Below are 61,545 nucleotides of genomic sequence, written 5' to 3'. Positions count from 1 at the left end.
AAAGGAAAGGCACCAGACATCTGTCCACATTCACATTCTCCCTTTGAACATCATTCCATACATTAATACCATTACTTCATGGTACCTGACAAAGCAGGTCCACTCACTGTTCATGCAGAGGTGGACCTTACAGACCCTGTAGACCACATTGGACTTGGGATTACTACCTCACTGTCCTCACTGTAACTGTTGCTGTCACTGTCTTGTAGTGTGTGTGGAAAAGACCAAAAATAGTCACTTGCCCAATAAAGGGTTAGGCAGAAAATTTGCCAGTGGAGTAAACTTTGCTTGGTTAGATTTCCTACAACTAGAATAAAAGTGTTGACATCAACCATTGATTGCAGACCTAATAAGGAAAATGCCAAAATTTGAGCAAATTCTCCTCATAACAAGTCATGAAAATGATTATTTAAGACAGACTTTTATATATTTATGTAAGAAAGACCATCTTTTTACTCTGCTGGGATATTATGCAAACCATTGTTTTAGCTTGTTACCAGTTAAATCCAACTTAATTTTTACTGGAATCCCTGAATACATTGTTAAATTTGTTTGCTGTTCTAAAGAAAACTTTCTTGACATGGATGTTTTACCATTATAAAAAACAAACAAAAAAAACTAAATTAATAGAAACAAGGCTTTATAAAAGGTAAATGTGTCAACTGTTTTTGTAAGACAGAAGGATTTTTCCACAAGAGTCAAAATGGAGACTCCAGGTCAGTTTGTCAGATCCATGTGTGCAATGTCGACTTACAGACATATATTTTTCTCCTCTATGGTGTCCACAGTGTTTGCAAAGACTATTTCTGTGCACTTCACAGAAAAGGCATTGTGTTTCCAGAGGCTATGCTCTGTAAATCAATAAGACAAGCTAAAAAATGGCCTTCAAGTGGATAAGAGAAGCGTGTCATTTATTCTGTTAATTCAGTCCCACAATCCAAATAGTGCTTCTTCTACTCATGTAAAGGAAAATACTGACATTAAATCCTTGTCTTTTAAAGTCCTGTAAGCTAATTCACATAGCAAAAGCTTTTTTTCCTTCACACCCTGAGCCACAATAAGTGAGTGCCGACATAGTCTTGGCCATAATTTCCCATGTACCTTTGCTGTGTGCTTGTGCAGGAACTATTTTCATATCTTGTACCGTTCAGCTGTGTGTGCACCCAGGAATATTTCCGCCTGAATGCATCATAACAATTAAAAATGGAGTTTATAGAGTGGAGAGCAACCATTTCTGAGGGTTCATTAATTTTTAATGGTTTTCCAGATTTGGACTGGGGAAAATTATGTAAGATAATGCAGCGCACTTTTGACGTCATAACAGCATCAGTTGCCACTTTGTCAGAGAGTTGTCGTTCTAAATACACAAACTGTTCATAGGTAAATGTCTTACAACAGTGTCATACTTCTGCACCCTGAGCCAAAAGATACAAGAATACCTTGTGACAGAAGTGCATTCAACACTGCTGAGGATTCTGGGGACAAATTCTCCACTCTTTTCATTTTAGACACAGTTCATTTCCTCACAGCTGGCCACAGGAGACTGTTTCTGCTGTTTCTCATGAAGCCTGCTGATACACTATGTATGAGAGCTACCACAATTAGCCTGGAAAGCCTTCTCTCTTCCTAAACGAACTTTTTTTTGCTCTTTCATCTCGCCTTTTGCAATAGGAGCTATGAGTTATTTTTATCAGCTTCACTAGTGATGAATACCTTGAAAAAAAAGAAAAAGAGAAAATAAACAAATGAAGCCACTGTTCTTTGTCGGGAGCTTTGTGTTTTAACTTTGAGCTGTAGGCGAACTGGTTCACTTGGCAGCCGGATTAATCACATCCAAAAGTCTCCTTTCATTTAGCCGCTTTTCCTCCATGCCTGGTCACATTGTTTTCACACAGTTGTCACTGTTCTCAAAGAGACATTTTACCGGCGAATGTGAGAGTACAGAGAGATAGATATCATCAGCTGGTGAGTGCTTTTCTGCGTGCTTACAGAGAAAAATGCCAATCGAAATACAGGGTACAACCACCAAACCTCATGCACTGAAAATGCATGACTACATTATAATGTAGGCTGCAAGAGACAGAATATATAATACTTTTAATCCAGCTTTTACGTGCGTCACCATTTGTTATGGAAAAATCCAATTGGGCTCTTCACGCCTCCTGCCATAATTACTTTCACAAGATGAAGAGGAAGCTTTTGTTTCATAGCTCTGTGCTCAAACACATGCAATGATTTTCTACCTAAAATATTTGAGAGCATAACATCCAGAGTGACTGTATGTGTCCTAATGTTTCCTTTTCCTGTCCATGATATATCGGCCCTAGAGATTACCTAATATATGAGTTACATCCAACACATATATGAAATTTGTTCCACTTTTTGGGAGGTTTTACATGTCGTTTGTACATACAGTATGCACGTATATGCATTCACTTCATGCAGTATTCTACTGAAATGTATTGTACAAACATATATGTATTAATGAAATGATATGAACTTTATTCATTACATCAGTGACAATTTAACTACCCCAAGATAGGTCTTAGAGATAAATTTGAATTACATTAAAACGTATATATATTATATATAATAGTCATGCTATTCAGTAAATGAGTAGTAAGCAGTGTATGTGTGCACAAATCATACAATCCTTTACAAAGTATTTAGTGCTGAATTGTATTTTAGGGTTCAGTTTGTTATATCCACTATGCTGAGTAATTCTGTCTTGTTGTGAATACACTTTAGAAACATATTTATTGTTTGAAATGAATCCCCTGACCCTTAAAACATTTAGAGGATGAACCGTAGAAACATGATGGACATGATGAAGTCACCCTGCTCCCTCTGTACAGACAAAAAGCTCATTTTCATTGTGCATCATTGAAAACATAATTATGAATATTATATTGAATTCTTACGGTTAGATCCCTTTAATCCCATACACCGGACCAAATGACTTTAACTTAAAACAGATATGATGCTTCATTTCTTCATCAATCATACACAATCACTGAAGTAACTTTCATCCTTTGAATCGTGAAGGTTACAGAGCTACTCCCTCAACAGCACTCTTGCCTCAGGCTTCAGTCTGTCATCAGAAATGAATCGATTGTTAAGTCCGAGTGTATAGTGCACTGATGACAGGATTCCTGATTGGTCATCACCCTGGGAATATTGTTCGCTGCCGCAGCTGGGATTGGCCGCCTCTGGCTGTGCTGAAAGTGATCACAGCGGATTTTAGAATATTAAAGGGTGCATTTCCTGCATGCAGAGAACCGAGGTGTGTTACCAGTCTGCAAGGTCACAAGCTTATGAACCTCTCCACTTACACGTCTGCATATTCAATCACTGCTGCCTAATGAGTTGGACAAATTTAATCATGTAGAAGGTTGTTTCACTCACCACCAGGTCCTCGTTAAAGCGTGGAAGGAAAGAGGCTCAATTCTCTGCTGTGAACCATGAAGACATATCACACAGAACTATAACCCAACTGCAAAACTCCTCCTCATCTCTTTATTTCACACTTTCATAGATGTATCTGTTGTATCTGTTTTAATCATGCAAGTGCACACGGAATTGAAATAAGATTGTTCATCCACTGAACTTTTAAACATATGCACTGCTCTTTTTATTCTACACATATGCTTTTTAGCTCACGATGATCATTTTCAGCTGTTTATTAAAGAAATACAGAAATGAACAAACTCTTTGGCCTCCTGTGATTATAGAATTGCGTGTGGGAAAAATGTTTATGCATGAAATCAGCTTCTTTAACATATGTCCCTCCCTTTAAATGCAGTGGTTGTGATTTTGTAGTTTGTCGGACGTTTCTGTGCTGTGCATGTTTTGCTAAACAACCCTGTCATCTCTGAGCCTATTATAACACTTCTTGCAGTATGGTGGTGCTGTTTATTTATTTAAGGGTTTTGCTAAAAAGGCAAAGTTCCTCAGAGGACATGGGGATCTTGTTGAGTGCATGTTTGCCTAAGCGTTATTTCCTTGCATATTTTTAGTTTCAGCTCAAATTTTACTCTTGTCAGGGTGGAAAATTCTTGGATGATACAACTTTCCATTTCCACGAGTCCAACCATCCATCAGTCCATCCCTTTGCCACTTATCTAGTGTTGTGTTGCCTTGGCAACTGGGTTTTCAGAGCCACCCAAATGTCCTTTTCCACAGTAACATATTTCAGCTCTTCCTGGGAGATCCCAAATGTTTCCACACCACCTGGATCAAGTGTTCAGGGTGTCCTTCAGGCTGTTTGTTTTCAGTGGGAGACATTGCGGGTGTATTTCTACCAGCTGTACTGTGCATGTTGTGCCAGTGGCGGATATTAGAAACAGGATGTGTGCATACCTCTGCCAAGGCCCCAAAGCAGGGGCAGCAAAAGTACACATATAATTTACTCAAGAAGTAGTACAAATACTAAAAAAAAGTAGTAAAAGTAAAACTCATTCACTCATCACTCATGCAAAAAAGTACCTTGAATGTGTCAAAAGTATGAGGAGAAAAGTCATCTTTTGATGGATATTTCTACTGTTTCTGTGCAAAGCCAACTCAGCCTCATGACATATTATTATAATGTGAAGCTTATGAAACCATTCTGGCTTTTAATGAAATGAAAAACAGTATAATGAAAATAAGGAACATCAAATGCAATAATTTTTCAATGTCACCAGCAAAACTTATTACATTTTCACACCCTTTTTCCACAATAGTCTGTTTCTATCTTGTTAAATCATTTTGTCATGCTGAACATGAACTCAGACTGCACTCATTTTGTTTATTGTGTGTATTGTCAGAAAAAGCTAGGATTAAAAGTGACCAAAATAAGCTCTAAATTATAAAATAAGAGACTGCTAAGACTTATTATTTATTTCACACAGTTTTTGTCTTGTTATGTGTTTTATACAAATTAGGTCTAATTACACGGTTATGTGGGAAATATAACAATGGATAAGGGAAAGAATTGCCTTTTTTTATATCTCATTGTCCAATCTAGTACAGTGGAAATCAGGCTTCATTATGCAAAATAAAAATCTCTGATAATTCCCTTCATTAAAAACAAAGTAACAAGTCTATGTTGAAAATGTAAGGAGAAGAAAGGAATAGATATTTATGCAAGTTTAAAAAAAGTAAAAAAAAATCCTGAAATACCTGAAAACTCTGCATACAGCATTTTTTTTTTTTAGATAAACTAGAAGTACTATACAGTTTTTCTAATTTATCTGAAAGTGTCATTAGTATTAAGAATAAAGAGCTATAAAGTTCTACCAAAGTCAATAATGTATTAGAATGTAGGGATATGAACTGAATCTATTCATATCCAGGGTCCAACAGATTTATATGACCACTACAGGGAGTAGTGAGTCACTCTCCTGGCCTCCCATGGTGAGGAAGACTATCACCACAGGGCCTTTGACCAAAATGTCAGAAAGTGACCAGATGGGATGAGAACCACGAAGAAACAATTTGTAGAGTCAAATAAAGCGACAAAGTGATAAAACCTAGAAGTACTGTTGTTGTTGTTATTGTTGCTGTTTTAACCACTGGACACAGCTCTAAATGAAAAGAAGGAAGTTTGATGCTGCAATAGCAGTGTTTCTTCTACATGGGTGCCTTTGATTATGAGGCTTATGAAAAACAAGTAGAAATTCTTTAAATTAGATTTGTTGCTTTGTTTTTTGCCACAGTGGTTCCAGAAGTGACATTATTATCAATAAACAAAAGATGCATTACTAATACCACGGTTGTAGACCGTCGATGGATTGGACTTCTGTGAGTCTGTCCTGCAAACTGCAAATTATTTCCTGTGAAAATTTTGTTCTTCTACTCAGTGGTGTGGGTGGCATCTTACTAAAAAAAAAAAAGAAAAAAAAAAAAAAGCCTAGAGAGTGTCCTGTATTACCCTCCTCCTGAGGCTGAAATTATGATTCTCCAAAGATAATCTTTCCTGTGGGTATATGCAGAAAAGAGTATTATGGGTAACTGTAGGTTTTATATTCAGAGCTTATGCACCTCCCAAATCTCTGGGGCTGATCTCCTCATGGAAGAGCAGAGTTGAAATGGTAAGGAAATAATATGAAAATGTCTCAATCATTATGCTCGATTTGATCACAGCTTCCAGAATGACCTTATTTTGGAAAATAAGTGCATATCTGCATTTGAAAGGCAGTTGAATGCAAATCTTGAGATTGCTTCCTATAAGTCTATGTTTAGTTGATTAAAAGCAACTCTTAAGATGGCCTTCCCTTATGGCTGTCTTTGTGGAATAAGGAAGATGTTTGGATTTCAAGATCAACCAAGAATCTTCAGTGCAGCACCCTGATTTTTTTATTACCATCAAATTAAATAGAAACAGGTACCTTAGCATTTTACAGCTCTGAATCAGAGTTAATATGAACAGAAAGTCTCACACCATTAAACAGGGATAGTAAAGTGAGTTAAACTCTAAGCCTAAAATGGTCCGCCTGGACTTTTTTCCCCAGATCTTTCAAAATCTAGCAATCATTTACAATTTACTGCATGTTATAATCCTGCTAAAACAGCTTCTTCAGCAGCTTCTAGTACAGGCATGAGTGATATTACTGTAATGACCCAATAAAGTCTATTAAATGCAATGTCTCAGGTTTCAGAAACTGTTGGAGTTTTTCCAATTTTCAAAACTGTAAAAGCGTTACAGCCATCCAAACTATATGTGCGCAGGTTGTGTCAACGATGACACGTCAGGTTTTAAAGACTTAACCTTTTTTAACCTTTAATATAATTTTTACAGTGTTACTTTGAAAGAAAAGGAAATATTTGGAATCTAAGGGAAGATGAGGTTCATCATTATAATCTGATAAAAATCCATTGTTCCTTCTGAGAATGTTCAGATGTTATTACATTATTACCATACTATTATCATGGGCTGGAATGTTAAGTGCAACCAAAACTTTAATTAAATTATAGAAAAGAAAATGTAACCAGGGAAAACAGGAACAGAAACATCACCACAAAGACCATTATGCATGTTGGTCTATGGGGTCTGCAACCTGTGGCTCCTGGGCCAAATGTGGTTCTTTAGCCTTTCTTTATGGCTCCCCTTGTCAAAAAACATACGGAGCATTTTGAAATGAACTAAATGAACCATTACTATTTAACATTGCTATAGGCCTAAATCAATTCTAACATTGTCCACCTGTAAAAATGTGCAGGCTATACACAGAATCAAATCATTTTTTGGCAGCATATAAACCAAAATGTATGTCACACTACATTATTTTCTTGCCAAATTTAATACAAGAAACTCTGTTTGCATTTGTTAGTAGTTTGGCTATTTAAAAGTCAGCCCATGTACATAAAAGTTGAGCTTTTTAATGTAATTTTGTTTTACAAATAGTGTACATCATTAAAAAAATTGTACTGATCTTGAATGTTTTCTTTATTGTAGTTGTATAATTTCATAAATGCACCAAACATTGCATTATTGTAGTGGAGATACAAAGTTAAATAGTTAAATAACAAACTAACCACAAATAGGCTACAGAAGAACAGCCCCCTCATGGTAAATGTAAATGAGTTTAAATATAATAATAATAATAATAATAATAATAATAATAATAATAATAATAATAATAATAATAGATTAGATTTCTAGCACTTTTCAAGGCACCCAAAGCGCTTTACATAACTGATCCATTATTCATTCACTCTCATATTCACACTCTGGTAATGATAAACTACTACTAAATGTATTTTTCATGGCTACGGTCACATTTTTTCTACTTTTTGGAGTCAAAAATGGCTGTTTAGATTGTAAAGCTTGCAGATCCCTGGTCTATGCGTAGCCCTGATGCAGTGTTAATGCTGTATCTGCCTAACAAACTGATGGCCAGCTGTTCTCCTTGAACCACTGACACATTGCTGAGCCCTATCCACTCCTCACATGTGTCCCAGTGGCCTCAGTGGGCTCAGGAAAATGGGTCAGATGGGGATAGTGAGTAGAACTGAGTCCTGAAAACACACAGCTCACTGCTTCAACATGCATGATGCAGATGCACTCCTGCGCCAAGGGAAGAGGAAGTGCATCAGGGAAATCAATCGTCCAGAAGAAGGACATTGAGCTGCAGATGAAAACCTGATGATCACAAGGGAGATGTTTGTTTGTGTTTGGGAGGCACGTGGATTTATTTTTGCACCGTCTTACTTACTGGTTCACTTCATCTTTTAACCCTTTATAGGGCACTCATTTGAGGGCACTCAAATTTCAAATTTAGTGTTTTATTGGACGACCTAACAAGACTTTATTATGTTTGTTCAATCTTTAAAATGTTTTATTGTTATGTAGAAAATCAATCAATGAAGTTACCATATTTGGTTCCTTATTGTAAGTGGCAAAAAATAAAAATCTAAGAAGTGAATACAAAAAATACAAGAAAACATATGTAAGGTGAAAGGAACATGTATTTTAGAACATTAGACCAACATAAGTGCTGATCCAGACCCCTGTCCACATCTACATTATCCCTTTGAACATCATTCCTTACATTAGTACCATTACTTCATGGTGCCTAACAAAGCAGGTACACTCACTGTTCATGCAGAAGTGGACCTTACAGACCCTGTAGACCACATTGGACTCATTGTCCTCACTGTAACTGTTGCTGTGATTGTCTTGTAATGTATGTAAAAGTTACCAAAAATAGTCACTTGCCCCATAAAGGGTTAATCAACATATTTTGTCATTTACTCCAACAAAACAGACAACATTGTCAAATAAAAAAAAACAAAACATGTACAGCTCTGGAAAAAAATAAGAAACCTCTGCAAAATTATCCCTTTCTCTGATTTTACCATTTATAGGTATGTGTTTGAGTAAAATGAACATTTTTGGTTTATTCTCTAAACTACCGACAACATTTCTCCCAAATTCCAAATAAAAATATTGTTATTTAGAGCATGTATTTGCAGAACACCACATATGGTCAAAATAACAAAAAGATGCAGTGTTTTCAGACCTCAAATAATGCAAAGAAAAGCAGTTCATATTCATTTCTAAACAACACAATACTAATGTTGGAACTTCGGTTAAGTTCAGACATCAGTATTTGGTGGAATAACCCTGATTTTCAATGACAGCTTTCACGTGTCTTGTCTCTCCACCATTGCTGTTGGATGACTTTATGCAGCTCCTTACATAGAAATTCAAGAAGCTCAGCAATGTTCCATGGCTTGTGACCATCCATCTTCCTCCAGAAGTTTTCAAAGTGGGTTCAGGTCTGGAGGTTGGGCTGGCCATGACAGGGCCTTCATCTGGTGGTCCGTCATCCACACCTTTATCGACCTAACTGAGACCAGGAGCATTAGCCTGATAGAAAAACCAGTCCTCAAAGTTTGGGAACATTGTCAGAGCAGACATCCAGTAGTTTTCAATAGTTATTTTTGGATTCCAGTTACTTTTGCAGTATTAATAGCACTGTTTTTGCCTATTGTAGAAGATAGAGACGGCCTCAGTAGTGGTGTTTATACTTTTTCTTAAATAAGACATGGATCAGATGTTTATTCAGTGGAATAAGGTGCGTTTGTGTTAGAATTCAACAGACACAGGAATGGAATGGCTGTCATACATGCAGGCATGCTGATTTCGCAGGAAATTGCAGTGGTCTCTTAATTTTGTTCAGAGCTGTATATACTCTTATATGTGAAGTCAATATAATGTTTTTTTGGAAATTACAATGACACATATCTGTAAACCTACTGAATTGCTACAGACGTGTGTGTTTCCATCACATATGTCCTGATTATATTTATAGTAGCTTGTTGGTATGAGTACCAGCATCCAGTCTGCCAAGGACAGATGGCACTTCCTCTGTAAGCCACAGCTTTTTAATAAAGAGCATGGCATAAAGAGTACAAACTAGGGGGGGAAACACCCTGAAATAGAAATGATCTTGTATATTTGTGTACATGTATTTGGTGTACGCAACTAAACAAATCAGTGGAAATGAAAAAGCGTTACCATGGAGTTTTAAGACACACATCAGTGGGTCATATTTACCGACAAATGCACTTCAGCCGGTCCGTTTTTACCCACAGTTAACTGAATTTCCGATTCCCTATTTAGATTTCCTGGCAAGTGTGCAAGGGTGGAATATTTTGGTCTCTTTTTAATACCTGCCAGTTTAGATGTGATCCATCTTTAGCAGTCCAGACTGGGGCATCTCTGACGCTGATGGTGATGTCAGGACTTCAGTGGGATATGGCTAAAAGGGACACATCATTTTGGCTTTTTTTTTTTTTTTTTTTTTTTTGGCAGAGATAGGATAGTAAGCAAAACACTTCATACAAGGTAAACATAAGGAATAAACTGTCACGGTAAAATGCTAATTTTACAGCCCTATTCAAAATTGTTTTGCTATTTATAAAAATGTTCTTTTGCTGAGAAAACAAATAAGTAAATATTTCCTCTATTATCCCTGTGCAGCATGAATTAAAATATCCCAACATTTAGGGGGTCTGCAGCTTTCATGACAGCCTCTATTTCTGAAAGCTCACAGTGCTTTGAAGATAAGAGAGAGACGATTAATGAGAGATAAATCCCAGAGCAATAATTGCAGGCCAGTGTTAGTGTCAGGGATAAACTTCATCCCTGCTCTTGTCTGAAATTCTGCTTATTTAATGTCATTCTGATCATCAACTTGCAGGATTTTTATATTCAGTAGCAATTTATTGAAGTCCTATAGACTTTGACAATATACACAAAAACAAAAGGCTAATCCAGAGGCTGTAGCAAAACACAAACACATAAAAACACTAAAAATTCAAATCAGTTTCAGAGAGTGCAGACCTTACCAATAGTCAACTCTGTCTTCTTGTGCCACAGTATTGTTATACCAAAACTACATATTACATTCAGACGTGAATTTATTTTCATGAAAATCAGTGCAGTTATTTTCACATTCTACCCCCATTATTATTCATTAATGCTGCTTTTCCAGTATCCCAGTATCACTTTTGCCAGTATCACTTTTGACTCATTTCAACTTGGCATGGCTCGGTCTGGTCTGGCCACCAGCATGCAAGATTTCCACTGCTGGCATAGTACTCACTTAGCATGGTTGGTTGTCATAGTAATGCAGCATAAACTATTGTCATGTCATGTTCGGCTTCAGCTACAATAGAAACGATGGAACAGGATGGAATCTAACACTATAAAACTGTAAGCTAAACTGTTGCATTTCATTAGCTTCATAGCATAATTGCCTAACTCGTACACAAATGGACAAAAGTATTGGGACATGTTGAACTCAGATGTTTCTTTTGTAACAGGGTTCTAGGGCTACACAACAACAATGGCGAATGTCATAACATAAAAGCTGAAGGTCAATTTCAGTGTGTGTTGTATGTTTGCGTACAATATTCTGTATTCTGAAAAAAAGATTCTTGAGATTTCCCTCTTGCTTGGCTCAGCATCCCTGTCGCACAGTGAAATGCCAAAAAAATTCTGTGCAGAGTCAAGGCAAGGCAACCTTTCTGGCAGTAGAAAAGTAGCATATGTCACATTCTGCTACCTGGTCAAGTGCCCTTGGCGTTCATTTTCAATGCCTGGGGCACCCCTCTATAACGTCAGTGTGAGGCCGTAGGCCTTAGATAAAGACGACCTGGAACAAGTATTAGTGTTAAGAAGGTAAAAACCTGGTGTTTATGATGAAGCCCCAAAATCTGTGGACTTGCACAGAGAAGAACAGGTTTTTTTTTTGTTTTTTGTTTGTTTGTTTATTTATTTATTTATTTATTTATTTATTTATTTATTTATTTCTTTCTTTCTTTCTTTCTTTCTTTATTTATTTATTTAACCTTTATTTAACCAGGAAGAAAATCCCATTGAGATTAAGAACCTCTTTTCCAAGGGAGTCCTGGCCAAGAGGTAGCAGAGCACATAGTTACAACATACAGTTACATCATACACATTGCTATTTTCCCTCTTAATGTTTTTTCACATTTTCTTATATAAGCAGTTAACCCAACACTTTTTTTCCCCAATTAACCATGTTTTTTTAGTCACTAAACCTAAGGATACCACAACCATGACATTGCCTAGACACCGTTCAAACTAAACCGTGTGTTGGAAAATAATACTCTCGGGCACCCATATGTGTTGGGAAACGATGCTCTGGCAAAGCGTCATGCGTGATGAGTTGGAGGTGAGAATAAGTGGAAAATCCTGCAGACAGACAGACGGGAATGGCTTTACCTCTTTGGCAGAGGTAATTAACGTCAATGATTCCCATAGCGTTTCTGGTCTGTTCTAAATCACAACGATGACAAAGATCTGCGTTACCTCAGGTTTATTATGGGCTTCATTTAGAGCTGCTAATTACATGCATTAAAAAAATGAGACATCCCACTTGTCTTTTTGCTTTTGGAAGACCTCCTGATTCCAAATTCTTTACAATATCTCAACCATTTAATGTCATTTAACTGCTGAATTTAATGTGAAATTAAATAGAGTGACAGGTTCCAACAAATTCTAAAATTATTGAAAAAATGTAAAATGAATACAAATAAAGTAGTCAAAATATGTTACACAGGCTTGATCTTTTTAAAAAATAATTTATGGCAGAAATATTACAAATTATACCTTTAAAATGTTTGTCAGTGCTTTTTTTTTTTTTTTTTATGAAAGTGCACTAATGCTGTCCTCAAAATCAGAACTGTGGAACAGGGTTGCAGTAAATGCTATTGTGGTTGAAATCCTTATTTTTAATTCCAGAGATGCCCCTTGCACAAATAAAGACAAGTGTGGTATATCATTATAGAACATCTCAATATAGAATCCATCCAATTTCTCCCTCATCTCTTCCACATATGCATCTTGTCCTCTTTTTCATTACCAGCTCCTCCACCACCTCTTACCATTTTCCTCCTATAGCGTCATCTATCCCCATTTTTCATTTCAACTCTTCATACTTGTCTTTACGGATGAGGGTACACTGCAAACACATTGCCCCCCTAGGATCCTTAAGTAGGGCTGACGTAGCTGCATGACGCAGATGTATTCATGAGAGTAGGTGGTGTAGTCCTCAGGAGAAAAGGGGAGGAAGGAGGAGTGAGGGGTAGAGTTTGGGGGGTGGGGTGGGGGTTGGGTGGGTGTCAGAGGGGAACTGAGCAAGAACAGAGCCAGAAATGAAAGGAGACAAGAAACTGGGAGTGCAAAGGGAGGCAAGTGAGAGGGACAGATGAAGAGGGAGTGTGTGAGAGGGGACAGATTGATGAATGAATGTTTGTGCGCGGCACAGCGAGGCAAATGCCAATTTACTACACCAAGCAAGTGTTTCAAATTGAAGTGATGTTTAGAAAAAGTGCTGGAGGGTGAGCCCCCCACCCCCCTTCACCCCATTTTAATTTGTGAATGTCTCCTAAGTTGGGTCTGCAAAGCAGGAAAATAAACTCAACAAATTATTTAACCATTACCCATGAGTGACTGTTTTTAACCTGTCAAAACACTGTGCATAATACTGTATCACACAGTCACTCTCTTATGTATCAGCACATTTACACTTGACTACAACTCGACTACAGCAGCTGAATAGCAATCCTCTGCATACTGCAAACTCTGAGCATCTGAGAACAGATTTTCCTCCCCAGCCTTACTGTAGTGTATATCTATTCTGCATGTTGCATAAAGACCAGCCTTTTCAAAGCATTCATCATTCCTCATCATCGTTCCCTTTTTTAAAAGTCACATCTTCATGCCGTATGAGGAGTTCTTCACCTCAAATGTCACACTTACTGCCGTTCTGGTTTGATTGTATATAATTCTCAGGAAATCTAAACATAAAGTAGTGAAGTCACACAGAAGAGCAGTAGTCCATGAGCCGCCCCCATCGTTTCAGGGAGGAAAGGGGAAGGGGGTGGTAGTTGGTGCTTTTGTGTGGATTATAGGAATCTCAGTGCTGTTACTCACAAATATTCCTTTCCTCTCCCTAGGATTGAAGAGACTTTGACCTGGCTAAAGAAGGCTCAATGGTTCTCCAGTGTTGACCCTGACAGTTGCTGGCAAGTAGAGATGGATCCTAGAGATCGACAGAAGACTGCATGTACCTGTTCTCCATTGGCTAAGAGTATTGGCCTGCAAATCTTATCTTATCTTATCTTATCTTATCTTATCTTATCTTATCTTATCTTATCTTATCTTATCTTATCTTATTTTATCTTATCTTATCTTATCTTATCTTATCTTATCTTATCTTATCAGGTGTAATAATGTGTTCACATAGGGCAGTGTTTTTTAATCTTGGGGTCGGGACCCCACATGGGGTCACCTGGAATTCAAATGGGGTTGTCTGAAATTTCTAGTAATTGATAAAAAATAATTAACAAAAACTTACTGACAAAAAATATATGGTGAGTTGAGAGAGACAATCCCAATACATAACTGAAGCACTGTGGTACTGTTTATCTTTCAAATGTTCATTGTGGTCGGTTTCAGATGCTGCAGCTCTTTCATAATTCATAGTTTGAGTCATTATTTGTTCAGTATTAATTGTCAGCCTTGTAAATCCAAACTGGACTGACTGTACATATCCTGACCAAGGAAAAGAAAATTCCCACTTTGTGCAGTAATCTATACTTGGCTTTTCTGCCTCCATCCATAATAATATACATTATATAGCCTATTCTAACATTTATTTGCAACATAGTATAGCAAACTATTACATGATCAAAAACAAATTCATTTCAGCAAAAAAAAAAAAAATACAATCTCACTTTTTGAATGTCTGGGGTCGCCAGAAATTTGTGATGTTAAAATGACGTCACGAGGCAAAAAAGGTTGAGAACCACTGACATAGGGCCTCTGTGTGTTTTTGAGATTATGATGCATGTTTTGCATATGTTTTACCTTAGTTCAGTCTTTCAAACCTGACGTGTCACCACTGTCACACCCTGTGCATATGCAGTTTGGATGACTGTAACTCTTTCACTGTTTGTGCAATGGGCTCTATGCACAGCCCCACTACTTCCTGAACTTCAGGTGGCTCCTTTATTTCCTGTCCTTCATTATTGGACACACTGATTAATCCAGGTGTGTCTGCTGCTTCTTGTTGTGACCACTGATTAATTAGGCATACCTGGGTTAATCAGTGTGTCCATTAATGAAAGACAGGAAATAAAGGAGCCACCTGAAGTTCAGGAAGTAGTGAGGCAGTGCATAGAGCCCATTGGAGAAATTCCAACAGTTTCTGTAACCTGAGATGTTGCGCTTTATAGGCCTTATTGGATCATTATGGTAATTTCACTCATGCCTGTACTAGAAGCTGTAGACAAAGCTGTTTTATCAGTATTATAATATACAGTAAATTGTAAATAATTGCTAGATTTTGAAAGATCTGTAGAAATAAGTGCTCTGGAAAAATGGGCAAATGGATTCACAGCATATTTTCTAACCTTTTTATAGTCGACATAAGAAAAAAAGTCCAGGCGGACCATTTTAGGCTTAGGGTTTAAAGGGTTAAGAGCAAATCAACTAAAGAAGATTTCACACAAAAATGAGATGTCACGATTTATTGATAAAGTTGGCATAGACTCAGACTCCATGGAGGCTGGAGTAGATCCTGGTAGGGCGATCTGTAGGAGGGTGCATGATTCTGACCTAGAGAGGAGGAGTCACGATTCTACTGGTAGGTAAAGCTGAGATGACCTTGAATGCCTGTGTGATGATCCAACGAGACAATAAAGAAGAGCTCCTCTTCTGAATAAGAGCTCATGCAGTGATTGAAAGAAAGGGATGAAGTGGGAGGTGAGATGACAGAGGAGAGACTGGACCGGAGAGGGGGAGATGGAAATGAAAGTGGTTCAGTCTCATCAGTTAACAATAGGAAACTGATGATTTATTACCACAGTATGATATTAAAGGTCCAGTATGTAAGATTTAGGTGGAGTTTGTAGGATTTGATCACAGAGATGGAATATTCAAAAAAATGTTTTCATTAGTGCATAATCACACACACTGTAAAAACAAACCTTTAGAATCTACTTAATAAAAGTGAGGTAACAATTTGCACTCATTTTGATTGAGTAGATTTTACCCCATATTTTGAGTAAAATGTGACTAAATTTAACAGCTATAACACACTAAAAGAAATGAGGTAAACTCCACCTAACATATCCCAATAGATTACCCAACAAATTACTCACAAAAAGAGAGTAATATTAACTCTCAATTGTTAATAGGGATATGTTCGGCTATTTAATTTAAGGCAGGGAGTATCAATCTAAATACTGATAGTATTGATACTAGGGTGTGTGTATTGGTATTGGATCGATACTAGCATGACGAGATCAATACTTTTGTTGCAGTTTCTCTTCTATACGTCCAGCAAATCACTTGAATTTCCTCTCAGAGCACCTCTGTTTTTTTTCTCTCTGTTTTTTGTTTTGTTTTGTTTTCTCTCTCTCTCTCTCTCTCTCTCTCTCTCTCTCTCTCTCTCTCTCTCTCTCTCTCTCTCTCTCTCTCTCTCTCTCTCTCATCTCAGGCACAATTGAATTTTATTTTATTTTATTTATTTTATTTTTACCCACTCTTGTGTGGAACACCATTACAGACAATAATGAAACAAAGAAACAACTTAGCTCATGGTGCAAGAATATGCAACTCAACAGAAATATTCATTCAACAAAATAACTAATAAAAACAGTCAAACACATTATAACTGTGCTGTATTTAAAAAGAACAGCACTTCTTATCAACTCAGAACACTGTAAAACACATAAAAACTGGCCCAACTAGTTTGTCCCAATGCATGCTGGAAAACTCCCCCCAGCTGCTCCTCACGTCACAATATTATGGGGTAGATTTTATTATATTATTTTAAGCAGCAGTTGTTACTGTTAACAAATAGGTAGATTTTAACCAGTCAGAACAGATTTCACTGGCTAACTATTACTGTTGATTAAAATGTAACTGATTTCCATAGTTTGTTTTTACCAACCCCCAAAACCCTTTTTCACAGTGCACAAGCAAGAGTGTTTTTTTTTTCATTACCTAAAAAACGACCACCTTGTTGGACTGAAATGTTTGTACAGTAGCTCAGAACAGACTCCATCTGCTTCTTCCATTTTATAGTGAGTGACAGTCCAGTATTAAGGTTCATTGCTTTCACCTGCGATATTTGAGTGTGAACCACAGTTAGTGTCCCTTTGACTTTAAACCCAAACCAGAAAAAATATATACTGGCTTTAACCCAAAAGGACCCAGTGGGACATTTGTGTCAGCTCCCAAATTAATTTTTCTCTATATATAATCCTTAAGTGATTTATCACCATTTATTGTAATATTATCCTCTTTATTTTGCATTTTTTCAGTGAAAATCCAGTATTTCCCAGCATTTAATTTACTTATCATGTAGATGTTCATAAAAGCTTAAAGTAGAGGATGATTATATCAAAAATAGAGAAAACTGACGAAAAAGTGACATTTACAGCAAAGATATCAATAACTGAACGCGAAGTATCTCCATCCACTGTCATTGATCCAACCACATGGGTTTTACTGGTGAATTAATGTTGCAGAAGATGACGTTGTTTCCACGGTAATTACGGAGCCTCTGAACGTCCACATGGGTCATATCTGATGGCCATAAAAAGATGAATAACTGTATCTTACATTAATTATTTACATGGATTGATAGGATTAATGGGTCAACAGCTATTAAACAGTTTGGATCAGTATATGGTTTTGGAAGATGGTGGATGTTTGGGTTTTTTATTTTCTGCAGCCCCTGGAGGGAAAGGTAAGGGTGATATTCAGTTATTTGTAATTGGCAACTATACTGCAAGACGTTACTGAATATCACACACTTTCCCTCACAGATTTCCAAACAAACGTCATATTATTTTAGTGCATCAAACAGACACATTGGCATTTGACACAAGTGCCAAGTAATACATTTCTTCAGGTTTTTCTAATAAAACTCCTTGTGAAAGGTGAACTCTGACTCAGCTACTCACGCATTCAGTCACTATTTTTATCTTCTTTCGTATTTGTATATCATAAGAGTTCATCATCCTGATCTGTTTGAAATAATATTAAATGATCATGCAGAAACAGTGTGTGTGTTTTTTTTTTTTTTTTTTTTTTTTGATGAGGCACATATTATGTTTTGTATTTTTCTCCTTACTCAAGAAGGATTTGTTCTCACCTGTGTCACATCAGCAGGAGAGCTGAAAAAAAATATTAACAGTTTTCTTAGAAACTTGGTAAACAGATTAATCAAGTGAGTCACATTGTTTGTTTGTGTAACTGTGTTCTCTGCTCTACCTGTCAGATGTGAACCTCTGACTCAGCTCAACTATTTTAGGTATTGATACACTCCGTTGTATTATTTTCATCTTCATTTACATCTTTATCTCATGGAGGCTGGTTTATCTGAGCCAGGATCTGAGGTGTTTCTGGGACACATGTACCACCGTCCTGTTATTTTTTTCTCGGTGGCATCATGAATACGTAACATATTTAGAAGATTTAGCTGATGAGGAGAACGATGATTGCAACATGATACAAAGCAGCAGTTCTTTGCTCCCTCCTCAACACGAGTGTGGCGGACTAACAACATACTCATTATATTTGTGAAGTGTTCCAGCTGTCATGAGCCAATCATTCAGGCACAAAGTGATAAAGGGTTTCATTAAGTCTACTATGCTATACACATATTATATAATGGCATTTTCAAGTTACAGCTGGGGAATAATTCTTCGATGCAAAGGACTGAGATAAAGAAAAATTTATGATGAAGGGGACACTGATGATTCTAAGCGCCATCATGGTGCTTTGGCATACATCCTGTAGCCTCCCTGCTGAGGCGATGAGCACTGCCTCAGTTGCTTGGCAAAAGGAAGCAGAGAAAACCAGTCTAACAGATCCAAGAAAATGACACTCATGTACCCAAAATCAAAGAGAAAGGATATGAGTTTATTCATTCATGTGTAGTGGTACTTATTTTGATGAATGCATATGTAGCATGATGTAATGTGTCACAATTACTGAGACCCAAAGCTAAATTAAATCACTTAGTAAAAGCAGTGTTTAGTCATAATTGTGAGCGTACAACAGAACAATTTCTTTCTTTTTTTTTTTTTTGACAAATTTCCATCGTGTTTTATGCAAGTCAAGACCACCTAAGCCGATACCATGACAAATGAAGACCAAAGTGTCAAAGTTAAGATGAAGACCAGATTGCACAAAAGGATGTACGGTCAGTCTGTGTCATTATTGTTTATGAGCAAAAAAATCTAGCAGTGTAATTAAGAAACGCTGTCACTTCAATATACAATATGTTACCTAATAAAGTAGTTAGGTTCAAATAGAAGGCAAACAAATTACACTAGCACCCTGAAACAAATAGGCACATATCAATACCTAGAAGCACTAGGAGAGAGCGCAGACCTCCGCCAAGGCAGATCAGTGCCCCCCCCCCCCCCCCTCCCGATCACCACGAAAATTTTATCATTTGTTCCTTGTGCCAGTATCACCATTTCCTTGAAGTTTCATCCAAATCCGTCCATAACTTTTTGAGCTATTTTGCACACAGACAGACAAACCAATGCCAGCAAAAACATAACCTCTTTGGTGGAGGTCATTAAATGTGTTTGGAGGTTTGGTACCATAGACCATTGGTTTCTGACTTGCCTTTTTTTTTTTTTTTCGTAACTCACTTATGTTTTTTTTTTTTCTTTTCACCCATTAAACATGAAGAATACAAGAAAGTATATTAATAAAAATATGAAAATCAAATGTAAAAAAACAAAAACAAAAACAAGAAGAAACAGCGACAACAACAAAAAAAACACACACAAAAACACATTCTCAAAAAAAAAACAAACAACCAACAACTAAATAACAAAAAATTACAAAAACAATAGAGTACTGTCAGTTATGTTATACAGGATATGTTGTAACATTATAACTCTTTCCAGGTGAAACAGGGCCTGGTCAGGACAATAAGATTCATTCATTTTCTGAACCCGCTTCATCCTCACTAGGGTCACGGGGGTCGCTTGGAGCCTATCCCAGCTACATAGGGGCGAAGGCGGGGTACACCCTGGACAAGTCACCAGTTCATCACAGGGCTGAACATATAGAGACCAACAATCACTCTCACATTCACACATTCACATTGCCTATGGGCAATTTAGATTAACCAATTAACCTATTAGTGCATGTGTTTGGATGGTGGGAGGAAGCCGGAGTACCCGGAGAGAACCCACGCAGACACGGGGAGAACATGCAAACTCCACACAGAAAGGTCCCACCCCCCGTCGACTGGTGTTGGAATCGAACCCAGGACCTTCTTGCTGTGAGGCACGAGTGCTAACCACTGCACCACCGTGTCGCCCTAGGACAATAAGATATTTATCATAATACATTGTGGTATCAGAATACTAATCTCTTAAGTTATTATAGGAATACCCAAGATTGACTAGCCATTTTTAAGCCATTTGTCCGTTGCAACATTAGCCTTTTGGAACTAAAAATAACACAACTGTCAATCAAAGCTCCTCACAGCAGACAAAACTATTCAATCTGACCCTTATTAACAGAGGAAACATTTAACAATGGACCAGGTCATTTATTAGAGGAGCCAAACAAAGCAAAAGTATGACAGCATATTAGGGCCACATAAGAAAATAAAAACACTTGTCACTACGAGAATAAAGTCGTAAAATATCGAGACAAAACCTGTAATTTTATGTGAATAAAGTTGAATACAAAAAGAGTCATAATTTTATGGAATAAAGTCGTAATATTTTGAGAATAAAGTCGCAGTTTTAAAAAAAAAATCATAATTTAATGAAAATGATGTTGTACTTTTATGAGATTAAAGTCCTCATATTTCGAGAATAAAGCAATAATATTATGAGAAAAATGCTGGAATTTAAAAACAGGTGGGAAAATACCGTAATTTACAAAAATAAAGTCGTAGGCTACCCACTCATCGCATCATGGAGAACTTGGAACATTTTGTGATGTTATACTTTCATTTGGGGTTTACGCACGGTGAAATACTGAGCCTATTAGCCCTGCCCACCATCAACATTTGTCCTCCAGTCCAACAAATGTGAAAGTTGCTGTTTGTTTGTTTTTTTTTTTTTTTATTTTATTTTATTTTTTCTTTGCTTGTTGTGTTCGCTATAACTGGAAACTCTGTCTTCAACAAGAGTTAAGGCTTACAATTTCTAAATTATGACTTTTTATCGCACTATTGCAAATTTATTTTCAAAATAATACAACTTTAATCTCATAAAAGTGTGACCTTTTTTTCATTAAATTATTGTTTTTTTTAAACTATGACTTTATTCTCATAATATAATGGCTTTATTCTTGTAGTGATGAGCGTTTATTTTCTTATGTGGCCCTAATATGCTGTCGTACAAAAGAGAATGAAATGAACCCTGGAAAAAAAATATTGAATTTGTATTTTTTGGGTGAAGTTTAGCATAAATTTGGGGGACCAGGTTTTTTTTTTTTTTTTTTTGGGGGGGGGGGGTTTAGCAGCACCTAGGGCCCATGAGTGGTATTTAAAAAACCTCTGCTTTCATGTCATTTTGGAGGGAAGGGCTTGTCAGATTGTGAACTCTAGCCAACTATCTTACCTAACAATACTCACATTACCTTCTCTATGTCTAGGATTCCTACTGCCAATAAAACTTTCAATCTGTGCTCTAAATCATGATAACTTATATTCCAACCAGTTAAAATACATACTTTAATAAGATGGATCAGAAAACAAATTATAAAAGTGCTGGTTAGCTCATGTTTTCAATATAGATGATGTCTGTTTTTACACATACATGTTGGTTTATGTACATTTATACAATGGAATTATAAATGTTCCACTAGAAAGAACCTAAAAAGTAAATGTAATGTGCAGACATTGTTTTGAGGTAGATCTGAGAGCTCTGAGACAAATATTCATTTTGAAACCCATTCTCTCATTAATTTTCAGAATTTCAGATTGTGGCCCAAGACTGTCTCCTAGAAACTACAACCAACCTGCACTTTTGAGTTAATATTTCTTTATTAGTGACTCAAATTTGGTAAAGTTTATTCCAGAAGCATTTTACTTGTAGACCAGTGATATTACAGATTCATTAATGACTGATGAATGATTAATTAAATTTCAACAGTAACCAAGAGAATAAAAAGTTTTCACTTTTCTTGAGTTTTACCTCTTTCCAGTGGACTCAATGCTCATATAAGAAGTTTTACATCAAAAAACAAATGATTCTTGCAAATAAATCAGACAAATGCACTGGCAGTACAGGAACATCAGTTGAGATGTTGAGACCAATAATAGAGTGTTAATAGTCTGACCAGGAAAAAATCCAAGTGAAATACAAGCATAAGACGAGGCTGGGTCAAAATGTGGTTTGGAGATCAGTTTAACCCATAAAGACCCAAACATCCACTGTCGACCAAAATCATCTACTGATATAAACTGTTAAATACCTGCTGATCCAATAATCCTGTAAATACATGTAAATAACTGGTGTTAAATACAGTTTGTTATCTTTTCATGGTCATCAGATATGACCCATTTGGACATTCAGATGCTCCTTAGTTACCATGGAAACACCTTCTATCATCTTCTGCAATTCACCAGTAAAACCCATGGAGTTTGATAGATGACAGTGGATGGAGACACTGGGTTTATTTTCAGTTAATGATGGATTTTACTTTAAAAGTCACTTTTCTTGAGTTTTCTCTGTTTTTAAGATAATAACCCTCAACCTTAATCTTAGCTTTTATGAACATATACATGATCAGTAAATTAAATATAGGGAAATACATGATTTACACAAAAAAAATGCAACATACATTCTTTGAAAAATCTTGGTCTCCTCTCATTCAATATCTTTTACCTCTTAGCTGAAATTAACTTTTCACCTTTACTCCAACCAAGTAGTGAATAGATGGAAGAGTTTGGGTGGGTAGTGGGAAGGGTGGGAGGGATATTTATTTCAAGTTTTTATCCTTGTTTTTCTTTGAAGGTATTTTTTACTCATTTGAGTTTTGTATCACATGTTTACATCTGTTCTTCGTTTACTGTTATATGTTCAAAGAAAACAATAAGAGTGCATTATGACCTAACTGCACATTTATCTGTATGGATGTAAAAATCCGCCACGTAATATGCATGCAGTAAACGTGTAACTGTATGGCAATGTGCTCTAATAAAAACATTTGACATGAAAAATGCAAAATACAGAAAAATATTATAATAAATGGTGATAAATCACTTAATAAAGGTTAAATATAGAGAAAAAATCATTGGGAACTACCAAGTTGCGCTGGGTCTTTATGGGCTAAAGACAAAGACTGATCGCAGGTAGGCTATTACCCCTTGGGGATTGGTGAAATCAATCAATCAATCAATCAATCAATCAATCAATCTATCTATCTATCTATCTATCTATCTATCTATCTATCTATCTATCTATCTATCTATCTATCTATCTATCTATCTATCTATCTATCTATCTATCTATCTATCTATCTATCTATCTATCATCCCACATATCACAGAATTGTTTATTTTTTTCTGTCTTATAATGACAGGGGTTTTAGAGTAATCACATATGTGTTTTGTGCAGTCAGCAATATCAAAGCTCCTCAACAGGAGAACATGTACTGTGGATTATTATCACTGCAACACAACAAAAAGATTTATATTTTTACCAGAAAGAAGACTCCCTGTTCCATTTATCACACTCATCATGTTACATGATAGTAATGCGTCATTTTTCAGTGATGTCCACTGCAGCAAACACACACTGCTGAGAACACAGAGGAAGCTCACAGATCCACCTTTAATTTAGCTTTGAGGCAACAGTAACATTAAGCTGTGAAAGATGGTATTTGTGTGATGGTCACGAGGGTGTTTATCCCTTTTACTCCAAAGCTACATTTCCTGTTGCAGAGTTTCAGAATAGAACATATTTGGCTGATGCAGTGGCTGAAATGTACTTTCAGTCCAAATGGTTTTTGAAAGAGGAATGCCAAAATAGTTTACCATCAAACTGTTTTCAAGTTGCTCCGTCTGGTTGATTGGAGACGTCTTCACCAAGACTCAGCTGGTTCAATCAGACAGCCTAAAGTACTTTAAGAATGATTAAAGTTTAAACTCGTTTCCTGTTGACTACCAGTGCACAGCGTTAGCATCCCAGTTTTCAAGAAACACTTACGTAATGTGACAAAATTTAATCAACTACTGAGTGTATTGCATAACACACTTGTGCCAGAGCGTCAGAACATATTGTAATTATATCAGGGCGGGTTCACCCTTGTACAGAAGTCGCTATGGGTCATTTGATACTTAATCAGATGCTGTAATGATTTTATTTTTATTGTATTAAATGAGCTTATTGTCAGGTTCAGTTCGCTCTTTGCTTCGTCTGATTACAGCTTAGTCTGATTGCAGTGGGTGGAGCTGCATCTGTTTCCAGATTTACTTTTGATGTAACTGGCAAGAGCTCAGACAGAAAAAAAAAAATCTCAAGTGAATACAGCCAAGTGAAACTTATGTAATCAATATGTGAAGGCTATTCTTATTATACTTGAATAATGCAGGAAACTATGGAAATAAAAAAACATGACTGTTTTTACACTTCTAGTTGTTGTGAAAGTGTTTTGATCATAGTGATAAATAAGTGATAAATCAGTTGATATTTAATAAATATTTAAATAGTACATAAATAATACTTATGTGTGCATATCTGCAAATACAATGATGATGGGTTTCTCCTTATCATAACTAATGGTTGAAGGTGAATATTAACACTTTCTTGTATATAAATGAATGCTGTTCAGTTCATGTTTACTCATTATTCATCACATGTTCTAATAAATCTACTCTGACCTGCAGCTGGAGAACATCCTTTATTTTAAAGGTCATCTTTGCATATGTGCTCTATAGATACTCTACATGTTTTAACCATAAAAAGACTATATTTGACCCCAGATGGTTCTTTGTCCAGTCATCATGTCAGATACTGTTTATATTATGATGCATTTATACAGAGTGCAGAGTATTCCAATAGAATAATTGAAATACAAGTTGATGAAAACGAAATGTATATCAATAAATCCCTTGTACTTGTAGATCACATAGAATTAAACCTTTTTTATAATAGATTGAGGCAATGTAGGAAAAGGTTTGGGTCATGTGGAAAAGGATAATTAACAAGAAATGATTTATTTCATCTTTCTGCATTGGACCCGTTGAATGTGAGCAGTATAAATTCTAGGTTATTAATATCCCCTCCTCCTCCTCCTGGGCATCTTACATGCTCAATGCAAATGTGTCTGAGGAAAGACACTGCTCTTTCTCTCTCTCGCTCATATGCATCATAGTTAGAGTGGGTTTTATTAACTGACAGCTTCTGTTTCCTCCACAAAAGAGATGCCACATGAGCCTTTAATCAGACAGGTTTGTGTACTGAGACGATTCTGTATGAATCCTTTTTAAATAAACTTAACAACTAGACAATGACACTGCCACTGAAATTGTCATTAATTTAATGGTGCTCTGCAGCCAAGATGATCCTCCACTTCAATGCAACTCTTAACCTGAAACCTCATTATACATCTATAAAGGACTGACGTATAATTTATTAACATGATAAAAAAAAAACAAATGAAATCTTTACATCCTATTGCAAAGATCAGCAATTAATTTTGCATTCAGACCTCTATACACTTAAGAAGCTTTAGCTGCATTTCCATGAGCTTTTGGTCCATTCTTATTAAAAACTGTCCATCACTCAGATGAAGGTCAAGGCTCTTTTATCAGAGCCAATCACTGTAAGTGAAGGGAAATAATTAATGACACACATTCTTACACTGACTTATAAATTGAATTATTATGCTTTGTGTTGAGCACCGGGATTTTTCTGAACAAAGACCTCAGTTCATATATTGATAATATTGATGGTTTTCTGAAGTGTGGAGACTGAGCAGGTCCGCTTGACAAAAACAAAGAAAAATTGCCCTGCTGTGCACCTGGATATCACAGATATGACAGAGAAAGGAATATTTTTGTCAGTTTCTCTCTGAGTTTACAGCAACAAGATTTTTTTCTGTATGCCTCAAAACAGCTTTGAGTGTGTTTTTAAATTTTCACTTCTTAGAAGTAGTGAGTGATCTTGACCCGCAATTGTTCGGTGACATCCAAGCGAGCAGACCTCTGTTTCATTTTAATGATGTGTTAAAAGTGAGGAGTGAACAGAACTGCCTTAATTACCTTATATTCAATGAGATAATTAATGAGTCTGTCTATGTTTCCCTGTATCTTCGGAGTTAATGCAGTTAATGAGACAGAGCCATTGTTTCTTTTCTCAGTTGCTTTAAAGGGGAGACTGAGTCGCCAAAGACATTTTATGTCTTCTATTAGCACCAGATACTCAGTCTGATACTGTCACAGTCAAATAAGTAATTCTCCAAGCTCCTAGTTTTCCAGAGCATCTCATCATTTTTCATGGTGTGTTATTTTTTACTGAGTGTGGACGACTATCTCAGAAAGAGTCATAAAAAGTACTCATCTGCTCAGTCGTTTCAATGACAAACAACAAGAAAACAGCCCTATCCTGTTGCCAACTCTGGCTATGAATCAAAATCACCCCAGCAACGTTGACCCACCAGATCTAAGTAAAGCATTTCAGACTGGGGCTCATTTAAATCACTTAGTGGAATCCAATGGTGTGTGTTGTCATTCCAATCAAACTTTGTGTGAACTTCACAGAAACAACAGGCAGCAACAGGAAATTCAACAGCGCAAAGTTGTTAATAGTGAACTCAGTGAGTGTGATTCATTTTTTCAGTTCATTCACAGAGGTGTACATTATGACTCACTCCAGCTCCATCTGTAGCACATATGAATAACCCTTTTCAGCCTGTTTCTATTTTCAGCTACATATGCTTCTGTCTTCTACTTTTCTATATCTTAACTGTAAGAATGCTGCACCTATTGTGTGCTGTGGCGGATCATTACTCATATGGTAATTATATGAAAACTAATGAGCCCTGGAGTGCTGCAGTTTAGTCGGTAGCATTCGTTCGGTAGAAGAAAAAAAAACCTTAATAAGAATCAGCAAAAATAGCAATAATAAAAATCAGCTTTTTTTTTTTTTTTAAGAGTAAAGCAATAACATTACTCTTTTAGATAGCAGAGTAGATATATAAAATAAGGTAAAGTTGACATTTTGGTAACAAATCACTTTAAAGACATGGTGTTATTTCAGTTGTTATGGAAGTGAATATGCTGTAATATGTTATTACAATAGACAAAACTTCTGTGGGACCACCCAGTAAGTTTTGGCCATCACTATCATCACTGACTCTCTGGAGCCAGAGGTGATTATATTTGGACATATGGGTGGAGCTAGAGGAACCTGGCTGGTGATGGGTAAATTATTGCAATATGCTACTTTACCAGTACAGTAAAATTAGTCTGACTGGAACAAGGTGCGGCTACTGACATTTAATGTGTTGGAATGAGCATTTCTCAATTAATCCACCAGGGGGCGCCGGTCTAAATTAACCATACTGGACAAATACCACAAAAAACAGTATAGTTTTTTTGAGAAGAAGAACAAAGTCGGTAATAACAAACATAGAGACGACAGAGGTAACACTACTGTGATACTAATATTGCAGCGTTTTCACTGGTAAGGTTTAAAAGCTTAGCTTCAGCAGGAAGAGAAAAGAGAAATGAGTGTTAAGTTCCGTTTTCACTTCCGCTGGTGGTGGTCCGCACCGCTCCATACCCCCGGCCCAGCCCTGGGTAGTTGTCCTAAATGTGTCAGTAGTTTTTCTCTAACTCACACAGTGGCTCTTATAACAGATCCTCTACCTCCACGGTTCCCGCTGGTATTCTCCGTCTAAGTACGCATCCTCCAGCACCTGGAAAATGGATGGAATGTTCGCAGAGGACGGACAGAACGCTCCGTCCACATCCATCTGTGTCTTTAACGTTACTTGCAGTCAGCATTACTTTTATCACCGTCATTTATTTTGAAAAATCTCCACACTCTTCACACTCTCCACACATTATTCCTCCTCCTCGTACCTGCTGCACTGAACTGTGAACGTCACACGGCCGTAAGTGGTATCGGTGCAGTTGTATCAGATTACTTTTACGAGTACGAGTACAAGTATACACACTGAGTATCGGAGCCGATGCCCGATACTCGTATCGGAATCGGTGCATCCCAAATATATATATATATATATATATATATATATATATATATATATATATATATGTATATATGTATATATATATATATACAGGGTGGGGAAGCAAAATTTACAATGAACATTTAGTTGTTTTTTCTCAGCAGGCACTATGTCAATTGTTTTGAAACCAAACATATATTGATGTCATAATCATACCTAACACTATTATCCATACCTTTTCAGAAACTTTTGCCCATATGAGTAATCAGGAAAGCAAACGTCAAAGAGTGTGTGATTTGCTGAATGCACTCGTCACACCAAAGGAGATTTCAAAAATAGTTGGAGTGTCCATAAAGACTGTTTATAATGTAAAGAAGAGAATGACTATGAGCAAAACTATTACCAGAAAGTCTGGAAGATACTATTAAAGAAGAATGGGAGAAGTTGTCACCTGAATATTTGAGGAACACTTGCGCAAGTTTCAGGAAGCGTGTGAAGGCAGTTATTGAGAAAGAAGGAGGACAAATCGAATAAAAACATTTTCTATTATGTCAATTTTCTTGTGGCAAATAAATTCTCATGACTTTCAATAAACTAATTGGTCATACACTGTCTTTCAATCCCTGCCTCAAAATATTGTAAATTTTGCTTCCCCACCCTGTATATATAAATATATAAATATATATATATATATATATATATATATATATATATATATATATATATGTACAGCTCTGGAAAAAATTAAGAGACCACTGCAATTTCCTCTGAAATCAGCATGTGTGCATGTATGACAACCATTCCATTCATGTGTTTGCTGAATTCCAACACAAGCACACCTTATTCTACTGAATAAACACCTGATCAGAAGCCATGGAACATTGCTGAGCTTCTTGAATTTCCCTGCCAGGAGCTGCATAAAGTCATCCAACAGTAATGGTGGGGAGCCAAGACATGTGAAAGCTGTCACTGAAAATCAGGGATATTCCACCAAATACTGATGTCTGAACTTTTCCCAAGTAACAAGATTAATATTGTGTTGTTTAGAAATGAATATGAACTGCTTTTCTTTGCATTATTTGAGGTCTGAAAACACTGCATCTGTTTATTATTTTGACCATATGTGGTGTTCTGCAAATACATGCTCTAAATAACAATATTTTTATTTGGAATTTGGGAAAAATGTTGTTGGTAGCTCACAGAATAAACCAAAAATGTTCATTTTACTCAAACACATACCTATAAATGGTAAAATCAGAGAAAGTGATAATTTTGCAGTGGTCTCTCATTTTTCTCCAGAGCTGTATTTATATGTTGTACTCAGGTCTCTCTTGCAAATGAGATCTTTACCTAAATGAGACATCCTGACTAAATAAAGGCATGAAATGAAACCAAGCGCTTGAATGTATTTTCTGAACGAGTGTTATTTCAATCTGGTCTCACTTTTAACAATGTGTTTAAGAACACTGTGACCTTGGTGATGTAAACCTTTGACTCTGTGAGAATGCGATTAAACTAATAGAAGATTAAATGTAAAATCCTCTTTACTATCATCCCGACACATCTCATCATCTAAATAAATCATTCTCCTTAACAGAACTAAGTGAGCGAATGCATATGGATATTTTGATTTGTGGAAAAGTGAGTTTGAATGCTATTAGCGTTAGTGTTTCATGGCAGAGGCCTCCTGCTGCTCTGGGTCACCACTGGTTGAATGATCCGTTACTGACAGTAGAGTGTATTCCCAGCGTGTCCCCCTGGTGCTCACTGATCCATGGGTGTACAAGTCTGCTGTGACGTCAAAGCTCGGCGTTCTTCATTAACTGTCAGTGCAGCGGGGCACCGAGCTCCATCAGGCAGCTACTGGAGGGACAGGATACACTGTTTCTGTCAGTTCATACTGGGCCAGAAAAAGAGGCCAGTCAGATAAATGTGTTGGGCGCTCAGAGAGGGCTGACTTCTGATCATATCACTTTGTTCTTTGATTCATTGTAGCTTCGGGCAACACAAACACGAAATACAAAAGATGTCTGGAGCTTGTGTGCAGTTTACACTCTGGACATCTGTTTCAACTTGATGGTTACACTTTCAAGTCAGGTTTTCTCCTTCAGGTGAAAAATGTTCTGTATTTCACAGGAGCTCAGAATAAGGTCAGCCATATTAAATACTTGCCCAAGGTCTGCATTTGAATAGTAATGTAAATCAAACAGAATCATAGTAATTTTTTAGTAAATCTTTCTCAGGACTTCTTATCAGAATCAAAATCTCTTTATTGTCATTGTACAAGTACAACCAGACTGAGGTAGAACTCTCCAGTTTGATGCAAGAAATTACAAGGCACAACAAATGACAGTGAGAAGGCACACTTATTTACATTAGAAAAAATAAAAGATAAGAACTAGGAATATTTGTTTAAATAAATAAATAAATAAATAACGGAAGAAGCGGAAGATAATGGATAAATAAATAAATAAATAATGCAATAGTATGACAGTAGTGCAAATGGTATTGGAAATAGTGCAAATGACATGAGAAAATAAATATTGTAGAACAAATAGAGTGAAAAGATAAAATAATATAGAAGGCTGTAGACATTATAGAGATATTGCACATGTTATAGGGCAGTGATTCCCAACCTTTTTTGGCTTGTGACCCCATTTTAATATCACAAATTTCTGGTGACCCCAGACATTCAAAATGGAGACTTTTTTTTTTTTTTTGCAAAAATTCATTTGTTTTCGATCATGTAATAGTTTGCTAAACTATGTTGCAAATAAATGTTCATTTTAGACACATTTAGTCTATATAATGTATATTATTATGGACGGAGGCAGAAAAGCCAGGTGTAGATTACTGCACAAAGTGAGAATTTTATTTTCCTTAGTCAGGATATGTACAGTCAGTCCAGCTTCGATTTACAAGGCTGACATTTAATACTGAACAAACAAGAACTCAAACTATGAATTATGAAAGAGCTGCAGCATCTGAAACCGACCACAATGAACATTTGAAAGATAAACAGTACCACAGTGCTTCAGTTTCAGCTTCACAGTTTGTCATGTCTATTATATATTGTGATTGTCTCTCTCAACTCACCATATATTTTTCATTAGTATTTTTTTTGTTTGTTTTTTTATCAGTTACTAGAAATTTCAGGTGACCCCATTTGAATTCCAGGCGACCCCACATGGGGTCCTGACTCCAGGGTTGAAAAACACTGTTATAGGGTATGTGCAGTTATTACAGTGAACATTCAGTGTTCTTGCGGGTGTTCTATTGATGCTTTGTTTGGTTATTTATTGTGGTGATAGCTTTGGGGAAGAAGCCATCCCTCAGCCTGTTTGTCCAGGTTTTATGTGACCTGTAGCGCCAGCCTGAGGGCAACAGTTCAAACTGGTGGTTACTGAGGTGAGAGGAGTCCTTAATAATCTTGGTGGCTACTATACTGAGACAAAAACAAAGAAGCTGTAGCGGTATAACTGCTGTATTGTTTCTCACCACAGGTACATTCACAGTAACATACTGTTCAGTTTTCTTTAACCGTATCATGCAGTGAGAGGACCTCACCAACAGCAACAACACCAGCCCCCCCAACGCGTTATTTTATCGATAACACCAGATCCATGTGCCAGCAGGAGTCTTAAATATTCCTGGAACTCACTGAGAGATTGACTGGAGGGGAGTCAGTGGGTATAACTGCAAATCAAACTGTTTGCCAGCATATAGCATTAAATGTCACAGCGACTGAGATGGAGACCTCAAATGCAGGCCTCTTTAAAGACGGTATCTTCATCTCCTCTGTTTGCAATCAAGGAACCAATGAATCTTGGCTTTTCTTTTCCATTGAAATTATCTCGTCAAAACAACACAGGAAATCATCTCCCATGTCCAGCCGGAAACGACTGCTTCTTCCCCGCTATCAGGGAATTGTGGTGGACATGAATCATCTCATGCCGGGGAGCAAGCGGTAATTCTTCTGTCACAGCTGCACCTCTTGTTTCCCCACTTGTTACCGAAACTCATTAGCAGATAATTGAAAGTAACGACACTGATTATGAGGAGCGCTCAAGCAGCATCCCAGGGGTCTTTGCAATTTAGTAGCTGGCAATGACATGCGGACGAAGCTGCCGTCTAGCACGATCCAGAGGGGAGTTGTTCTGTTTACAGGCAAGAAAGAATTTTGGGTTAAGATTAATTATTTGGTGTTTTCTGTGTTTTACATCTGTCCAATATGAGTGTAGCTGAAAATACAAGAGGAGCTGTGAGATTTGCCATCTCACATGTTGATAAAGAACATTTAGACGGTCGAGTGGAATAAGTTTATTTTTCTGGATCTAAATTTTCTCCCTATTAAACTGTTAACATTCTCTTAAATATTCAAGAAGACAAAGATTATTTTCTCAACTGTTTGAGGACAAATGTTTCAGTCTATATGATAATAAACACATTAGTTTATACCTTATTGTACAGAAACACATCTCTTTCATTTGTTCAATGTTTTCCTATACCCACATCCACTTCTTCCCATCTGTGTAGTATTATTCATACTGTTACGTGCCAGGAGGTCTAGGGTACTGACACATGCCAAAAATTAAAAGAAAGAAAAAGATGGTCCGGGAGACAGCAAAGGAAAACGTGGAGAGCAGGTCGCTTGTAGCAAAAAGACTGGAAATTTATTAAAGAAAAAAGAAATTGTACATAGCCAAAATTACTTATAAATAACAAAAGTTACAACAAACAAAAAGTAAACTGCAGCGGTGGACCCAGTCTCCTCTTTATGGTCGGAGCTCCAGGCTTTTATAGGCAGGTGGCGAATTGAACTCAGGTGTTCCAAGTTGGCCCCAGATTGAGGGTGGAGACAAGGAAAAAAAACAGAACAACCAACGGCCCCAGCCGTAACACATACTTTACAGATTTTTGTTTCATGTTGTGAGATTGTTATTCTCCACAAGTCTATTTGAAGTTTTCTTTTCTTTCCCTAATCAATGTCTTTTTCTTCTCTAATGTTTTCAGAGTGAAAGCAGGAACAGGTCTGAACACACAGGCTCTCTGTTGCTTTTGTTTAATGCACACATACAGTTCATTTTGTCCTTTCACAATGGCATTCGGTACATTGTCCCAGAACTTTAAATGTCACTGCGAGGTTCCTAAGATGCTGTACTACAGGTCTATACAGAAACATAATTATTCTCTCTCACCAAAAGAACTGTTTTGCAGATGGGTGGAAGATGATAGATATTAGTGGGTGAAAAAATGCAGGGCCCTTTGCTGTGATGGGTAACAGTATGAATGTGAATGAAAATAGAAGGGTCATGATTCACTGACTTCAGTTTGGGAGCAATAGGATTCTTCATGACTGATGGGGACCTTTTCTTTTTTGTGTGTTATTGTTGTGTCTTGTGAGGATCTCTGATTCATTATACAACAGTATTTTTTCATGTTCCATTTAGAAAATATTAACAATATCATCAAACACATACAATCAAGTCTTCTGATTATTACCCTGCCCCCCGAAGGGGAGGCAAGGGGTATTGCTTTTGGTTTGGTTTGTTTGTTTGTTTGTTTGTTTGTTTGTTTGTTTTCTCTACCAGCAAAACTATTGGTTGAATTCATACCAAATTGGGTTGATAGATCCCCAGTGACCCAGAATAGACATGGCTGTATTTTGGGAAAAGCAGGTCAAAGTTCCAATTTTTTATGATTTTTTAAAATCTTTTTTCTTCTCCCATTTACTTAAAATGAGCAAAATTTCAAATACCTATATATATACTGTGCATCAATTTTCTTTCAATTTACTTCAAACTTGGCTCATATATGGAGGCAACTGGTATGCCGACATCACCACATGCATAGACAAGAAGACATCAGCTGGATCGATGCCGAAATAAACTAGAATACGTGCGAGGGGCGGAGTTTGTTGTGCCTGGCACTACTTGTGTATTTAAATAGATTTGATATGATCGACAAAAGAGCATGAATCACTGCAAAAGTTATAGCATTTGGGAGAGCATGAATCAGATTTAATGGCAATATTTTTCTTGTAGATCCAGATGAGCAACACTAATACTATGGATGAACAGGATATGGGTCATATCCATATATACAATAGTTTTAAAACATTAAATTTGCCAATGTGCAGTATTGGAGAGTAACAGTACATGTGAGAGTTCACTCTTTTTTTTTTTCAAGTCTAATTTAAGACATCACAAATGAGTGAGTTGTTCCTATTATCTGGTAACACTTTGGCCTCAAAATTGTTGTGGAAATTATTTTTCAAGTTTTTATCATTTTGGTGACATGTTTACCATTTAGGAGTGCATACTGATCAGAAATACCAGAAATATAACAGAATAATAATTACAAATCATGCAGCAGAGAGGAGGACGAAAGAAAAAAAAATTCTGTGTCCTTTTGATTTCTTTTTGAATTCCTACCATTAGATCTAGAGCATTAACTAAAAATGTCAGCTATGGATCCTCCAAGTAATGAACACTTAATCTTCTACAGACAAACAAGTTTTCGAATAATCACTGAGGTGTAATAAATAAATAAATAGTCTGACAAACATCCTGGATAAAATGTCCTACCAAGGTGGATCTTGAAGAGTGACACAAGCAGGAAAAAGGCAGCAGTGACAGCTGATGCTCACTTAAGATTAAACAGCTGAATTTTTGTAGAAAAATAATTTTGTCCTGAAATTTGTCTCAACAGAATTGTTCGGAGGGTGATGAAGTACATCTAACAGGGTAGAAGACAACTTGAAGGCCAAATGATAAATAAAACTGTTCAGATATGACTGTAGTTTAACCTGATTTAAATGGCTGATATAGAGGCAGTTTAGCCTCATCTATAACATAATTAAATACTTGGTCATTCTTAATGTCATTCTGTGGTTTATAGTTCTTGTTGATGTTGATTTTTGTGCCCTGAGGGTATCATAACAATAAATACATACTGTGTATCTGACAAATTATTTGTAAAATACAAATAATGTTTCATTATCTCTGTTTAACCCTCAAAGACTGATACTGGCATGTTTAATAACAATGATAATGACTCATCTCAAATTCTATACATATATATAGCCTATCATAAGTATTCACCCCCTTGGATCCTTGGATAATTTACCCTTGTATCGCTTTCATAAATGAATCATGGTCACTAAAATTTGGCCTTTTTCACACAAAAATTAATTGTAAGAAAACTCTTTAATGTCAAAGTGAAAACAGATTTCTACAAAGTAATGTCAATGAAACAAAAATATATAAAGAAAAATAATTGTTTGCATAATTATTCAATAAAATTGAATGATCTAATTCAACAGAGGTCCATCCAGTCGGTGCCAACAGTCTCACAATTAGTGGAATGAGGATCACCTGAGTGGTGTGGGTGTGTCTCAAGTGATTGAGGTATAAAACATCTGTGTCTGGAGGGTCCGCAGATTGGTTGATCAGTATTCCTGGCTACCATTACACCATGAAGACAGAAGAACACTCCAAGCAGCTCAGGGAAAGGGTTATTGAAAAGTACAAGTCAGGGGATGGATACAAAAAAATGTCCAAGACACTGAACATCCCCTGGAGTTCAGTGAAATCAATCACCAAGAAATGGAGGGAATATGACACGTGTGAATCTGCCTTGATCAGGCTGTCCTCATAAACTGAGTGACCGTGCAAGTAGGAGACCAGTGAGAAGCCACCAAGACCCCTATGATTACTCTGAAGGAGTTACAAGCTTCAGCTGCTGAGATGGGACCGACTGTGCAAACCAGTTAATTGAATAAATCTCCAAATATACATATTATTCTGACCCTTGCGTTTTTAATGGCACTAAATATATATGCATACACCCTGTACATCAGTGTTTTTCAATCTTGGGGTCAGGACCCCATCTGGGGTCGCCAGTAATTCAAATAGGGTTGCCTGAAATTTCTAGTAACTGATAAAAATTAAAAAATTAAAAACTTAATAAAAAATACCTGCTGAGTTGAGAGAGACAATCACAATCCATAAAAAACATGACAAACTGTGAAGCTGAAACTGAAACACTGTGGTACTGTTTATCTTTCAAATGTTCATTGTAGTCGGTTTCAGATGCTGCAGCTCTTTCATAATTCATAGTTTGAGTTATTGTTTTTTCAGTTTTAATTTACAGCCTTGCAAATACAAGCTGTACTGACTGTACATATTCTGACCAAGGAAAATCAAATTCTCCCTTTGTGCAGTAATCTACACCTGGCTTTTCTGTCTCCATCCATAATAATATACATTATATAGACTAAATGTCATCTAAAATTAACATTTATTTGCAACACAGTATAGCAAACTATTACATGATCAAAAGTAAATGAATTTTAGCAAAAAAAACAAACAAACAAACAAAAATCTCCATTTTGAATGTCTGGGGTCACCAGAAATTTGTGATCTTAAAACGGGGTCACGAGCCAAAAAAGGTTGGGAGCCACTGTTGTACATATATCGAAGTTTGTAGAAAAATACGAATCAGTAAATCCTATAATCCTATAAATGAAAGAACAGGGAGCATAGTTTTATTTTTATCCTTGTTTACTCATTCTCAACTTGAACCTGTAAAGATAAGCAGCTAAACATTGCACTGCTTTTGTTTTGAAATACAGTATATTTAAACCTCTCACATTAAGTAACCTGTTGGAATGTTTATTTAAGAGGTTAAAAATCTCCTTTACAAGAGCATGTTGGCCAATATCTGTCACAAACTTACATTAACCGGCACGCATTCTGTAATCTGTGAAGTATATTACAAAAGTAACTCTCTGCATATATACAGAATGACTTGTTGGACAGTTTATAATGGGTGCCCAGAGTAGAGATGAAACCAGCTGTGTAGTGTGGTAGAAGCTATAGTCAAACACAGAGCCAACAGGCATCCTCTAGTTTAATGAGCCATTCCAGCTGGAGAAAAGACACACTCGAACATAAGGAACAAAAGCTCTAGTAGCATAAAGCAAAACAAAAATGTGCAATCAAACACTCTGTAAGTGCTTCAACAATAGCTCCACAGCAAGGAATGTAGTAGTAGCTTACAAAACAAGAACATTTCAGGGCTCCTCTAAACTGGGATTGTGTCAGTTGCTATAGCAATTGTGGCAGACGACCTCACACTGTCAGAGAGTTTATGTCTGGGGCTGACAACGTTTAGCGACCTAGCTCAGGCAACACATATGTCAAAGTTTATTTTGTTTAAAAGGTCTGCAGCAACCCTAAAAACAACTGGGACAGTTTGAGAATAAACTAGAAAAGCACTTGGAGAGAACAGACCTCCGCCAAGGCAGATCAGTGCCCCCCTCCCCATCACCACCAAAATTTAATCAATTGTTCCGTGTGCCAGTATCAACATTTCCTGAAATTTTCATCCAAATCTGTCCATAACTTTTGGAGTTATCTTGCACACAGACAGACAAACAGACAAACCAATGCCGGCAAAAACATAACCTCCTTGGTGGAGGTAATGAGGTTATATTGTCTCTGCAGCACAGAACATATACTATTCACTGTGTGCACATCACAAAAATGTATTTGTTTTGTCCTTGTGTGCCTCCCTCTCCAGCACAAACAGAAATATACAATTTTTGACCCACTTGGTACATCCTTCCTGCTTGTACCCATTTCTCCTCTCTGCTCTGAACTTCTTTCCCACTCTTCCATTTCTCCTCTGGCTCTCCAGCTGTGATCAGACACTATTTCACATGATGCCTGACTCAAGATCTGAGGGAGTGGGGAACCTCCCTTCATAGTCAGCCACACACTGTGATCACTATCGCTATCCCAGTTTCCGACTTTCGAATCTTGGGCTACATTTTCAGCATCACGCCTGCAGCTGTTTTTGCAAAATACATCGGGGACAGAGGAATAGTTCATGGTGCATTCGGCTGTTTCAGAGTGATTCATCTGTAGGTGCAGAGGCAGGAAGCTATGTGACGCAGAAGGTCTAATACTGTACAGTACGTTCCCTGTGGTGTTAAATTGAGCACAAAATAATATTACTCTGTAGTCTGGAAGGAAGAAATCTTAAAAATATCTCCTTTCTTTGTTTACTATGCAATAAAACTCCAAAAGAATGCTTTGCTGAGATATGTTTGCCCACTTACACAGCTGAAGAAAACCACAGTAGGTGGTTTCTGTAAAGACACAACAGCTGCACCACTTTATTGTTCACCAGTAAGACAGAAATGTTCAGTAATTACAGGCCTGTGAACTCTGCACAAATGTCTCATTGTCTTCATATGTGAAATCACTGTGGAAAGTATATAAAGCATGTCTGCTTTTCAGTATACGTACTTAGGGATAAGCATGTGAAGGCAGATGCATGACTCGACTATTTAAGACTAACTTTTTGAATGAAATTGCTTCATCAAAAAATGTCTTTAAAAGCACTTCAGCGACACTTGGAATTCTTGCTGCAAGAACACATTTTTCTATGAGTTAACTTTGATTCATAGACTCCAGCAAAACTGAAAGCGTTTGACAACCTCTTTTTTCTGTCAAGTATTTCAAAATGTGATAACATCAAATTGAGAGAAGACGGAGGTATTTTGGTTCTGCTGGCACAGAATTATTTTTTTTTTAAGAACCACCCAAGAGATAGCTCAAGGACCTCACTGTGAAACCTGACAGTTGACATGAATCAGGACTGGGAATGGTCTCCTTTCAGTCACACAGTCACCTCATGTTACCCACACTAGCTCCTGCTGAAGGAGCAGAACTGAAAAGGATTTAACACTTGATCTCATGGAAACAGCTGCAACCAGGGAGATCACTTTTCTGCTCTGGACCACCTACTGAAGGCTTAAAATCAGGTCTCATCTGGTCAATTTGGTTTAACTAATGTGTAAAAGCTTCAGCCAAGGAATAATCCATCACAGCTCTAGTGGTATGTACATTTAGAGAGAAAAACAACTTAACAGCAATGTGTCCAGACATAATCCTAGATACATCCTTGTAGCCATAGATCATAGACTGTATTCTAGTTGTGTATATGTTTATGTCATTTAACATGTAACGCTGAGAAATCAGATAATTTATACTCTTATACTGTACCTGATAAATACTAATATTTTACGTACTGTGTGCTGCTTCTGCAAGGGCCTGTAATTTTAATAGTGAAAAATTAGAAAATTAGAAATTTTCCCCATAGTGGGATCAATAAATTCTTATCTTATCTTATCTTATCTTATCTTATCTTATCTTATCTTATCTTATCTTATCTTATCTTTTCACTGGCATGTAATAATTTGAAAATAAGAATCTTTTTTTTTTTTGGTGTAGTTTTAAGGTACATTATCTCCCTCTACTATGTCGAGTGTGGACTACAGTTAAAATCTCTTCCTAAAACAAACCAAGAACGGAATCTGGAAAGTAATTGCAATTGGCAACTTCACCACTAGATGCCGTTAAATCTTCCACCCTTGAATCCTTAATCTTTTTTATACACATTTCATTAACAAAAACTCTGGGTCATCCTCCCCAAACCATGTTGGCAGTGGTTAGAAAGTTGGAGAAGATGAAAGCTGCAAGATTCATGCTGCAAGGGCAACCCATTGTTCCTGAAAAGTCCTGCTGCAGTATAATCTTCTCTGTTCATTCAAACATTTTAAGTCTCAGGTTGCTTTGTGTACACAGGGACATACTTCCTCAGGTTACTCCAGAGCATGGCTTGAGTGAAATCACCACCAAAACTCCAAATGTTTTGTCTGAAATTAATATTTTAATGCTTACTTTGCAATAGGGGTGACCTGACCTTCATGTCACTGGTAGAATATTCTTCTTCTTCTTGGCTCAACCTGAGTTCAGTAGCATCCATCTTCTCAGCTAAACCTTGGAGCTAACACAATTAGGACTTTTACACTGCCTCCAGGCTGCTCTAGCCATTTAAGGGCAGAGAACAAGCTATCACAAAAGACAAGCTTCAGCCCTCTACACAAGCTCTGCGTGTCACGGTTGACCTTTCCTTTCTCTTGCACTGTCTGAACTGATTAGCTTTTCTTGGTGGCAGATACACCACAGCTTACTGCCACTGTCCAAACTCAGCCCGATAACAACTTGTAGCAAACTCTTGTGCTCTGACACAGTATGACGGGTGGTGGGTTGATAACTCTCATCTCCAGTGCCATATTCTCACCGCCCTTGAACCCATTTACTCCGTGAGGGCAGCAGATAACTCCTATCTACAGATGTGTTAATTGGGCTTTCAGAGGGAAGTCAGCATATTAAAGTAGTCTGGGGGCTTGCTGGCGTAAAAGACCAAAGCCTCGAGAAATCACATGTGAGTCAAGCTGACCTTCATCTAATGTGCAGTCTAGGGACCATGCAAAGCTGCGCAGAATTAGCTTACACTGGCAGGAAAAATATAGCCTACCAGCCTTTTAACTACACACAGAAATACCCAGAAGCCATGAAATGTGGTGCATAAATTTATTTCAACATATATTAATATATCGTTTATTCTTTTGTGTTTTATTAAAGACACAATACATACAGTATTTACATTATATCACATTCTACAACAACTTCTGGCAGAAAATAAATCACCATTCAGGAAATAACAGGGAAGGCTACTCTCTAGAGGCTTAAGGTTTAATATGTAACATCTGCACATGCTAGTGACATTACATGAAGTTTGTGCTGGAGACTGTGGCAATTGGGTCATTTGTTGACATTAGCCAACTCCATTTCTAAGCTAACTGTAGCTACTGCTGCAACTGTAGAAGAGCAGAAAGGAATCACTGAAAAACTCAGGATTTCCATAGAAGAACAGAACCAAGGGTTTTCCAGTCCTGTGCATAAACGTCAATGTAGAAGTTGCTGTGTTACAGTTGTATGCAACCGAGACAATTGTTTAGCTTAGATATAAGCTAGCTAAGGTGAAGAAATGACAAAAACCTCAGCAAGAAACCATTACACAAATCATGTAAGCACTCAGGAGGGTGCAAATTTTACATATTGAAACTTTAAATAAAAGTTGATTAGAAACCTCATCACTGAACGTGACAACTCCTGTCATAACAGTCTATGAGAAACAACACTGAACATTGTAATGACTGATGGGAGTCCAGTGATGCAAATGGCTATGAAGTATAACAAAGTCACAGCTGCTTACATCAGTGTAACATATAAGAGCAAATGAAAGGCAGGGCTATTTCACAGTCTATTTTTGACAAATCCTATGAGACAGCCCTCATCTAAGGATACAATACATCCCTCTGTCAAGACTTCAGCTTCAATCAGGTCATGTTTGAAGAATCAAGTGTAAAGGAGGACAGTAGACAGGGAAAATGATTACAACATGATTATATCTGATCAAGCCAAATGAAGACTTTGGTGTTTGGATTCAGTCATGAAACACTGTAAATTGTGCACCTGCAATATAATCGGAGGAAGTGTCAGGAGAGGCTGTTCATGACTGGGAGGGAGGGAGTTGGCGACCAGTTGTTTCATTTGTGCTCAATTAGACTTGATGTTCAAGAAGAGGACAGAAGGCGAACCAGAGGAGCACCGTCACTATAGCGACAGATATGATAAGCTGTCATGGGAGGTGTGTGGAAATAAGGGAAGCGAATGCAAGCACGAAATCATGCACACATCGAAACAGATAACGCACACTTGAGTGACACAACTGTAAATTCAAGTGTGTAACAGACTTGTTATTAGCTGTCACCGAAGCATCTACACTGAACATACTTTTCAAGGTTTTAATAATTTGTTGTTTGGAAAGCAGTGCTGCAGCTGAGACTGGTCAGGTTCAGTGGCAACAGCTGACAGAGGGGTCATCCATCCAGACAAGATACATTTGGGCTCTGCTACCGGAGCAATCAATTTGGATAGACTCCCAGAGGAAGACAAGAAAATTAAATGAAAGGTCAGCACTGGGCAATGAAACAACATAATAAATTTGTAGCGAATGGGTTTGTGTATTAATTTATTAATCTTGATATAGCATGTATATGTTGGATTGTTTTTCTGATTAAGGAGAATTAATTTGTAAGGTGTTACTGGTGGAAGCTTTAAATGACTGAGAAAAGGCAGAATGGATTTAACTCACCGACAAACGGGAAAAACCATAATGTTTCTACAGATAGAAATGTTTACAGGAATAACAAAAAATGAATTATCCCTATCTGATGAAGAATGATCCCCACAAATTTGTGAAAAAAGTAAACTTGGCATTAAAACCAAAAACAAGAGAAGAAAAAAATTATAGCAGCTGCTACCATGTTATACACTGTGATAGAATCTAGATCATACTTCTGTATAATTTCTTTTTTATGATATACTATACATTCTCTCATATTTTGTTGCTACATACAGTGCATTACCCGACAGTAACTTTGACAACCCCAAACCCTTTTCCCCACAGTAGAAAATGAGTACAGCTACATACTGTAGTTAAACTACCTGATATTACGGTGCACTCCTGGAAATATCAAATTATTTACAATATATTGTAGTAGTTTCTCTAGGACCTCTCGTCCTCCTCCTCCTTTACAAAAAGTCTTGTGCTTTAGCATTTGAAACACACACATACACATCCAAACACACACAGCAGGTAGAAAAAGAAACAATAAAAAGTCATTTCTTCTCCCCTTTGTTCACCGCCATCTCCACTCACAAAATGTACAATCCCTGTATTCTGTTGTGTTACATCGGAAATGAATCTCATTGAGAACAGTTCAAAAGAGCAGATGTGTCTTCCAGCTAGTCAATAGATTTCTATTAAGAGTAAAACAGGAAGTGACCTGCTGAAGTGTCCTGAGGTGATGCCTATCACTGAGAGTCTGCTTCTCAGTCTAGACATCTACAGTACATTAAAAAAAAAAATCATACAAAACTGCTACATTTAGATTTCTTTTTGTATTTTTTTTACTATGTTTCTTTGAAAACTTCTTGACTCAGTGTATGTATCAGAAGTTGAAAGAAACAACAATTAAATGAGGTTACATAGACTACCCTCTGGTCAATGGCCTCCGACTGAGCAGCATCACCTGAACAAACGAAGTTTGCCTCCCAAAGGACATAGTCTGATATAAACATGAGCTAAAGTAAAACCACATGGAGCGATGAGTGAGAAAAGACAGAATAAATTGTCAGTATCCTATTACAGAATCATTAGCACCACCACAGTGTATGGGCAGAAAAACACAAACGTTGGATGGCAGAATGAGCTGCTGAGAGGAGCAACATCAGCAGACTCTAAACATGCCTGCATGGCTTCTCAGCTTGGGAAGCAGTCTTTGGTCACAAATCAAAGCCTAAAAGGCATGTGTCAGTGATAAGCTGTCCAAGGGTGTACCGCTGATTGATGATGTCCATTTTCCACTGCTGGGGATGTGATCCTGAGCTTCTCTTTCATAGTTAAAGTACCTCTTTCTATTCACTGGAGTCTCTGCGGTCATCATTAACAACTCTTCACAGCTTATTATTACTGTGAAAAGCTTTTAGTTTCCAGCTCTAACAATAATGTGGTCACACACAGATCTCGATGGCTGTTGCCATCACCATCTGGCTTTTGTTTTTGTCTCTGCCCGGAGACTGGTGCTGTCCGGACTCCTCTCTGGGAGACAACGGATCAGAGAGGACACTACGTTTAAGTGGTGCCGGGCGGAGACAGGATGTTCCTGGAGGGGTCGAGGGCTCAGGATGTCTGTGGGAGGAACGTGATGTAGTGGAAGAGGAGGAGGAAGTACAGCTGCCCGTACACACTCCTGAGCTTGACCTCTCACCTCTCTTGGCTCTGCAAGAAGCTCTGCGTCGGAGCTCACTGACCAGTTCATACTTGACAAAGCAGAAGACGTCCTTGACTCCACAGCGCTTTTCTGGCTCAGCAGCCAGTAGCCTCTGAAACATGCGCAGGGCATCATCAGTGAAGCGACGCCACTGAGATGGGTATGTTCCCACAGGGCACCCAGCCTTCTGCCAACGTCGAAACTCCTCATAGAACGCATCGGCGGGCAGCGCTGCCTCCCAGGGGAAATTCCCTGTCAGCATACAGAAGACCAGCACGCCAAACGCCCACACATCCAGGCTTGTGGTCACCAGGAAACCCTCAGCACGGCTAGCACGGCATACCTCTGGTGCTGTATAGGGGATGGTTCCACTCACCCGTTTCACACGACAGCCCACGCGTCGGGTCATGCCAAAGTCAGCGAGTTTGATACGACGACACTCACGATCAAATAGCAGCACGTTCTCTGGTTTGACATCCCGATGCACCAAGTTTTTACTGTGCATAAAATCCAAGGCCAGGCCCAACTGTTGCATGCAACGTTTTACCATATCCTCTGGCAGACCGACCTAAGTGAAGAAGAATATATGGAAAATTAAAGTTAATTAAATTACACGGATTAATACAATCATATTACAGTACACTGAGTCAGAGGTTAAACAACAAAAGAGTTATAAGGTGAAGAAGAATTAGAGATCAATATATCAAGTGAGGGAATAAATTACAAGGTGAACAGTGATACGCTCATGAAAAGAAACTGAAACAAAGCAGTTTCAGCTGCAGCCATTTTTAATGAGTCATTAGAAGAACCTTGAAGTCAAGCACTCCCAACGCATCAACAGGAAAAGCACTAAAGCAAAATGAGAGCTCTATGCAGAGAAAAAACCAGGACAAAGACAAGGTTCCAATCCCGGGAGAGCTTGTTAAAACTGCCGTGTCCCAACATGGCGACTGATTGGAGCAGCTCTGCCTGAGTGAGGATGGTGATTGGTGAAAGAGAGGATGATAGCTTTACCTGTGGGGGAATGATGTCGAAAAGGTCCCCAGCGGGGGCATATTCTTGTCCAAACACATAGCAGTCCTCTGTCTCAAAAAGCACATCTAGGACTTTGATGATGAAAGGGCTGCAGCTAAGTGAGCCTGTTAGACTGTATTCCCGCAGAAAACTCTTCAGCTTGGTCTTGTTCTTGGTAACAAACTTCAGTGCCATTTTTGTGCCTATAAAAATTGAATACACACATGTAGAACACAGGTAAATACACAGAGGCTGCAATTTGGCACAATGACCTACATGTATGATGAGTAGCACTTTAAAGAGTTTTAAAGTGAATTTGGAAGTATATTATGGAGAGATTTGTAAGTACTTAACCTTAGTCTCAACAAATCCTTTAATGTAAGCTTGAAAACTTTGTATGGTAGGAAATCACACCTCCTCTCCCAATTACACACATACAACTGTTGGTGATAGCAGCTGTAGAAATAGAGTGTGTCCTTGTTTCATCACTTTGTACTACTTTACTTTAGTTAAACTGCTTTTAGACTGAGCCAGCTAACCATGTTTTTTCTTAACTGAGGATTAAGCAGTAGACCTAGAAATTGCTGATAAACCTTTGAAAATGTGCTAAAATTAATTTGGCACAATGCCTTGAGACTTTTTAACACACTGATCTGCTTCAACAGGTTATTTCCAATAGGGAGGGATTTTAGACATTGTAAGTCAAACTGGTAATACACTTTATCCCTAATGGACCCTGCTCACCTTGTGTTCGATGTGCCACCAGGTCTACCTTTCCATAGGTGCCCTTTCCCAGCTCACGGATGTGCTCATACTGTTTGGCTACATCTGCTGCAGACAGAGAGGTGATGGCCAAAGCCTGCATGTCCTCCACGGGCACTCCGCCACAGTAGCCCATCTTAGATGTAGGCGAGCCCCCGCCGCTGCCAACCCGTCCTGGCCCAGATGGAGAAAGAGACAGGCTCGCCTTGACACTGTGGGGCAGACTGAAACAAGAAGGAACTGCTGTTAAAAGTCATATATTTTTCTCTACTACAGGGATGGCAGATTTTGAGTGTGTTTATGACGGATTAGTTCTCGATGCTCTTAGACTGGGTTTACATACATATTATTCTTACATACTGCACATATATCAGTGTACAATTAGTCCCAAAGGGTCTATGAATCTGGGAGGCTTCAATAGACATTCCACAGAGACATTTCCATAAAATCAATTCAGGGAAGGCATCAACAGGGGAAATTCTTTCAGTAAATTCACTGGACTTCCTGCTGTCCCTCTAGATTACTTTGGCCAGCTTTCAGTCATGGCTGCTAGAATGGCTGGTCTCAACAGCACTCACTGGCAGACAGCTATGGGAAATCAATAAGACCAGGTTGAGGGACTAAAAAATGGCAACTAACAGCTTTAAAGGGGTAAGACATGCCATGCATCATCTGTTATCACTCTAAAACTAACATGTAGCCTATATACTTTACAGCGCAGAATAGATAAAATGAGAGAAAAGGGGTCACTTCGTATTCGGTTTTGCCTAGGAAACACAGTTGGTTGCTCAACAGTTGAGTATTTCGGGCGATTTGCTGAAGCTGAAGAAAAATAAATACTGCAACTGAGAATTTATTGCTGATTTTCAGAAGTGCCAAGTTTGAAATAGGTCAAGCTGATCCTTGGAGGAAAAATATAGTTGTTATAATTGCAAGCTCGGATGGAGTCAGATACAGAAAATGTAGCAAAAAAATGTAAATGAGACATGAGTGACAGACTATATGACATTCTGTTACAGCATGAGAGCAAACAGTAACTAAACTGGAAGAAAAATACTCTAATAGAAATAATAATTATATAGCGAACTGCACAAAATGGACTGTTTGATGAAATGAAGTGGATCATACTAATGATCTTCTCCATTGTCTCTGTGTCTCCTCAGCCTGTCTCCCTACACACAATCAAATTTCATCATCCAATCACTCATGCGCATGCACACATCCACACACTAATAGGCAGCAAATCAGCACAAACAATTTTGCTGATGGCCTTTTTCATCCATCATTGAAAGGCAATGGGTTTTCTCTTTGTTCTTCTTTCCCTTCAGCCTATTTCTCAACACCTCTGGTTCAAAACACCTGAATGAAAGCATCAAATTATACAGTATGTGTCTCAACTGTAAGCTTAATCTTAAAAAAGAAATCCTAAATAAATGTGCGATGCTACATATGTAGTTGATGAAAATACAGGCACATTTTGTTCTGTTTTTATTCGACATTATGAAGGTGTTAGGGTTCCTTGGCAATCTTGTGGGAAGAGCATGATAAATATAACTATTAGACAGTGAAAGCTAAAATAAGATGTGACCATTTGCAGTCTTGTGTTCTTGGCTCATCACTTTTTGTCGAAGAAAAAAAAAATCCTACAAATAGAAGAATGGCCAGTGTATATGTATCTCTGTAGTTCACATTTGCTTCTTGATCTTGTCATGGAGATGGTTATATAAGAGACTATGAATATTGGAGCCCACTCATACTGAGTATGCCCACTGTATGTAGCCTTCAGCACGTCAACACAAAAGTTGATGATTATCCAGATCAGACTATGATCCAGGTTTGCTGATTAAACATTTAAACAGCACAGACTGGAATCCTGCATAACCTCTACCAGCCGGGACAAAGCAGAGTGGAGGGAGCACTTGTTTACTGACACTCCTTCTAGTCAGCTCTGCGGGCAGCTCACCAGCATGGATCTTAATCACATTACTCAGCTCCCAGAAAGACAAAAGCCCCCCCACCCAACTGAGCAGGATGCTGTGCACTCATTTCCTTTGCAGAAATGGATTAAGAGGTCTGAAATGTGATGAGTGGTTGTGAGACGGTGCTCTCCACAGCCGTGATGACGGTGTAAATATGAACAGGAAACTGCAGTGTCGTGCCTCAGAGGTGTGGGGATGAAGTCATGCATTTTGTGTGAGTGTCTGTATGTGAGAGAGGGAGGGTCAGGGGGTCTGGTGTATCAGTTGCACAGTGACACTTTATCAAAGGCCCTTTTGTGTTCCCACCTCTGAGAGGGAGCAGCTGTGACTCCCTGCACGACTCAGCAAACATGCACGACTACTGCCACATGCTCCACTGATCTCCTGTGCTGCCCTTTGCTCCTCCTGCTCTCCTTTCCTGTCCTCTCAGGTGACTAAAGACAAGGTAGCACAAACGCAGTCCACATAAAAATGTGGAATTGGCTCAAGACACATTTTAATATCTGTGGGTTCCTGATCCTGTCCCACTCATTCTTAATCATCAGTAGTCTTATAAAAGCAGCTTGCTTATTCCAGTAACACTGCTTTAGTAGGAAGACCTCATAACTTCAGAATCAATTTTGTTAATTCTGATTAAAAATCCTGAAACGTTTGCAGAATACCCCCAGAAAATGCTGAAACCAATGACTGGAAATAAAACTCTTAAATACAGATTGATAATCTCACTCCATTTAACAATGACTCAGACAGAGATGATGAGTGCATTAGAGTATAGCCCTCTTAAAAATCAGGTTGTTCCGGGAAAAAGTAAAAAAAAACAAAAAACAAGCATCCAGTTTTACGTCCTAATAATCACAGGCACACTGTTGAAACCTGTTTTGGCTCCACGTGTTCCCGCACGAGATTGTACTGCAGAAGCAAGCTAACCTTTTATTCTATAAACACTTAACTGGAGATCGGAACAGACGTGAATCTTGTGATGCCAGTGGCAATCACCCCTCCTGTCAAAGAAAATGTCTTCACCACCGTGGGGTACACTCTCACCAGATGCCAGGACCAGTGTGTTTCTGTTGCCTACAAACTCTGGAGGATACACTTTTTAACTCTAAGTCTCAGTGTGGACTCAGAAAAGGTTTTGACTATGATCTCAGACTAATACAGAATGTTTGAGTCATCAATAGCTAATATAAACAGCATTAGCTCTGCATTAGTACAGATATACAGGGCTCAAAAATGGATAAATCCCTGTGTGAATCATCAGATACATTGTGTATTCAGTAAACTATTGGTTCTCCAAAAAAATGCAAGCTATGTAACTAAATACTGTATGACATTGCATTATTTACTGGACTTCGTTGAGGCAAAGAATAATTTGTAGTTGTGGAAAAGATTACTGTTTGGATCTAACAGTTGATACTGCATCATAACCTGTTACAAATGTGTTTTATTGCACACCAGTGAGCATTCGTACACACAGTCTTTTCCCTTTTTTTTAGTCCAGTCCTTCTTTCCTGCCCCTCTCTCCCTTTTGTCTGTTCCTGAAAATGTAAACAAGGGACTAATGAAAGAAATAAATAAATTGCTGAGCCGCCTGCCTCACATCTTTACCTCTCTCCTCTGCTAATGGACTACTTGCTTTGCTCTCGGCACAAGAGTCATTAAGGGTGAGGACTGATCTCTTGTGTCCAATTTACTGTCAAAATGCCCAACGTGCGATGCCTCCAGGTCAGAGAGAAAACACTGAGTGAAATGTGATGTGACTAATATGCTTTCCCTGACTTTCTGTCTCAAAATAAAACAGCTGTGCACATATACAGCACATATATTTTTTTGTAAGGTCTCTCTGTGTCTGTCTTCTTGTTGTCTCAATGTGGATGGGTACAATCAAAAGAAATCATTGTGCCCCCTAAGCAATTGATCATTCAACGAATAGCCAACTAAGCTTCCTTGTATAGTCAGGACACTCTGTTCTCAACTCAAAAGCTGAATCACCTTGTTCATTGCCACAAGACAAGTGGAGTCAGTGTGTTTGGTTGCTTTAATACCTCCATCCACACACATCTGCAGGAAGCTCCCCGCTGGCCTGTGATAGGTGAAGCAGCAGCCGGGCCACAGATACTCACTTTGACAAATCACCTGCTCTCAGCTGGGCCTGGCTCCCCATGTGGAGGACTACTACTGGGACCGAGATGCTGTGTAACCCATCCCTTAGCTGCCTCACTTCTACCCTCCATCCCATCGCTCCTTCTTCTCTCTCCATGTTTGACTCCCAATGAAGCCACTGCCTGTGCTGAAAGCTCCAGGAGATATTGACCCCTGCTGGGATGACCCAAAACCAGGAATACTCAAGGTTGAACGTCTCCTGACGATCTGAATACAATGACTGAGACTGAAGATTAGCTATGACGGATGATACTGACAGGACAATGGACTCGAATTCTGTGTGTTACTATTAGACAGTTTGGGACTGAGGGGACAATGAGGAGCTGAGAACACCAACAACAAAACATGCCACTGCAAAATTTATCCACATTGTATTTGGGGATTAAGGGTTGCAGATTAGACGCAGTAGAGCATTTGACTATAAATGTCTCATAATCAATGTCATCATCACCCTCACTCTAATCGTGTCCTGCAAAATCCTCCAGCATACCATAAGCAATCATAAGGGAACATACTGTACCTAACCCCCACTTCATCACAATTCAGTAGCCTCAAGTTCCAATAGGGAGGATTCATGTGATGAGCAAGCGAGGGAAGAGGGGGGGGGACCAATGAGACTGAACTGAAGCATCCCTCCCTTTGTGCCACATGCTTTGATGTCAAATACATGGAGAAAATCTTACTAGATGAGCTCAGAAAATGGGGTCTAAAGGGGGTGTGGTGTAATGATGTAACAACACCACTAAAGAGGACATGCCTTTTTTTTTTCCAGATCATTTTGCGTCCTCCACTTCAAGGCAAGTTAACAGTACATGGCAATTTGTGATCCTATGCACAATAGTGTCTAACCACAAGCTGTGTGCTAATGCTGAGCCTGCATTCAGTATCTCTCTCTTTCTCTCTCTTGCACTTGGAAAATCAGATTTAGTTATGCTTTAATTACGTGACTGGATGCAAACCACTAATACTGAAGTAAATGTGCAACACAAGGCAAAAATATTAAGCTATTAAAATCAAGAAAACAAACCAAAGCTTGGTCAAGAAAACAACAAAATAATATATCATACATTTAAGTCATATACATTATACATATAATTTAAACAAATAGGCACACATATCACATTATGCAATTTGTACAGTTGGCCACTGACATGTTGCTAACAATACAATCTCTAAATGTGTTGTTTATTTTCACTATTTCCACCTTTCATATCATTGTTTATGGGTTAAATATATATTCCCTAATAATGTGTTTCATTTATACTGTAAACCTAGAGCGACACAATTAATTGAAAAGCAGTCAGAACATTGCCCTGTGCTCATTATATCATCACATAAAAACTGCATTGTAGGTCCACTGTACCTGTGGTGGTATTTTAATTTGAGTGACACTGACAAAAACAACATGAAAAACATCAAAACATCAACTGTTTTGATATTTTTGAATTTTTATACCATTGTGTTTGTATATTTCAGTAACAAAATACAGCAATCTAAGAATTTTCCTAGTTAAGTAAACAAATACAGTCATATAGCAATTGCACATCACAAATTACAATATGACTTTTTCACCAAATTGTGCAGCCCTATACTGTATATTTTGAGCAGGGGAGTTAAAACAGGCTGCCTGTCCTTTAAACGTCCTGACTGACTCTGTGTACTCTCTCCATTTCCTTTGGCTCCTAACCTTTGGCCAGCCTGTCTGCTGTGTCCAGTTTTATTTGATTAAACTGGTCAAACTTTCATTTTAAACTTCAGTACATATGTACACACTTTGAGTTTTGACAGGATACATACAGGCTCTTAGAGTTGTTGGTTGTGGTCTGTTTTCTGATGCTGTTGTCTTCCATATAAAGCCTTGCTACCACAGTGTTATTACATGTTTTCTTTCATTTGCAGAAATTTCTACTGTCTTCTGCAATTACAGAGGGTTCTAGTGCAAGTTGAAGATTTCACAGTGTAATAAGTGTATGAAACTGAAGATTGTATGCTGTTGTGTATGTATGGCTCTCTTCTATATATAGTTAATGTGAAGATTATTTCCTCAAATCAGAGAGAAATTCAATTCTTCCAAGAGTGCAAAGTAAAACAGCTGTATTGTGTTCTTTATAAAGCGCACAGTGAAACAATTGCATTGTGTTCCTTTGGTTTGGACTGAATTTGGGTCAGTTATGCATTTTACCAGCCAAAAGTAGAGGAACTTGGACCCCTCTACAGATTTAATTCAGCCACAGCGAAGCACCCAGCCATTACTGCTGCCCCTCTCCACGAAAGCAATGTTTTCAACAAAAGCAAATCCATGTGAGGTGGCTGCTGTTGCATTTCATTTAGAGTCCACAGCAGCCTCAAGCCTCTGCTTTTACAGGGTTTGTAAGAGCAAGTCAGCTGCTCATTTAAATGCATTAGACGGCATTAAGGAAGAGATATCACCTGTCTGCCCTGGAACAAGTATAAAAGGGTCATTAAAAGTGGAGTGCACTAGATGCCCTCGCATCTATCAAGCACAGACTGAATCACGATAGTAGAGTAGAAAGCAAAAAGGTAGGGGTATCAAGAGAAATTCCAACAAAAATTGCTACAAATTAAGCTGCAGTTCCACCATTAACACTTGTTATAGTTAAACATATGGTAAATAAAAGTGTACAGTGGCTGTTGACATAGGAGTTAATTTACATGCATTCAGTGGCAAATGTATAAAGGGAGTGTGAATGAAATGATTTAAAGATCAGATAGTTAGGTGGAAGGAATCAGTGAGTGCATCAGTGGAGTAAAAACCAATCATCACCTTACCTGAAGTATCCTAACCTAAAACCTCAAAATAAAACATTAAAACAACAGGGAAAATTTGAAATTAGAGCAATAAAACAGTTTCCATAATCCCTATCACACTTTACTTCTTTCCATGTTTTATTCCTTTTTCTGAAGATTATAAACCGACCCAGTTATAATTGGAGTGCATGTAGATGTTACCTGCTGGCGACCTGTCTCTCTCCTCCATGGTCCTGCATCTGCTCGGTGAGCAGAGCCGCACCGCTCTGCTCAGCGCTGATCCGATGGGGTCTGCAGGAGATCGATGGATCCCCCAGTTACTTATAGGTGATAAGGAAAACAATGCAAGTCCCTTATAAGACTCAAAACCTTGGTGAAATGCTGGATTCGGTCCGTCTTTGTACTTTGCTTAGTCTCCTCCTGATGCTGATTCCTGTCCTGTTTCTGGAGATGCTCTCCAGTTTGTGAGTTCTTTGGAGGCGGATTAAATCAGAGCATCATCTGATGCTGGATGCTGAGCTGAGGACACAGGCTGGGATCCCTCCTCTGAGCGCCCACCATCTCAACCTGCCAGGCAGCAGGAGGAGGGTGCGTGTTTATCTTTTCGCTCCTCCAGTGGTCCGCCTGACCCAGTTCAGTGCCGCACACACCGAGACGAACCCATTCATTCACCTCCACTCAGGGGGCTCAGTGGGATCTGCTCTCTGCAGCAGCCACGGACAAATCTACATTTTTCCAAACCCCACAACTCAGCTTGGTGTCTTTCAGTCACGCTCGGTGGTCAGTCTGTTTTGTCCGTCGGTCCGGTCTGGGGGTAAGGGGGGGGGGTGGTCTCAGATGTTGCTCCTCTGCTGGTCTTACCAGTCAGCTCCTTCATTGTTCACCGTCTCCACCCTCTGGCAAACTAATAGGCTCACGTGTCCTGGGTCCTAGCGCCTGCGTGTCTGCCATGCAGCCATTTAACCATCCAACCTCATGTGTCCATAAGTCTTGAGTTTTGAGTCATGCTTTGAAGGAACAAGCTGCTCCACTGTTGCATAATTCAACAGCTTATGGCCCCAAGTACTTCACACGGTGACTTTGCCAACTGTCCTTATTAGGTAACGACGAGGCAAGACTTCAATTAATTCAGTGCCCAGGCAGCTCCCATTTACTGTACATGTTTAACTACAGGCCTTCTGCCAGACATGTGGGCCAACCTAAACAGATTTGAGTGAGAAAACAGCATCAGCAGTCATAACCTGATCATCACTGACCACAGATCAAAGATTTCAGAGATGACACTGAATGGCGTTCACAGAAAAAAAAAAAAAAAAATAGTGCTGATGAAATCCCTTTTCTTTCATCATACCAGTCCCCGAATGTCACAAATTATCCAGCTATCGAGGCAGCTTTTTAATGTATTATTTTGGTCTCTCTGTCTCTGTAAATATTGTATCTTTTTGGTTTTTATTTTTCCATCAAATGAAAGCAGATTAGCTGAACAAGACAATACAGAGGGAGTCTATTTCTAAGCAGTCCAAGATCAGGACAAGAGGAAGAATGAAGCTCACACAAAACTGTCAGTACAGGGGAATATGAGCTTCTTGTTTCCTGAAACAAAATCATTTGACACAGGGTGTTTTTTATGCTGAATGAAAAGATTAGCGGATATTGAAGGTGCATCTTTGGCAGGACCTCTCTCACATTTCCAGGTGTATCATACAGCAGAGTTTGGCCAACAGGAGTTAAGAGTTTCTTTTTGGTTATCAGAGGGAACAGAACTGTCATAAATCACCCTGAAGGTCATGCACCATGGGCTGACAGCAGAGAGCACCGAGGGTCAAACACGCCAGGGGGATACACCTCTGAGCTGTGAACAAATAGAGCAGTACTGCTGCTGCTGCTGCTCCTCCACTCCTCTCCCCTTTCATAGACACAAGACTCATGTCCTAGTTTTTACTTTTTATGTGTCACCTCAAGTTTTCCACCTCTTGTTGTAAGGGGGTGGCCTTGTTTTCTCAGTGTTCTCAAATTCATCTTCATCCACAATTTATTTTGGTACTTTTTGTCCTAGCTCCTCCATCTGCAGACCAGTAAAAGGGATATTTATTTAAAACCTGAAAGTGCTGGAGCTCTTCAAATTTATATGATGAACTCTTTTTTGGGACCAAAACAAAAACGTTTCCATGTGATAGTGCTCATTTACTGGAACAAAGTTAATGTGTAAAAATAAAAATTGTTAAAAGATCTACTACATGGGGAACAAAAAGGTCTGTCCTCTTCTGCCTGTGCAAACATAACAATGAGCATGTGACCTCATGAGTGCTATGAGATTTTGACATATTTACATATTTCTTTGTTGAATAGTCTGTACATTGGGGGTAAATGTCTAGCAAGATAAAAACAAATGTGTTAGACGGAACTATAATTCTTTGCTAAAAGTAAAAATGAAAGCTTATTCCTACAGTTTTGGGACGCCATTCAATGTATGACTACATTACCCAGAGTGCCATTCGGGTTTTTACTTGTTGCAGTTGGTCAGGACGTCTTGATGACGACATAACAATGCGCGGCTAACCTTGTGTTATTAAATCACCTGTAGAGAATGTGTGAAAATACTTAAACCATAAAAACCTGATCGTGCTTCCTGTCGTTAGTATTGTTCGGGAGTCATGAGCAAGTATATTCTTCCCGTTTCTGTTTTTGGAACAGTTTTTGGTTGCGCTGTTTTATTGAAGTAAGTAACTTGATTGTTTGATAAAGTGTTGCTGACAGTGGGAATGTTATTTTAATGTTAAGATTTCAAGTCTTTAGACACAAATCCTGCCTCACTTGTATGTTTGAACCCATGCAGTGTATTCTTGCGCCGCGGCACAGGGTAGGTTTTGCAGTGTATTCTGTCAAATTAAGGTTTAAAGGCTGTTTCAGGAAAGCATTGGCTCAAAACTGCTGCTGTTCCACTATTTTGTGTTCAGTCCATGTCAATGAAGGACAAAGCATTACTATATATATAATCAAACAACAAAGACAGCACCAATGTAGATTATATTGGCTATAAAAGCACCATCACCTGCTGAATTTATTGTATTTACTTGGTAGACATAGGTAGGAATGGATATTGCTTAAAATGATGTACTAAGTCAATATCTATGCTTTGGTTTGTGAAATATACTCTTTTACTTTTGTTTCTTGATACACTCTCATTTTAAGAGTCAAAAATTGAAAACACACATCTCTAGTTTATTTTTTTATACAGACCTGCATTTTTATACACTAAAGATTTTACAACAAAACTAATAAACCTTTTTACAGCAGCTTGAAGTTATCATTGATTAACAAAATGTACAAAAGGCTGAAACTGATGACATTTACTTTCTGCTGTATGTGTTGTCGTATGATACCAGGCATTTTTCCTATTATGGAAGCAATTCACTTGATGTCATGTTTAAGTATTTAGATTCATTAGCCATACGTCCTGTAGATAGGACTCCCCTCAGTACTTTTGTGTCACTGGGTAGATCACAGTAATACGCATGAAATAAATGAGTCTGATTCCTACTGGACTAAACCAAAAGGATGGCTCAGTGATTTATGGTGCTGTTTTACTGGAGGCATTTTATTATTTAAGTATTAGAGATACTGTAGAGAATGACACCAAAGGTGGTGATGGTGGTGGGAGGGTGTGACATGCAGCTAATGGCCTGTACTGCTACAGTAACTCCACCAACTGAGCCACCAGGGTACCCCCATGGTGTTATTTTAATGCAAGAATACAGATATGTGTTTGTTTGATAGTATATTTTCCAGTAATTATCTTTTATTTAGCACCATGGATAACCTGCAACCCATTACAGAAGCATCACTTCCTCTCTGTTAAATCTGTATTTTTGCTGCAAAATGATTTAATGCAAATCACAATGGATTGCAGTTGTAAAAATCAAGCTGTGTACTTTATTACTGTAAAAGCAGACCCTGCAAATCAATTATTGTGGTTTTATGAACTACAGTGATTTTTATACTTTGATAAACGGCTAATAAAGAAGACAGGACATAGCATGCAATATGAAGAAGTGCTAAACATGCATTTTCCTTGAATGAAACCCATTATGGTAAAACAATCTGTGCTACAAAGTGCATTAAAAGCAATAATAATGGGTATTGTGATCTGAAATGTTCATGCTGGATGACACTGTCCTTTGTTTTACTTCTCCTTGTAGGAACCATGTGACTGGAGGTCGGTGTAAAAGTAAGGCCACCATTAATGGGAAGACTGTGGTTATAACAGGAGCCAACACTGGCATTGGCAAAGAGACTGCCCGGGAAATGGCCAGGAGAGGTGTGGAGAAAATGTCCCACAGTGTGGAAATCCTGCAAATATGATCAAATTAGATCTTAATCATTTTTTGACGTTGTGCCTTTGCTGTTCTCGCATTTTCAGGAGGTCGTATTATTATGGGATGTCGAGACATGGAGAAGTGTGAGGAGGCTGCAAAGGAAATTCGAGGGAAGACACTGAACCCCCATGTTTATGCATGTCACCTTGACTTGGCTTCCATGAAATCCATCCGCCAGTTTGCAGAACGCATTAAAAAAGGTGGGTAACCATTAACACACAGCATGCGATGACTTTCACTGATACTTTTAAAAGTCTTATGTCAGTATTTGTGCTTTTGCTTTACAGAGGAGCAACGTGTTGATATACTGATAAACAATGCCGGGGTCATGAGGTGTCCTGCATGGAAGACAGAAGATGGTTTTGACATGCAGTTTGGAGTTAACCATCTGGGTATTTATGCAACTTAAATTAAGGGCAGGCAGCTGAATAAGGACACGTCATCCCATTTGGAGAATCTGTCTGTTTTTTTAAAATCCTTGAAAGAAAAAAAAAAACAACTTTAACTATATAGCTGTGTTTACAAAAGGAACAGAAAAAGAAAAAGGAAACCAGACAGTATGGGAAAAAAACAGCGCAGAGGAAATAAAATCCAATAAGTTATAAATACATTGGAATGAAAACAGCAAATATAAAAAGTCATCGTTACATTCCACCAAACTTGGCCTCCCTCTGTCGCTGCCTGGTTCTTACAGTTGATATCTTCCTCCAGGCCACTTCTTGTTGACAAATCTCCTGCTGGATAAGTTGAAAGAGTCCGCCCCCAGCAGAGTGATCAACCTGGCCTCACTCGCCCACATTGTTGGAAAGATTGACTTCGAAGACTTGAACTGGGAGAAAAAGAAGTTTGATACCAAGCAGGCGTACTGTCAGAGCAAGCTTGCCAATGTTCTGTTCACCAGAGAACTCGCCAAGCGATTACAAGGCAAGTCTAGTGGCTGCTGCTTATGTGGGCATGTGTGGGAGGGAGTACGGCCTATGTTCTTATTTGTAATTGGCCATTGGTTATATATTTTTAACAATGTGTTGTGTGTGTATGTGCATGGAACAGGCACAGGAGTCACAGTGAATGCTGTACACCCAGGCGTTGTTGCCACGGAGCTTGGGAGGCACACGGGCCTGCACCAATCACAGTTCTCCAGCTCTGTGCTCAGTGAGTATCTGACTCCCTTATTGGATTTTGTATTTGGAGAAATCAATAAGCTTAATTTAGTTTTGCTTACCTAATTCATTAGAAATAATTAGCTGAAACTGTACAAGCTTTGACATTTGGCACAGATGCTGAAACACAAAAGTAGCAAACTAAAGCAAAAATCCAAACCTAGCAAGTCATCCTGCTTTTATGTAACAGAAACTGTACCATTTGACTGTATAACTCACAAGGTCAAAAGATTTTGAAGTTGTTTCTGCCAGTATAGGAGTATGTAATCCTTTCACTGAGGTTAAAACAGAAGAAGCTAAGATCAGTGTTAGAAGCTTTTCATTTTGCAGCGACAGTGTTCAACACTGCCTCAACCATCATTTAAGATTTTTACATTACAGTTCTCTGTACTCATTTCCAGTCCTCCATACTCATTTCCAGGAATCAAAGGATGGAGGTTTTCCTCAGATTCATCAATGAGTGTTTTTAATTACATGCACTCTGGGGTAATAAACATCCCTCTCTGTGGGAAGAAAAATGGTTTGGTATTGAGATCATGCACAATAAATTATGAAGATGTTAAAAATACACAGTGCAGCGTGTCCCAGATTTGAATATAAAAAAAGCCTGAATTGACGCAAATTTATCTAAAGATTTTTTTTATAATATTCCACAGAGAACAGTCTACTTAATAGTTGTCCAGTACATTTTATCATTCTACCTTAATGTACAATAGTTCAAACAGTGGCATCACAACAGACCCTCTCTGTGTTCTCTGCCATAGGTCCTTTTTTCACTCTGCTGGTAAAGAGCCCAGAGCTGGGGGCCCAGCCCAGTATCTACTTGGCCGTGTCCGAGGAGGTGGAGGGGGTAACGGGACAGTACTATGATGTGATGACAGAAAAGGAACCAGCGCCCCAGGCCCTGGATGAGGAGGCGGCTTGCAGGTTGTGGGAGGTCAGCAGCAGGCTGGTGGGTTTAGAGGAAGAAGAGCAAGCCAGCAAGTTAAACCCACCAGGAGACGATCAGAGCAACACTGCAGAGTCACATGAACAAAGCCCAGAGCAAGAGCACAGCGCTGCACAACTATAGGTCGGCTGCTGCCTCTGAGCCAGCGGGGCATAATGGACCTTTATGGCTCGAGCTGAATTAGACTCATAACATAATTAACCAACGGAGTGTGGTTCTGTCTTTTGTATGGAATCTTGTGTTCCTGCAGCAGGGGATTTTCTTTAAAATGTGAATAACAAATGCATTGTTTAACGGATTCTGTGTTTTTTTTAAGTTATGTGTACAGAGGAATGATGATACAGAGGAAGATAGAGATGCTCAAGATAGATGTTTATTCAAACATGTAGGAAAATAATGGAAGCAGCCTGCAAAAACCTCCTAAAATCAAACAGTAAATGAACAAAAGTACCAATAAAAATATACTTTTTCATTATTGTGTCTGCTTTATGCTTTCTTCCCCAAAACCACATTACAAAAATGAACAGGCAGTGTTTTTGCAGTGAGGCAGAAAGAAGATGAGTGAAATCAAAACACCCTAAAATAAAGCATATAAGAATTTACACAGAGAGGCATTGTTATGCAGCCTTTACAGTACGTCCACATCCAGATTAGTGCAAAGGGTTTTATCTTTGTGGATTCAAGCATGACATGCTCACAGACAGCGCCATCTGGCTGTAAACTGTGAAAATACAGGCATCAGAGCCAGTTAGCATGAAATCTTTTAATTGAAACACAGCATTTACAATTTATGAACAAATTACAGTTACATCATTTGGAATTATGTTGTATTATTTTGCCAGATGATTATGGTAAAATGTGATTTGCATTTCAGGAAGAAAACCTTTGTGTAGTAAATTATATTTGCTAAGCTTGGAATAGAAGGCAGGCATTGTGTTTAAGATGGATTTGTGAGGCACCAATCATTTTGTGATGTAGTGTTGCAGTAGTTGTTTTTTTCATGTCTCATCAGTCCAAGGGCATTTATAAACTTTCTGTGCTTGACATTATGTAAAAGAATGAAAGACGAATCGAATTGTTTTATTTTGTTTTTCCTGACTTTTAAGTGTGTGTCCATCTTTGACAGTGATTTTATTTACTTAAGATCTCGGCTGACTTTGGTCCAGTCCATTACAAAAGCATCATCTGCCTTTTTCTATCAAAACTGCTTTTGCTACATGTTGACCTAATGCAGACGTCATATCAAATCAGTGAAAGCATGACAGTAAAAGCAGACTGCAAATGGTGAACATAATGAACAACAATGATTTCTATACTGGGTAAATTAGGACAGATGTGGAAAAAATATAACACACCATGGTATGTTTTGAGTGAAGTGCTTAAAATCTGAAGTGCTTAAACGTGCATAAATGCGTCAACATTTGCATCATCCCCTGAATTAAGCCCATTACAGTAAAACCATCTGGGCTACAAAGTGCGTAAACATCCAGCTTAATTTAGTCTAATGCACAGTGCACACTTTTATGTGCACTTTGGTTTCTGTGTTTCTCTACTTGTCCTCTTTTGAGTGCTTTTGTAGCTCAACTGATTAAGTTACAAAGCACTCATCTTATATTTCTGGTGTTTTCTCAAATGGTAGAACCTTTCAGACATTTATCTCCAGACATGCCGCCCAAATGCAGAGGAGAATATCTATCCCTCATGTCCATGAGGCATCCATTTCATAGGGCATTTTCAACAGTAAATCCCAAAGTACAGATCAATATGGACTAATGCACACTCATTGGCCTCGACCCTGAAACTCAATACCTTGGATCGTTTAATTCAGTCTTAGTTTACCAGTGGAGACCCTCACTGGTGCCGTCCGGGAAGACAATGGGTACTGGAGATGAGTATCACAATCATTGGGGTTTCCTTTGCATTGACCTGATAGGACCCTGAATGTCTCTGGAGCATGCTGCTGTCTGTATATTGTTCCTCATTCTGGCATGCGGCAAAAATCATGACCTCCAAAAGTTAATACTCACAGTATTTTTTCCAGCTGATCACTATAACATGCTTGTCTGAGATAGCTTTTTGACAGTTTTTAGACCAGTTACCTGCTCCTATTCTTCTCCATATCAGCTAAACAGTAAATGGACTGCATTCATACAATGCTTTTTTTTGTCACTGATATCCAAAGTTGTTTACTACAGGTCTCTTTTTTATTCATTCACACTCTCTTTTTTTATTCATTCACACTCATACATCAATTGCAGCTGAAGAGCAATTTGGGATTTAGTTTCTTGCCCAAGGACACTTCAACATAGACACAAACACAGCCAGCCTCAGTGAAAATTTGCAAATTTTAGCAATGAAAAATGTTCATTTTCTAATTCTTAATCTGTTGCTAAAAGT

The 61,545-nt window shown here is 38.2% G+C and overlaps 2 protein-coding genes across 4 annotated transcripts; one reads left to right on the top strand and one right to left on the bottom strand.

Moving 5' to 3' along the window:
- Positions 1-25,723: 25,723 nt before the first annotated feature.
- On the bottom strand, positions 25,724-53,630 carry sbk1 (SH3 domain binding kinase 1). 3 transcript variants are annotated; one of them, XR_003934049.1, is made up of 6 exons: positions 52,865-53,630; positions 45,735-45,976; positions 44,991-45,193; positions 41,540-44,544; positions 37,182-37,188; positions 34,778-34,788 (listed from the first exon to the last, which is right to left on the bottom strand). XR_003934049.1 is itself a non-coding variant. In XM_030121502.1 (4 exons), the coding sequence occupies exons 1-4, from the start codon at positions 52,900-52,902 to the stop codon at positions 43,717-43,719; spliced, it is 1,311 nt and encodes a 436-aa protein (XP_029977362.1). In that variant the 5' UTR covers positions 52,903-53,630; the 3' UTR covers positions 40,655-43,716. The 3 variants fall into 3 exon arrangements, 1 of the variants encoding a protein (XP_029977362.1); XR_003934048.1 differs by lacking the exons at positions 34,778-34,788; positions 37,182-37,188 and adding an exon at positions 25,724-25,734; XM_030121502.1 differs by lacking the exons at positions 34,778-34,788; positions 37,182-37,188 and having other exon boundaries at positions 40,655-44,544.
- A 1,591-nt stretch (positions 53,631-55,221) lies between these two features.
- On the top strand, positions 55,222-59,621 carry LOC115410786 (retinol dehydrogenase 13). Its single transcript, XM_030122575.1, has 7 exons — positions 55,222-55,382; positions 56,863-56,981; positions 57,084-57,239; positions 57,327-57,431; positions 57,751-57,963; positions 58,090-58,191; positions 58,964-59,621. Exons 1-7 carry the CDS (start codon positions 55,318-55,320, stop codon positions 59,269-59,271), a joined length of 1,068 nt encoding a protein of 355 aa, XP_029978435.1. The 5' UTR covers positions 55,222-55,317; the 3' UTR covers positions 59,272-59,621.
- Positions 59,622-61,545: the final 1,924 nt, after the last annotated feature.

This window comes from Sphaeramia orbicularis, chromosome 19 (genome assembly GCF_902148855.1).
Source record: "Sphaeramia orbicularis chromosome 19, fSphaOr1.1, whole genome shotgun sequence".
In the NCBI taxonomy this organism is placed as follows: domain Eukaryota; kingdom Metazoa; phylum Chordata; class Actinopteri; order Kurtiformes; family Apogonidae; genus Sphaeramia; species Sphaeramia orbicularis.
The sequence above is the reverse complement of the archived record's forward strand: the minus strand, read 5'-3'. Positions and strand labels throughout refer to the sequence as shown.

What these genes read in the sequence shown, in the direction of transcription:
- sbk1 (XM_030121502.1), bottom strand. Translation starts at nt 52,902, where the DNA reads ATGCAGGACCATGGAGGAGAGAGACAGGTCGCCAGCAG. An exon ending in GGTGGCACATCGAACACAAG is followed by an intron (nt 45,194 to 45,734) that starts GTGAGCAGGGTC and finishes CAATTTTTATAG; the next exon opens with GCACAAAAATGGCACTGAAG. An exon ending in TCGACATCATTCCCCCACAG is followed by an intron (nt 44,545 to 44,990) that starts GTAAAGCTATCA and finishes TTCTTCACTTAG; the next exon opens with GTCGGTCTGCCAGAGGATAT.
- LOC115410786 (XM_030122575.1), top strand. Translation starts at nt 55,318, where the DNA reads ATGAGCAAGTATATTCTTCCCGTTTCTGTTTTTGGAACAGTTTTTGGT. An exon ending in CCGGGAAATGGCCAGGAGAG is followed by an intron (nt 56,982 to 57,083) that starts GTGTGGAGAAAA and finishes TCGCATTTTCAG; the next exon opens with GAGGTCGTATTATTATGGGA. An exon ending in GTTTGGAGTTAACCATCTGG is followed by an intron (nt 57,432 to 57,750) that starts GTATTTATGCAA and finishes ATCTTCCTCCAG; the next exon opens with GCCACTTCTTGTTGACAAAT.